This window comes from Musa acuminata, chromosome BXJ3-1, assembly GCF_036884655.1.
Source record: "Musa acuminata AAA Group cultivar baxijiao chromosome BXJ3-1, Cavendish_Baxijiao_AAA, whole genome shotgun sequence".
Taxonomy (NCBI): Eukaryota; Viridiplantae; Streptophyta; class Magnoliopsida; order Zingiberales; family Musaceae; genus Musa; species Musa acuminata.
Window position 1 is genome coordinate 21,112,957 of NC_088349.1, and position 72,089 is coordinate 21,185,045.

Genomic DNA, 72,089 nt, shown 5'->3' on the forward strand with positions numbered 1-72,089 from the left:
CACTATGTCATTTTGGATAGTTTTGCTTATTCTAGCAATTGTTTTGCAGTTCTATAAACCATTTATGTTCATCATTTTCAAATAAAAACACATAAAAATAAAACAAATGGATGATGTTTGGCAATATACTTGTTGTGACACCCTACTTGATCCGTAGTCATCTCCGTAATAGTTTTCTTTTGTTAGCATGACAATATAAAAGTTCAAAATTAAAATATTAAATTATAATTAACACATATAAATTGGACATACTATCTTATTGAATGTCATCCGATACCTTCTCATAATATGAAATAAATTATAATACATAAAAATATATTTCTTAAAGTCCAATGAAACTTTCTACTTAGCTTGGGTTGAATGAAATAAATTTTCTACTTAGCTTGAATGAAATTTTATTATAATACATAATACATGAAATTTTCTTAAAGTCCAATATGAAATTTTCTTAAAGTCCAAATAAATCACAATATTAAATTCTTGAGGTGCTAATGAAATTTTCTATTCAGAAATATGAAATCGATCTATCTATCAAAATTTATTTGATAGCTTGGGTTGAACATCAAAGTCCCTACTTATTAATATTATTTTTATATTAAAAATAATAATAAACAAAATAATTAAATAATATTAGAAATACATAATTTAGTAAGAAATGATAAAACGACATTACCTAAAAACATGTCTATAATAATTGTATTATTGTAAATATACGAATCATAGTGACTAAATTGCAAAAGTACAAAAGAAAAAGAAAAAAAAAGGTTTTTTTTTGGCCCTACTGCCTTTCTCCTCGCATTACCGCCTCTCCCTTGTACAAGAGGCTTCAGTGAGGTGAAATCGGGCAGAAGACAAGGGGGAAGGAAGAAAAGAAGAATAAAAAGAGGGAGAGGAAGAAGGAAAGAGAGAAGATAGGGAGGCATTGGCTATAAGAACAGAAGAGGCAGAGAAGAACAGAAGAAAAGGAAAATGGAAAGGGAACAAGGAAGGAAGAATAGAAAGGAAGGAAGTGGAGAGAAAGAAAAGAGAAAAGAAGGAAGAAATAGAGGATTGGGTGTGAGAATGGAGAAGAGAAAGAAGAAAAATAGAATCTTGATGTTCTCATGCATTCCCATTAATTATATTTATATTTTAGATTATAGATTGATATATTTTGATGTTCTTAATTAATCAGATATTTATATTGTGAAGGGAATAATAATAATAAATGACAATGTTGGAAAAATAAGAAATGGAGAGAAAAGATCAAAATATGCTTATATCAAGGATATGCGGGATAAGTATTTGATGATTTTGTCTAACCTATTTTTGAAAATATTGATGTATATGTTTAGAAATTATAGATGCATGTGATTTACATAATTTATATTTTTTATTCAAAAATATTATAAAATATTTAAATATATATAATTTAGAGAAGTATCTGATTTGAAATTTTTTTAAAAGCATTTATGGTTTTATGTTAAATATTTATTTAACATTATATTTAAAAATAATTTAAAAATATTTGATTATTATTAATTTTAGATGATGTATAATTGCATTAGCTTTGAAATGATATGTAAAAGGATTTGTTAAAACACCTTGTCTTATAAGAAGGTCATTGATATATTGTTTTTGCCGATAGTTGTATAATATTTAGACTATGATATATTGTTTTTGCCTATAGTTGTATAATATTTAGACTATGGTATATTGTTGTATGATATATTGTTTTTGCCGATAGTTGTATAATAGTTGTTAAAACACCTTGTCTTATAAGAAGGTCATATCTAGTCAATATGACTATGATTTAGACCCTACCAACGATGGTTATGCATTGATATTTATTCAAAAACTAGTTTTTTCTCGATTCTGACATAGGGTGATATGTGTTATATATACTATGAAAGTTATAGTCATTCATGTACTATGACTTCTATTATATCCACATTAGTTATATTTATGTTTATGAATCATTAACTATATTTTATGCTTATTTATTAAAAATTAACGATAGTTTTTGTACTACAATGTTTTATGCTATGATATGTGAAATTAGTTACATCTATTCTTTCGTTTTGAAAAATATATGTTACTTTGAAAAGTATTATATAACAAATTAAGATTTGAAATGTACATGAAATAAAGGTTTTGTAAATTGTATAAATGAGAAAAGATTGTTAGGATCAAGAGCGGCACTAAGAGGGGGGGTGAATTAGTGCGACGGAAAACTTTCACGATTTCAAAAAACTTGTTTCGATTAAAACTGATTCCGATGAGAATGGTTTCGATTCAATTCGTTTCGGAAAGAATTTGAACTTGAAAGCTTTCGTGAATAGTGCAAGAGAATACTAAGGTGATTTGCAGTAATGTAAATTGCACAAATGAAAAACGTCGATTTCGTAAAGTGTTCGTATGATTAAAGCTGATCTCGAAAGGTGTTTACTTGAAAGCGTATGTAAACATAGTTAAAGGAGGAAAGCTATTTGTGATACTAGCTATGAAGTTAAAATCGATGAGAGATTGACTCATACTCCATTTTTATAAGGATCAAGATATATATGTGAAACAAATCTTTGCAAGTAAAAACACTAAAATCCATATTTCAAAAATGAATTTACAAGCAAGAATCATTTTATCAAATCCATTTCTCAAAAAATATTTTTCACATGATAAGTATATGAAAGATGTTTTTGCTAGTTGATTCCATATGTCAAAAATCAATGATAAGAATCAAACTCGATATAACATATGCTTATTAAGTTTGGAAAAGGATATTGTATTGAGAAAATTCGATTGTTAGGATACCACTAGTTAAGAGAATCCGAAAATGAAATTAACACTTTCATGCATTCGGACAAGACTATACTATAGATTTTCAAATACAATCATAAAAACAAAACATGCTCATTGTTATGGAAATTTTTGTATCCAAAACACATAATTTCCAACATGTAATTTTAGGCATGTAATGGCAATCAAGTGATTCATTCAATCGATAAAGTCTGAAAAATGATTTTAACAAGTTTATGCATTCGGACACATTAACATTCCTAATTCTCTTCTAATGAAATCAAATTGTTCTTCGCTTAAAGGTTTTATAAAAATATTAGCTAGTTGATGCTTAGTATCAATGAACTTTATGATTACATCATGATTAGTGACATAATCTCGTATGAAGTGATGTCTAATATCAATATGTTTTGTTCTTGAGTGTTGAATGAGATTCTTTGTTAAACATATTGTACTTGTGTTATCACATTTAATGGGAATGTTTTTAAGATGGACTTTATAATCTTCTAAGGTGTTTTTCATCCACACAACTTGTGCACAGCATGCACTAGCTGCAATATACTCAGCCTCGGTTGTTGATAGTGCAACCGAGTTTTGTTTATTATATGACCAGGAAACAAGGGAATGTCCCAAAAATTGACATGATCTTGATGTGCTTTTTCTATCTAATCTACACCCAGCAAAATCTACATCAGCATACGCAATTAACTCAAAATTCTCGGATTTTGGATACCATAATCCTAGATTTGTGGTACCTTTAAGATATCTAAGTATTATTTTAACCGCTTTAAAATGAGATATCTTAGGGTTCGATTGAAACCTAGCATAAAGTCCTACACTGAACATGATATATGGTCTAGTTGTAGTGAGGTAAAGTAAACTTCCTATCATACCCCTATAAGTTTTTTTATCGAAGCTTTCTCCACTTTCATCAACTTCTAACTTAGTGGAGGTGCTCATAGGAGTGTTAATAGCTTTTGAGCTATTCATATTAAATCTTTTTAACAGATCTAAGGCATATTTAGTTTGAATAATAAAGATGTCATTGCTTAGTTGCTTAATTTGTAAGCCTAAGAGAAAGGTTAATTCTCACATTAAACTCATTTCAAATTCGAGACTCATGGTTTCAGCAAAAGATTCACAAAAAGATTCATTCGTAGAACCGAAGATAATGTCATCAACATAAATATGAACAATGAGAAAATTATTTTCAAAATTTTTGATAAATAATGTAGTATCGACCTTGCCTTTTGTGAAATTATTTTCAATAAGAAAAGTACTAAGTCTATCATACCAAGCCCTTAGGGCTTGTTTTAAACCATAGAGAACTTTAGTTAATTTAAATACATGATTAGGGAGACTATTATTTTCAAATCCGGGAGGTTGTTCAACATAAACTTCTTCAGAAATAAAGCCATTAAGAAAAGCGCTTTTGACATCCATTTGAAACAACTTAAAATTATTATTACTAGCATAGGCAAGGAGCATCCTTATGACTTCTAATCTAGCTATAGGAGCGAATGTTTCTTCGTAATCGATACCTTCTTTTTGGTTGAAACCTTTGGCCACTAATCTAGCCTTGTTTCTAACCACGATACCAGATTCATCTTGCTTGTTTCTAAAGACTCATTTAGTACCAATAACTAAATAGTCATTTGGCTTAGGAATAAGCTTCCACACCTCATTTCTCTCAAATTGATTTAACTCATCTTGCATTGCGATAATCTATGAATCATCTTTCATGGCTTCGTCAATACATTTAGGTTCAATTTGGGAAAAAAAGCGACGTTGGCACAAAAATTTTTAAGAGAAGAACGTGTTTGAACCCCCTTAGATGTGTCTCCTAGGATTAGCTCTTTAGGATGAGCATCTACATACTTCCAATCCTTGGGCAAGGGTGTTTCGGAAGTGGATGCATCCAAGTTGCTAGTTAGAGGGGGAGTTTCATTTAAATTCAAAGAATCAAAATTTACATCATCTTCAAAATCATTTTTCTTGATTTCAAAAATCTCATTGAAAACAATATGAATGGATTCTTCTATAATTAAAGTTCTTTTATTGAAGATACGAAAAACTTTAGAAACCGAAGAATAACCAAGAAAAATTCCTTCATCGGATTTAGCATCAAATTTTCCTAAGGCATCTTTTTCATTCAAGATAAAACACTTACACCCAAAAACTTTAAAATATGAAACATTAGGGTTTTTATTATTCCATAACTTATAGGGAGTTTTGGTGAGCAAGGGTCTTACTAGAACTCTATTCAAAATATAGCAAGTAGTGTTTATAACTTCAGCCCAAAAGTATTTAGGTAGGCTATGTTCATTCAAAATGGTGTTAGGATCGAGAGCACTAAGAGGGGGGGGGGGGTGGGTGAATTAGTGCAGCGAAAATCTTTCTGCGATTAAAACGAAACTGCGTTCGTTTGATAAAAATGATTTCGATGTAAAAGCCGATTCTAAGATTACTTTAACATAAGATTAAGCGAGATGACGTTAAAGTAAATCTACGAAGGCAGTTTGCAGTTTATGATGAAAATTAGAATGCAAGCGCAAACTGAAGTGCGACGTTCGTACGATAAAACCGGTTTACGTCTAAATGACAATTTTGAAGATACTGAACTTTGAGATATGTTTTATAAATGCGCAGAAGGCAATTTGCAGTTATGATTGAAATCAAAACGTAAACGTAAACTGAAATGTAATGATCGTACGAAAAAGCCGATTTACGTCTAAACGTAGATTCGGAAAGCTCTGAACTTAGAAACTCATTCGTAAAAGCGCAGAAGGCAGTAGCTATTTAGGAGGTTTGCAGTAAAGATAAAATGCTCAAAGTAAATGCAAACCAAGATTTAGAGTGGTTCGGTCAATCTTGACCTACTCCACTTTTGGCTTCCTCCACCGACGAGGTCACCAACGTCAACTAGAGGCCTTCCTTCAATAGGCGAAGGCCAACCACCCTTTTACAGTTTCACTTCTTTTGACGAGCTTAGGAGACAACCCTTACAGAAATTTTCTCTCCTCTCTTTACAACTCAAAACTTTGAAGAACAGAGGGAAGAGAACTTTTGGCCTTTACAACAATTTTGAGCTCTAAGAATCACAAAAAAAGATCAAGATTTCGGTGTATGTCTGTGCTCTTTCAGTGCTGAATGGGTGGGGTATTTATAGGCCCCAACCCAGTTCAAATTTGGAGCTCAAAACTGTCAATTCCCGGAATTCCGGGATCAGGCGGTTGCACCTCCTGACTGGAGCGGTTGCACCGCCTGGTAGAGCTCGAAAACTAAGCCTCTGGGCGGTGCCACCTCTGTCAGGGGCGGTTGCACCTCCTGCCAGAGCTCGAAGATTGAGCTTAAGCGGTTGCACCTCCTGACTGAGGCGGTTGCACCGCCTGGCAGAGCTCGAAGACTAAGCTCAAGCGGTGCCACCTCCTGTCAGGGGCGGTTGCACCTCCTGCCAGAGCTTGAAGACTGAGCTCAGGCGGTGCTACCTCCTGTCAGGAGAGGTTGCACCGCCCAGTCTCGCTTGGAGACTGAGCCCAGGCGGTTGTACCTCCTGGCTGGGGCGGTTGCACCGCCCAGTCTCCCTGGGAGACTTAGCCCAGGCGGTTGCACCTCCTGGCTTGGGTGGTTGCACCTCCCACAACAATCAGGGTCTGAATGGGTAGATCCATTTGGCCCAAATTGGGTTTTTCAGGGGCCCAATTGCCCCAAGATTAAGCTAATGGGATTACCTCCCATTTCCAACTTAATCATTGTGCTAACTACGATAAATCCTAAGATAATTTCTGCAGCTTACTCCGGTGCATCAATCGCTTCTTCCGGCGAGTTTCCGACGAACTTCCGTCGATCATCCGATGAACCCTCAGTGATTCTCCTACGGACTTCTGGCAAACTCCTGGACTTGCGACGATACACTTGGCGAGTTCCGATGAGCTTCTTTGGCAAGCTTATGGACTTCTCGGATTTGTTCCCGCAGAACCTCCGACGACAGTCTAAACTTCCGTCGAGCTCTCGAACTCCCAACGTGATCATTATCATGACTCCGGTGTAACTCCTGCTGCATGTCTTACTTTCATCGTAGTTAATCCTGCACACATAAACAAAACTTCGATCGAGATAATTAATCCTAAGCAATTAACCAAGTTGTCCGACATGTCATTGGTCCCTCGACGCTTCGTCCGATTCTTCGGCGCATCGTCCTCTCCTACAGCCTATTGCCCAATCGGCCAGTTGACTCTGCAACTCCGATATCCTTGGCACAATACCCGCTTTTCTTGGCCCGATGCCCAAGTCCATGGCCCGAAGCCTTCTGTCGATACGTCAACCGATCCACCGGCCCGACGTCCAATCTTCTAACATGTTCCTCCGGCACAACATGATTTTCCTGCTTTAATTGTCTCATCCTGATCGAAGCATCCTGCGTCACTCAAAACATAGATTAAATCATAAACATATATCAAGTAGTTTCATCATCAAAATACGAGATTCAACAAATGGTTCTTGTCATTTCTTGTAAATTTCTATTCTTTCTTTCTACTATTCTATTTTGTTGAAGATTTCTCGGAGTAGAGAAGTTGTGGTTGTACCCATTAGATTCACAAAATTCTTGGAAATTATGGTTTTGAAATTCACCACCATGATCACTTCGAATTGATGAAATCATAAAATCCTTTTCATTTTGAACAAGTTTACAAAACTTGGTAAAATATCTAAAGCATTCATTTTTGTGTTTCAAGAAATAAGTCCATGTGTATCTACTATAGTCATCTACAATGACGAGGCGTATTTGCTACCTCCTAGGCTTGATATAGAGATTGGTCCGAACAAGTTCATATGGATTAATTATAAGGGCCTAGAGGTGCTTATTTGATTCTTAGATTTGAAACTACTCTTAATTTATTTTTCTAATTGACAAGCATCACACACATCATCTTTGATGAACTTGATATGAGGAATTCCTCGTACAAGTTATTTGGATGATATTTGAGTGATTAGTTTCATGCTAGCATGGCCTAATCTCCTATGCCAAAGCCAAGCATCCTCATTCAAAACCGAGAAACACATTTCATTGCAAAGATCATTAATGTCAATGGTGTATACATTATTCTGTTTTAATGCAATCATAGATGTGTTTTTGTGTGATTTTTCAATGATGCAAGCATTAGATTCGAATTTGACGATATATCCTTCATCACATAATTGACTAATGCTCAAGAGGTTATCTTTTAAACTATCAACTAACACAACATCTTCAATAAAGAAGTTGAATTTGCTACCTATGGTTCCTTTGCCAATGATTTTACCCTTGTTGTTGTCTCCGAAGGTGACATAGCCTTCGTCTATGCTAGTGAGCTTAGAGAATTGAGATGGATCTCCGGTCATATGTCTTGACCATCCACTATCAAGGTACCATCTCTTGCTCCTAGCTTGTGATGGTGTATGTCTCTACAAGAAAGGATAATTTTTAGGTACCCATTTACTTTTGGGTGCCTCAAAAGCTGATCTACATTGTTTATCATGTTGCATAGAGTTTATCATGGTTCTTTTAGGAACCCAAATTAATTTGTTCAGACTAATTTTCTTGAATGGACACTGATGCATTTTTTTGTCCATATTTGCAACAAAAATTACATTTGCTTTGGTGTCGAACATGTAAGATGGGACCTTTTATGAAGGTGGTTGGATTTTGGTGAGGACTTCTCACAAATCCGATTCCACTTCTTTTGGGAACGTGACCCTTGTTTGCAAGGATCATGTTCAAAGACTTGCTACCAACCTCGAATTTCTTCAAGATATCCTTAAGTAGCAAGTTTTCCTTTTGGAGAGTTTTTAGATTATGACATTTTTCACATTGAGCTAAACTATCATGATATTTAGTTTTTAATTTATCAAAATTACTAACAAGATTATCATGCTTATTTTTTAGTAATTTATATTTTCTACTAATAGTTTTATATTCATCAAATAAGTCATGGAAGGCATTTAATAATTCATCAAATGATAAATCTGCATCAATTAAATTTGTTAACTCTTCTCCGATGACCATTAAGGCGTAATGAGCAACTTGTTCGGTGTTGGACTCCTCTTCTTCAGACATGCTCGAGTCATCCCACGTTGCTTTGAGCGCCTTCTTCTTTGATGTTCTCTTCTTGGCTTGGAGACAATCACTTTTGTAATGTCCTGGCTTTTTGCACTCGTAGCAAATAACTTGGTCCTTTTTGGGTTCAAATTTATTTTTTGTGTCACTTTTAAACTTGTTTCTCTTAATGAATTTTTTGAATTTCCTTGAAGTGCCAAGTCATCGTCACAGTCCTCATCACTTGAGTTTTCTCTCAAGTGGTCATCTAAAGTTCTAAGTGTCATATCCTTCCTGTTCTTTGGAAGGATGTCTTCTTGCTCTTCATGAGCCTTGCAAGTCATTTCATAGGTCATTAATGACCCGATTAGTTCTTCAAGAGGGAAGTTGTTTAAATCTTTAGCCTCTTGAATAGCAGTGACTTTAGGGTCCCAACTCTTAGGAAGGGATCTTAGAATCTTATTTACGAGCTCAAAATCTGAAAAACTTTTGTCGAGTCCTTTTAGACCATTGACGACATCCGTGAAACGGGTGTACATGTCGCCAATAGTCTCGCTCGGTTTCATTCAGAAAAGTTCAAAATAATGTATCAAAAGATTGATTTTTTACTCTTTCACTCTACTTTTGCCTTCGTGAGTCACTTCGAGTGTATGCCAAATATCAAACGCAGTTTCACAAACTGAAACACGATTGAATTCATTTTTATCAAGCGCACAAAATAAGGAATTCATAGCCTTTGCATTAAGAGCGAAAGTCTTCTTTTCCAATTCATTCCAATCGATTATTGGAAGAGAAGACTTCGAAAATCCATTTTCGACAAGATTCCAAAGTTCAAAATCCATTGAAATAAGGAAGATCCTCATTCGGGTCTTCCAATAGGTATAGTCCGTCCCATTGAACATGGGTGGACGTGTAATAGAGTGGCCCTCTTGGTTTTTGGCGTAAGCCATCACTCTTGGGTTTTAATCCGTTTAAGAGTTAACCCCGCTCTGATACCAATTGTTAGGATCAAGAGCACTAAGAGGGGAGGGGTGAATTAGTGCAGCGGAAAACTTTCGACGATTAAAACTGCATTCGTACGTTGAAATCCAATTCCGACGTAAAAGTCATTTCGTGCAGATAATAACTTTGAAAGCTTACGGAAACGTATTCAAAGTAAAGTAAGGAAGGCAGTTTGCAGTTAAGATAGAAATCAGAATATAAGCGCAAACTGAAATATGATGTTCGTACGATAAATCTGATTTCCGTCTTAACGCCAATTCGAAAAATACTTAACTATGAAACATGTTCATAAATGAGCAGAAGGCAGTGAGCTACTGAGGAGGTTTGTAGTAAAGATAAGATGCTCAAAGTAAATGCAAACCGAGATTTAGAGTGGTTCGGTCAATCTTGACCTACATCCACTTTTGGCTTCCTCCACCAACGAGGTCACCGACGTCCACTGGAGGCCTTCCTTCAATAGGCGAAGGTCATCTACCCTTTTATAGTTTCACTCCTTTTGATGGGCTTAGGAGACAACCCTTACAAACTTTTCTCTCCTCTCTTGAAAGAACAAAACTTGGAAAAAGAGGGAGGAGAACTTCTAGCCTTTACAACAATTTTGAGCTCTAAAATTCACAGAATAAAATTGGATTTTCATGCCCTTTCATGCAAGAAAGGGTGGGGTATATATAGGCCCCAAACTAGTTTGAATTTGGAGCTCAAAAATGTCTTTTTTCGGATTTCCGGGGTCCTAGCGGTACCACCTCCTGACTGGGGTGGTACAACCACCTAACAGCTCGAAGACTGAGCCTCTGGGCGGTGCCACCGCCTAACAGGAGCAGTTGCACTGCCCAGTCTCGCTCGGAGATTGAGCCCTGGCAGTGCCACCGCCTAGCTGGGGCGGTTGCACCGCTTGGAAAAGCTCGGAGACCGAGCTCAAGCGGTTCCATCGCCTATCAGGGGCAGTTGCACCGCCTAGTCTCGCTCGAAGACTGAGCCCAAGTAGTGCCACCGTCTGCCTGGGGCAGTTGCACTGCCCAGCTTTCCTGGGAGACCCTCTCCTGGGCGGTGCCACCGCCTAGCAGGAATTCTGGTCCGAATGGGTTGATCCATTCGGCCCAATTTGGGTCTGTCAAGGGCCAAATTGCCCCCAGATTAAGTTAATGGGATCACCTCCCATTCCTAACTTAATCTACATGCTAACTACGACACTTCTTAAGACATTTACTACAACTTACTCCGGTGCGTCAATCGCTTCTTCTGGCGAGCTTTCGGCGAACTTTCGGCGAACATCCGACGAACCTTCGGCGATGCTCCGACGGACTTCCGGCAAACTCCTGGACTTGCGACGATCCACTTGGCGAGTTCTGACAAGCTTCTTTTGGCAAGCTCCTGGACTTTTCGGATTTGTTCCTGCAAAACCTCCGACGATCGTCCGGACTTCTGTCGAACTCTCAAACTCCCAATGTGATCATAATCTTGACTCTAGCGTAACTCCTGCTGCATATTTTACTTTCATCGTAGTTAATCCTGTATACTTATCTCAATATATAGATTAGATAACAAATGATAATTGACTTCATCATCAAAATCCGAGATTCAACATTCATGGGTTGAATTGGGTGCTCAATTCGGCCCAATTCAGCCCTGTTAAGGGCCCAATTGGTCCTAAATTAAGTTAGTGTGATTACTTCCCAATCCTAACTTAATTTACGCTATGACTATGATAATTAAGATAATTTATAATGCTTCTTGTTCTGGTGCGTCAATTGCTCTTCCGACGAGCTTTTGGCGTACTTTTGGTGAACATCCGATGAACTCTCGATAATGTTCCAACGGACTCTCAGTAAGCTCCTGGACTTTACAATGATCTTCTTGGTGAGTTCCGACAAGCATCTATGGCAAGCTCCTGGACTTCTCAGTTGGTTCCCGTAGAACTTTCGACGAACGTCTGGACTTTCGTCGAACTCTCAAACTCATAATGAGATCTCGATCTTGACTCCGGCATAACACCTGCTTTATGTCTTACTGTCATCGTAGTCAATATATAGATTAGATCAAACAACTTATAATTGACTTTATCATTAAAATCCGAGATTCAACAAAAATATGATATTCAAATATTTTATGTTAATAAGTCATGATTTTAAAATACATATGAATTTAAATTTTTTGTATGAGCATAAGAAAAGTATTTGATATCCATACATATTTAAAGCATATTTTGAATGCATAAAGAATTTATATGTTGTAATAAAAGTGAATATTTATGATAAGTTTTGACTAACATGTGAGTTATAGTGCTTATTGAATTGTGGTTTACTCATATGATTACTTTATATATATGTTATCTAGATTGGGATGTTGTGACCTTTAAAGAGTTGTTGAATCTATTGAATGTCCTATGAGAGGATTAATTATGGATTGAGTTATGTTATTAATGTCCTATAGATTGATTAATTATGAATTGAATTATATAATAATTATATTGTGAGAGTTATTTGTTATGGTTCTGGCCTTGCATTCAGGACAACCAATAGGATTGCGATGTTGTACCATCCTTGACTTCGCTGGGTTGGTGGTATTACAAGAATGCTCAGAACAATTGATGCACTGGACTTACAGTTTTTGATGCAATGACAATGGAATGTATCGATCACATCTCCATTCATGAAGATATCCTAATCCAATAATATCCAAAAAGACATCTACGAAAGGTGGACTTTCTTATCATCCCAGATATAATAACCAGAAATACTATTCATTTACAACTTAGATTATCATCACGTTTTCTTTCCTCATCTTTAGAAATCCCATCCTTCTTGTACATTTGAAGAAAAACATCATTTAACAAGTTGCATATGAAATCAAAGAAATAAGTAAGTGTACATATGTCATGATACCTCAATCGCTTCATAGAGCCACATTCGAGTTTCTCGTCATTATTTTTGGTCTTCTTGGTGCTTTTCTTCCCCAGTGTATTTTGCTTTCTTTTCTTAAGAAGATAGTAATTTCGATATAACTTTTTTATTAATTAAGTCGTAAGGTTCTTTTTCTTACACTTGGATCTATTGTTCTTTGGCCTTTCGACCTTAATGAAGATGGGGAATATTGTTTCCCGGTGATCTCTATTACGTGCTTTCTAATAAGATTACAAATCTATTTATTCGTTTATCCTTCTCATCACAGCATGAACACTCTTTGACTTGTACCTATCCCACAAATAGCCTTTTCAATCCTATCAGCCTCCTTCTCGACCTTTTTGACAATATCCTCCTCGTCTATAGTTTTGCCCTCCTCCACTACAGTCAGCCTCTTCCTCTACGGTCCTCACTATCTCCTCTTGCAAACCACACACAATACGAAAATGATATTAACTATAATAGGCAATGAAGTCGATTATATATGCACTGAATTGAAATGTCATCTTAGTAGTGACAGTGTTATTATCAGCCAAAAGAGCTGCCTCTATATCTAATAGACGTAATTCTACAATTATCTAGGAAACAATACTAAACATAAGTTTAGAAATAAATAAGCCTAAATAAAGTACATCCAAAAGAGATTAATACTATTTACATATGCCGATGACACTTTTAACAACATCTTATTAATGGTCTCTACGTGGCATGAACAAACCATCCAAACATTTGAGAAATTGGATCAAATAATAGTTCATGTTCACAGAATCATCATCCTGTGAAACATAACAAACTAGAATCAGTTAACCGCAAATTCATATGGCAAGATGGTAAAATCTAATAAGACATACATTTTATACTTATCATGAGGATGGCTAAGCACCCTTTTAATAGTCCATGACTAACCTCTCTCCTCTTTGCACTCTATTAATTAGATCAAATATAATAGGCACGCTCTAATATAAAAGATTGTATAGCATTTGCCCAATTGTAGTTGTCCAAAGTTGATTAGTTATCAACCATTGACAACAAAGAATAAGGCAAGACATAGGAACCTTGACAAAATAAAATGTAAAAGAATATATATATATATATATATATAGTGTACAAATGACCAAAATTATTTATCGAATTAGTGTCTTCGGCAGCATAGAGTTCGATCATCAACTTCTCAAGTTGATTCCTAGTAGATGGTTGTCTTGAAAAGTACTGGTCAAACATATACCCTGATGGCTCTGCCTTCAGATTTAATATTTCTATTTTGTTTGATGCATAGCAACAAGGCTACATCATCGACTAAAAATCTCATATGAATCCCATTAATAAGAAAAACCTCCCGGTGATCCCACTGCTTGATGATACATGCTAAAATCTCAAGTGAGAATGCCGTATTTGATATTGTATGAAATGAAAAAAATAAAATTAGCTTTAATACTTCTTAAAGTACATTATTCAATGATAGCCACTTCATTTCGCCTCTAGATCATGATAAGAGTCATCAAAAAATATTCGTGTAATATTTCTCTTTTTCTAATTGTTTATAAGGACTTGTTTGTAATATAAGGACATATTTTGAAATGTTTATAAACACTTATTTATAAATATAGATAATTACAAGGATTAAATTATAAAATATATAAAATAAAAAACTTCCCACCACCTCTTACTTAGAGAAAAGAGGAAGAGAGAGAGAAGAAGAAAAATAAGGCAGAAGAAAAGAAGTGACTTGGACTTAAGGTTTTAGCTAAAATCCCCTTATTTGAAATTTAATCATTCTCAGGCAACTATTCTAATACCTTCCTATAATAATTTTAATCTCTGCTTTTATCTTGATCATGAGAAATTTGAAGAGTTTGGGCCTTACACCTAATATCAATGTTGTTCAGAGATAAAGTTATGAATCTGAAATTTTTAAGATTTATGACCAGTTTTAGGTATAACTTTTTGTATAGAATTCTGATTTAGGTAAAACTTATTTTTTTAGAAACTAGACTTGTAGATATTTCTTTCTATACTTGATTGAAAGATTTGGAGTTCAGATACTTGCTCAAACTTCTATTTCAATTATCCTATAGATTTTATATGACAAAGACGATAATTTCTGACCTTTTAATATAAATTGCTTATAACTTTTTGTTACAAACTCTAATTAGTGCAATACTTACTTCATTGGAAACTAAACTTATACTTATTTCTTTCCATACATTATTTGAAAGATTTAGAATATAAATGCCTATATGAACATTTGTTTCAATTGACCCTTTAGATTCTACAAACTAGGGATGATAATTGTAACTCCCTTTGGAAACTCTGAATCTTATAAAACTTAATTCATCTTAAATTAGAGTGATATAGTTTCAAATGACATCTTTCTTAAATAAATTAGAGTATAATTAATTATTCAAATAATTTATGCAATGTGCTTCATATATTTTATCCTCATAATTTTTGTCATTCTACCTATTCTTATTTCTTTCTCTTTGAAATTGAATTCAGCTAGAGTTCTTTCACTAATTGAGCCTTATATGATTACTTTAAATACTTGTTACTTTTGTTCTTAATTTTTATTATATTTAAATATATTATATTAAAGTTAATATTTACATTGTATTATTTTATATAGACATATGTATATTTTTATATAGACAATGTCCTTTTGTACTCTACTATTTATAGAATAATATGAATCTTTATTAGAAAATGAGAAAGTGAGTTATGTTTAGAGGCCGCTATGCTCTTATAGGCCCCTTATAACTTTATCCAAATGTGAGTTGATAGAATTCTCAAACGTGGGAGACTTATGTTAATGGTTATCCAAAACTGGATGGACCATCTTATGTTATGATCCAACTTTATAGTTTGTGTTTTTTGATATGTTATCCAAAGTATTATTTATATGTTTCTATGTGTCTTTTGGATAAGAAAATGAATGCAATATCAAATATGATATTTCAGCTTATGTTTCTTATTTGATTTGCTCTTAAATGTTTGTTATGTCATTGATATGCTCCTAAATGTTCTTACGCTATTGATATGTATTTAAATATTTCATACGCCATTGATATGCCCCGAAATATTTCTTATATTATTGATATGCTCCTAAATATTTCTTATGACATTTATATGCACCTAAATGTTTATTATGTCATTGATATACTCCAAAATATTTTTTACTCCATTGTTATGAATAAAATATAATTTTAATAAAATGATATTTACGATTTTGTATCTAATAAAATAATATCTATGAATTCATATATTCTTGCCTTGCATCTTGATATTAAGGCCATATGAACTATCATCTCCCATCATAAATATGTTAGCCGCTTACTGAGTTTTGTAACTCATCTTGTTGTTATATAAATTTTTTATAGATATAAGTTTTGTAGCTCACATTCACATTCACTAGAATATTAGAATTGGGTTGAGGCAATATTATATTATAATATTATAATTTTGAACTTTAATATTATGATGCTAACAGAAGAAAACTATTACGGAGTTGACCACAGATCAACTAGGGTGCCTCAATAAGTATATTGCCAAACATAATCCATTTGCTTTGTTTTTGCATGTTTTTGTTTGAAAATTATGAACAGGAATAGTTCATAGAACTACAAAATGATTACTCACTAAAATAGGTAAAACTATCCAAAATGACCTAGTTTTTATATATCATGACTTATTTTCTATAGGCTGTAGTGCGATGTAAAATATCAATCATCTCAGCACTCTAGAATCACATGGGTAGCATAGGACTTGATAAGGGTATGAGGTAGTGCTAAGAGGATCTCTGAGCTCTTATTCTAATAAAACAATTGCGAGTAGCCATTATTAAGAAATCTTATTGATAAACAAACCATTATAACAAAATTGATTATCATAAAACATATGTTATTATATCATACAACAGTTTAACATAAGTTGTAACTAAGTAATATCGTAATGTAATAACAAAAACACTATAAAGAGTGTTAAAGAGCCATGAAAAAGTGTAAATCATCCAAATGACTCCTAACCTTAGCCAATATAAACTGCAAGTGTATTTGAATAGCTAAATATTTTGGACATCTCACTAAAACCATTATAAAGAGTTTAGAAAAATATTATATATCACCCTAGTGACATCTAATCTAAGACAAAACAAACTAAAAGTCTGTATAATATATTTGAATAGCTATACAGTGTTTTTGAAAAGTTATACAATGTTTTGGATATTTCACTAAAAATACTGTAATGAGTTAAGGAAAATATTGTAAATCACCCTCTACCCTCAGTCAAAATATACTAAAAGTCCGTACAATTGATTGGAATAGCTATACAGTATTTTTGAAAAGCTATATAATATTTTGGACATCTCACCAAAAACACTATAAAGAGTTAAATGAATACACTGTAAATCACCTTAATGATTTTGAACCTCAGTCAAAATAAACTAAAAGCCTGTTCAAAGTATTTAAATAGCTATACAGTATTTTTTTTATATTGTTTTTGAATAACTATATAATATTTTTGAATAGCTATATAGTGTTTTGAATACCTCACCAAAAATAATATAAAGAGTTACATAAAATATTGTAAATCACTCTAATGACTCTGAACCTCAGTCAAAACATAATATATTTAAATATATAATATTTTTTAATAGTTATATAATATTTTTAAATAGTTATATAGTGTTTTTGAATAGTTATACAGTGTTTTGGACACCTCACTAAAAACATTGTAAAGTGATGAGGGAAACATTATAAATCACTCTAATGACTCCTAACTTCAACTAAAGCAAACTAAAAGTCTGTACATTATATTTGAATAGCTATATAGTATTTTTTTTAATAGCTATATATTATTTTTGGATTACTATATAATGTTTTGGACACCTCACAAAAACACTATAAAGAGTTAAGAAAAATATTATAAATCATCGAATGACTCCTAATATCAGCCAAAACAAAATAAAAGCCAAAAGGATGTATTTGAATAGCTATACAATATATTTAAAGAGCTATATAGTATATTTAAATAGCTATACAATGTTTTGAACACCTCGTCAAAAACACTATAAAGAGTTAAGGAAAACATTATACATCGCCCGAATAACACCAAACGCTAGCTAAAACAAATTAAAGGCCTATAGAGTATATTTGAATAGCTATATTTTTTTTAATAGCTATATAGTGTTTTTTAATAGCTAACTATAAAGCGTTAAGGAAAACATTGTAAATCACCCTAATAACTCACAATCTCTGTCAAAACATTCAACTAGCTTGTACAGTGTATTGAAATAATTATACAATACTTTTTAATTGATTTATAGTATTTTTTAATAGCTATATAGTGTTTTGGATACATCAACAAAAACACTATAAAGACTGAATCAAAACATCATATTTCACCATAATGACTTTAAACCTCAATCAATACAAATTAGAAGCCTACAAATTTGATGTTCAAATACTCTACAATCAACGATATATTAAGAGATATATTATTTTTTAATAATTATACAAAGTTTTGCTCATGATAATAAAAAACACTATAAATCATCCTATTGACTCCTACCCTCAACCAAAACAAACTAAGACTACAAATTAGTATTGTCATGTTCTACGACCATTGATATTATAATATCACGCTATCACTAGCTTTACGATGGTTTTTAAATAACTATACAATGTTTTACCAATGACAAACAAAATACTATTAATCACCCAAATTACTGGTACCATCAACTAAAATCAAATAAAAGCCTACCATGTGGTACCATGATGTTACATTAGCAACTATATCATAAGACACAAGATCATGTCATTTACAGTGTGTATATATATATATATATATATATATATATATATATATATATATATATATATATATATATATATATATATATATATATATATTCCGTTGTGACAATAATAACACTATAAACACTACAAAAATTTATAAACTAACCAAATTACTACTAACGTCTGACAATGCCAAGATACAACAACAAATTCAATGGGGGAGATGGCACATTACCTATGAAATCAATGGGAATAGGAACACAAACAGCCAACACAATGTTTCACCACTGGTAGAATCAAACAATATTCGATCAAGTGTTCTTAAAAAAGGCAAAGGTTATTTTAGGGTATTTTCACACTGATCTATAGTTTTTTCACATCCAACGACAGGAATATAGAGGCTCTCGGAGATTAGAGTTTCGAGGACTTTACAGTTTTAGGCATTAGAAGATAGGAAGGGGAGTTAGGGTTTATGGGTTTTTTGGATTTTGGGAGAGAGAGAGAGAGAGAGATGATAGGATAAAGGATTTAGGCTATCGTTGGAGAGGGAAAACCTAAGAAAAATGATAAATAAACCTAAACAAAACAAACTATGATACTAGAGCTCCTTTGACAAGAGAGGAGAAATGCCTGTTTGATTTCCTCCATCGAGAGAAGAGGAGATGAGAGTCAGTTTCGTTGAAAATGATCGATATAACTTTGACCATTTATATTTCAGTTAACTACAAATGGAGCAACTAGTTAAGAGGATCTCTGAGCTCTTATTCTAGTAAAACATTTGCGAGTAGCCATTATTAAGAAATCTTACTGACAAACAAACCATTATAACAAAATTGATTATCATAAAACATATGTTATTCTAAAATACAACAGTTTAACATACAAATGACCCATCATTCTTGGTCGGAGAAACCCCGTAGCACTTCGATTATTGCAGCCACACTTTACTTTTGGCTTTTTTTTGTGGATAAAGCACCCGTGAGCTGTGTCCAAAATTGTCCATCCAATTTCACGGCCGTCCATTTGGAGCATCGCGTGCGTCTTCTTTTTGTGACTGATTGTCTTAACAAAGGCATCGCAAATTTCATGGCCGTCCATTTGAAACGCTACGCAAATTATTATGTTTATTACTGTACCGAGGGACTCGTGCGTTAAATCTGTCTTTAGGTCAAGATATTGTGATCCGGACGTGAAGTGAGCGAGTCATGATCCAGGTCATGTCACCTATTGATTGACCCAACACGTATCCCTTATCCAAATCCAGTCTTCTCAACTCTTCTAGCATATCCGTCTCTTTTTTTTATTATTTTTGGATGAATTTAAATCAAAACAGATACAAAATAACACGCTGAGACAATCTGACATGCCAGTCTCTGGAAAGCATTAATTCGCGCATCCACATACGTCATCGGCTTCATCACCCACTTTTTCCTATATAACCATGTTGCATGGCTTTGTTGATGACAGACCACCACAAGCGTGCCTTTGGTTGTGCCTAACAGAGAGAGAGAGGGAGACAGACCGATAGCCTCCTCATTCACTATGGCGATCCGATCGCCAGCTTCGCTGCTGTTATTTGCGTTTCTGATGCTTGCGCTCACAGGAAGACTGCAGGCCGGGCGCAGCTCGTGCATTGGCGTCTACTGGGGACAAAACACAGACGAGGGAAGCTTAGCAGATGCTTGTGCCACAGGCAACTACGAATACGTGAACATCGCCACCCTTTTCAAGTTTGGCATGGGCCAAACTCCAGAGATCAACCTCGCCGGCCACTGTGACCCTCGGAACAACGGCTGCGCGCGCTTAAGCAGAGAAATCCAGTCCTGCCAGGAGCGTGGAGTCACGGTGATGCTCTCCATCGGAGGTGGCGGGTCTTATGGCCTGAGTTCCACCGAAGACGCCAAGGACGTGGCGTCATACCTCTGGCACAGTTTCTTGGGTGGTTCTGCTGCTCGCTACTCTCGACCCCTCGGGGATGCGGTTCTGGATGGCATAGACTTCAACATCGCCGGAGGGAGCACAGAACACTATGATGAACTTGCCGCTTTCCTCAAGGCCTACAACGAGCAGGAGGCCGGAACGAAGAAAGTTTACTTGAGTGCTGCTCCGCAGTGTCCTTTCCCGGATTACTGGCTTGGCAACGCACTCAGAACAGATCTCTTCGACTTCGTGTGGGTGCAGTTCTTCAACAACCCTTCGTGCCATTTCTCCCAGAACGCTATCAATCTTGCAAATGCGTTCAACAATTGGGTCATGTCCATCCCTGCGCAAAAGCTGTTCCTTGGGCTTCCTGCTGCTCCTGAGGCTGCTCCAAGTGGTGGCTACATTCCACCCCATGAGCTCATATCTCAAGTTCTTCCGATCCTAAAGGATTCCGACAAGTACGCAGGAATCATGCTGTGGAATAGATACAACGACAGACTCTCCGGCTACAGTTCTCAAGTCAAGTCCCACGTGTGTCCAGCGCGTGGGTTCTCCAACATCTTATCTATGCCGGTGAAGTCTTCCAAGTAAACCTGAACGGCGTAGATGATCGGTGGTGTCGAAAACTCCGATCATCATGAGTCCCCCATCCTATCCGTGTGTGCTACGTATGGTGTTTCGCTTGTACTATATGTGGTCTTTTCAATAATATAATAAGGGGGTTTTGCACATCTTTATTTTGAAAGATTAAAAAAACAGCATAATTCAAGCTTCATTAGAAAAAAATTCAAGAAACCTTAAAAATAAATTTTAAAGATTAAATGACCACTTTTTATATTTTTGAGTTATAATATAATAAGGGACGGTTTTACATATCTATATTTCGAAAGATTAAAAAAACAGTATAATTCAAGCTTTGTTGTTTTCAAAAAAATAAAATTTTCAAGAAACCTTAAAAATAAATCATAAAGATCTAAATGACCACTTTTTCTATTTTTAAGTCCTCAAAATAGATATTTTTTACTATTTTCAACCCTTAAAAATGTCGAATTTATATTTTTCTAATTTTGATCAATTTAAGATGAATTCAAATGATCATTTTCTGTATTTTTTAAGTCCTTAAATAGGTACTTTCACTATTTTAGTATTTAAAAAACTGAGTTAATAATCACTTTGGATCAAAAACCATGGCTAAGAAGAAAAGAAGAAACTTTGAAGTTATAAGAAAGATGTTATTGTAGAAACATTAGTTATACCATTTTGGCATTTTATTCAAAATTAGTGTAACCCAAATCGAGAATCAAGTTTCAGTTTTTCAAAAAAATATTATATTTTCAGAACCTTCGGAAATGATTTACGTAGATGATCATTTTTTTCTATTTTAATTTTTAAAATATGTTACATTATTTTTTACTTATTTCAATTTAAATTATATCAAGACCATAAAAATGTGGGTTTGAGTATGGAATTAATAGATATTCTAATCTGAAAATAGTAAATAAGATATTCTAATATGAAAATGCTTATTTCAATTTAAGATGAATTTATAATTATTTTATGTCAAAAATCACTTAATAATTATCATAAATGGTCATTTAAAGCTTTGAGAAAAAAAATTCTTTTGGAGACCTGAGTTATGCTATTTTTTAATAAGATTATACTATTCAAAAATAGTGTAACTCATATTTCAATGTTTTTCGAAAATTTCTAAATTTACAATAAACCTTGAAAATCACATGGAACTAAATGATCATCTGTTTTATTTCTGAGCCTTTAAACGAGGTATTTTCACTTGATTTAAATTGTTTTTGACTTATTTTAATTAGAATTCTCTCAAGATCATTAAAATAAGGGTTTGAGTATGGAATTACTAGGTATTCTAATATTAAAAATACTACATGAGATATTTATAAATAATGATTATTTATTATTTATTATTTATTTAAAATATTAGTTATAAAAATGATATTTTATTTTTTTAATTTCGTTATGTTGACTTTATGTCTAATTAATATTTAATATTTTATTTGGTTTTTTGATATTTTATTATTATTTACTTGAGATATTCAAATAATATTATTATATTATATTTTACTTTATATTCAATAATGTGAAATTTATTTTATTCTTTTTGTCATACTTTTATTATTTTTTATAATATTTTTTATATTTATAATTTAATATTAATTTTAATATTTTTTTTATTAATATAAAACTAATATATATTAATATTATTGAATTATATTTTTTTATCTTGGTCGGAATCAAGATTTGAGTCTATCTTGAACCGGTTCAAATTGAATGAATTGGTTTAATTGAGTATGTTTGAAAAGGGGGGAAAGGAAGGAAAAGGATAAAACGTGATTTGAGCAGCACTTTTGTCATATGTAAAATGAGAACACTCTCCGACTATATATATATATATACTTATACATATATATATATATATATATACTTATACATATATATATATATACTTATACATATATATATATATACTTATACATATATATATATATACTTATACATATATATATATATACTTATACATATATATATATATACTTATACATATATATATATATATATATATATATATATATATATATATATATATATATATATATATATATGCAATTTGTATTATCACATTGAAACAATGATCTCAGTGGTAGAATACTATCGGGGGAAACTTAATGCCGGAGTCTTGAAGAAACGGTATTACCTGCGGCTGCTCAGCCAGGTCGCGGTACAAGTCATACTCCGCCTCGTAATCATGCAAGTCCAGCTCCGCCTTCTGGTTGGTGTGGTAATGGTGCTTCGCCTCCGGCAACTTCCCGAATCCGAAGACGCCAACTCTGTCGCAGATTCCCAACGCCAGCATCACCGCCTGCATCCCCGATGAGTAATGGAACGTCCTCGGGTCGTGGGCCTTCGCCCACTCCTCCGGCGCCTTCCCGGTCGTCTCCACAAATCTCTTCAGCGAGTAGTACTTGACGATGCGGGCGCATAGCATATCGAACCGCGCGTCCGTGATGAGGAGCGGCGCCTTGTGGGAGGAGTTGCAGGCGGCGTAGTCGAGGAAATGGGCGGCTTGGCAGATGTACATGACCATGGCGACGTTTTCGCCGTATGGATGGCAGAAACAGTCGTGCCGTCGAGCGCACAGGTGGAGTATGTTGCTGTTGACGAAGGAAAGGCCGGTCTTTGAGCCCACCTTGTGGCCGTACCCTTTGATGCGGGCGTTGTTGAGACGGATCACAAGCTCGTGGCCGTCGATCAGCTCGCCGTGGTCGTTGTTCAGAAGGATCCCGCTGTTGCCAACCACCGCGCACGAGCCATAACGCTCTGCCTCGGTGTCGAGGCGGCCGTGGTGGCGATCGATGGGGCGCTTGATGTGCTCGACTAGCTCCGACATGATCCCGGGATGGAATCGGCGGCGCTGGAACCAGTCACGAAGGGGGCGGCGGAAGTCGAGCAAGGCCCTGTAGTCCTTGGGGGCGCGGATCCGCTGGGAAAACCGCATCTCGTGCCGCCGCAGCACATCGAGGTGGTTCTCCCGCCGCCAGTCCGAATTGGTCCGGGGCCGCCCCCCGGCACCGCCGCCGCCGTGGCCGAATAGGAAGGTCCCGTCAAGGAGGTCGTCGACGTCCTTCTGCAGCTCCGTCTCCCGTTGCTCCACAGCAGCCAGCCTGAGGAGCGTCGCGTTGACCGGTGGCGCCTCCGGAGCCTGCCGCACGCGGCGCCTGCCGTCCTGGAGCACAGCCCGGAAGCCAAGGACTGAAAACACCCCGATCAGGATCAACAAACGGAACAACACACGCAGAGTTCCCTTCATCCTCGCCACTAAATCGGCGGATCTAAGTATAGCTCTGCGTTCGCGGGCAAGAACGCATCTTTACATCCAGATGCGCAATTCCCCCAGTCGGGGCAACAAAAGAAGCCAACTTTGGGGCGGAGACGGGAGAGATTTCGCGGGCCGAGCTACGATTGAGGATTCTGGATCGCCATGGATGGGGGATTTCCGCATCTTCCAGCTCCAAACCGCACGGGAGAGGTTGGGATTGCTCGATGGGGTTGATTCAACTATACAAGGCTGGCCAAAGGATTGGCTGGAGTTACACTTATCCAGCGTCCTACATTACCTCAGCTTCACCTTTCTTCTGATTGGGAGCAACGTGGGACCGTTGTCTGACCAGCCTCCACATCAGTAGAATTCTCTAACGAGAAGACAGGTGAGTTTTAGGGTAATTTCTAATTAGGTAAGAAGATATTTTCTTCGATTTGTATTAGGTAGAACAAGGACAGCTTTGGGAAAATAAAAATAAGAACAGTCACAAGTCGAAGAATGTTTCTTTTTGATTTGTTTCGCGTGATGGAGATGGAAAGATGGTTGACTGATTAATCTTTCTTTTTTTATATACTTTTTTTCTCCTCACTTATGGTGGACCAAATAAAAAAAAGTTCCTATTGTCAACTTATTGTTTTGCATGATATATGGGTTATTTATTCTAGTTTTTGGCATTGTCTTTGGGAAAAATGGAAGAACTTAAGGCTCTCATAGATAACATTTGAATATCTATATTAATCTTTTTTTTCCAAAACAAAAATCAGATTTTATTATTGTAGCAGTTAGTCTCTTATTATTATAATCCGTGCCAGAGCACAAAATAGACCTCAGTGGACATCAATATATGGTGTCGATGAAGATAAAAGTTTCCTTTCACTTTCTATAAATCAAATATTTTCATGGCTGTGACGACCAGCAACCATCAAACTTTATGGTTGCTATTGTGTCTAACAAATATAACCTTAGAGCTTAACAACGAAATCGTAATTACCATTTTGGCATCAAATAGATGGCACTATAAAGGAAAAATGAGTATTAACTACGGAGTAATTACAAATTTGTCACTAAAACATTTAATGGGGAAATGATTAGGATATGGAATGATGGGAGACTTGTTTGATTTCTTTCTTTCCTGTGCTGTTCAGTTCTTTGATTGTTCTTGATGAGGACCTGACGGTAGACTGAGAACCAAAGGAAGAGATTGATGATGGAAGAATTAGGTGCTTGTGGCTGTTTACCTAGCGATGGAGAAGCTGGCATGCATGGTGGACTTTGACTTGTATCGTCTTCAGTGCACTTGCATGTTAATGGAACTGTTCCTTTGCTGATTCAACAGTTGATTTCTGACTAAGCTGCGTAGGAAAAGTTGGATCCGATTGTTACTCTCATAATATCATGTGATTGAAAAATGATAGCTATAGGACTAAATGTAAGCTCATATGTATAAGAAGTCTAATTTAATCGAAAAGGAGGATACACATAATATTATCTTCGTAGTTGAGAGATGCTGAATGTTTGTTTTGTGATTGATATGTACGAAGATCAAAGTCACATAGATTTTTCGACTTGAACTCTCCAATACTCAAGTTAATGACGAATGATAAAACGAAAAAAATAATATTTAATAAATAATAATAGTAATAATAATAATAATAATCATGACTTGACTTGATGATCTCTTATAATAGATTTTAATCAGAGGAAATATTCTATAGGAGGTGAAATATTCCCAATCCTTTCATTTAATAATATCGATAGAATATTATTATAATATTTTTTTATTTTTAATTGATGTTCATGTGACTTAATTGTTAATCTAGACTTACCTTCTCTTACTAATTGTGCTATTACATCATGATTAAGTATTTTTTTTAATTATTATATAAAATTTATTGATCATTAATTTACCAATATATTAAATAAAATATAAAAAAAATATATTTTTATTATATATTTAGAGACCAACATTTCAAGAATGTTAGTTAGCCTTACTATTATTATTTTTTAAAAACATATCCCCACAAAAAATATACATAGAGCAAATAAAGAATAGCCACTTCTTTTGTCGACAAAGTGTTAATGATTCTAATATGTCATTATAATTGTAATTAAGTATCTAATTGTTGAATTTAATCTATATTATATCAATATGACTTGTTACCTAAGTTTACACATAAACCTATCCAAATTTAATTAATAAATAATTTAAGCTAATTTAAAGTGAGTAAGATAGTCAATAAATCCTCGATTAATGATCATTACTTGCGAACTTGCATCGAATTGAGACCTAATTATCCAACTAAACACTTGCATTCGGGACTTAATCCAACATGTGACATGTTCTAATATGTTATAAGACGACACGCGTCGAGGCATCGAAGGTATTAACCGGCCATAAAAGGTCAGTCTTGTCATCCGTATCGATCACCCTACGTTCGCTTCCTTCGAGCCCTAATCGCGTCTGACGCACCAATTTGCATCATCCAATTTCGTCGCCCGTCTCCCGCACTGTCCTCTCCGCCATCCCAAGGGCGCCGATCGCATCTCCCTGGGCCTACAACGATCTTTGTCCCTTCGGTGGCGCTCGCAGCTCTTTAGGAAGCTTGGATCGAAAGGTATCACAATCTCGCCCGACCTCACATCAAATGAGCTCGATATTTCGTTCAATATTTTCTTGATTCGAATTTGTGAATATTTGTTGGTGAAGCGATATGAAAGGGATGAAGGGCTTAGCAGGGCTGGTAGCAAGAAGCTATTTTTCGGGTAGGACTCCAAAGCCTAATCCAAGCTTGTTCAGAGGGAGAAGCGGATGCTATCTCCATTCTTCTTGTCGTGCAATCTCTTCTTCATCTTTTTCTCTTTCTCTTCGGAACCAGTGGCCCTTTGTTCGAAATCCATCGGAGTCATGGGTCTCGGCTCCGTGGATCGGGCTTGGAGGTGAGGTTTTCTTCTGATGTGTTGTGCGCTCATTCGTCCACAAAGTTTCCGCTGTTACAAGAACTTGATTGCTTTCATCTACTTTTCACCCTTATTTCACGTGAATTATGGCTATGAAATTATAAGAAATTGAAATTAACATCAAACGTGGTTGAACTTAAAACTGAACAAAGCAAGTACACAAAATGTCTAGACAACTTTCTAAGTTTGCTTTGAACAAAATAAAAGAACCCGGACCTCTATTATTTTCGAAATAAAAAAAATTCAAGGTTCAGCTTAACACCTGACTAAACTACTTTAAGATATATAAATTACCTATATTTTAGAATTATTTTTTCTCACTCATGCATGATCATGATAAATAGTTGCTAATTGCCTGTATCTAGTTTGCAAAATTAGAATGTTTCCATTTTAAAGAAACAGCTTGCTGTTTACGAAGTTGAGTTGTGATGAACTGTTCTCTTAGTTGCAATACTGAAGTCATTATGCTTTTTCTTCTTGTTTTAGGCTTCTAACTTAACGCATTTCTATGCTGACACCCTTTGAAATGGTGAAAATTTATATGGAAATGATCAGATTGAGTTCTGAGAATATGTATTTTTGGTTGGATGGCTATGATATCGGACATATGTCTGTGATAAGGATACCATAATCTTTTTGTTGTTACAATACAAAGCATCCCACATATTTTCTGCTACAAGTTTCTTTTGTAGTCTTAGTGGCCAAGCTAATTCATTTGAATAAGCAAAGTTTCTTATCTTGGTGACCAAGTGCTCCACATAGCACCTACAAGCAGTCAATGTGACAACATTGGTAACATGACTGTGTTATTGATCATCAAGATCTCTTGAATGGGTCACCTAGGGGGAATAGTTTGAGGGGTTTGAACTTTTTAAATGCCTCAAAATTTGGCAGGCCTGTCTTCTAGCTTGCAAGAAAAGATAACGTGTGATCACACTTTCTTTGGTGTCTTATTATACTTCATTATTCCCCTATCAAATTCAGTGACACTTGTATGCCTTGTGGAATTCAACAGCATCTTCAACAATTAAAGATGTCATCCCCTGGGTCTAACTGGTCTTTGAGGCACACGGAATTTTCTGTTAATGGTCAGCTGTGAGTGTAATACTTACAGTGTCAACAATATGCATTTCTATTTAAGTGGCTTGCAACTGATGTGATTTGTAGAGTCAGGTACTTCTGCAGTTGTCTTGCATAAGACCTAATTACAACAAAGTTGGCTTGATGTATTCAACAAAGTTCAGGATTGTGCCTAATAAAAAATTTATAATCATGTGGTCATGTGTAATCCATGTTTGATTACCTTACTGCTTTAGTTACCAATGCATAAAGAATCTTATTCTGTAACATTTAAGTTCATTAATGCCCATGTATAATGGGCTTTATGTAATGCTGATGTCACATATATGATTGTGTTGCAAATGATGATGAGGTCACTGCATATTGTAAGTCCAGGTGATTGGTGTCTTTCACAAAGTATTGTGGGAGACTTAATTTTCTGACCATTTTTTGTACAGAACAGAGGAGGGGCATGTTTATTCAAACACAGTCGACACCCAATCCACTGTCTCTCATGTTTTACCCAGGAAAATCAGTAATGGAAGTTGGAAGCGCTGATTTTCCCAATGCTCGTACAGCTATGACTTCACCACTGGCTAAATCTTTATTTGGCATTGATGGTATAGTTTTTTTTTCCATTGAGCTCTTGCTTTTTCTTAGACTTAAAATTGTCAGTTTGCTTTAAAATGTCAATGCGCTTGTTCTCGTATTGCAACTCCCTGCTGACAGTTGCTTTACGTTAAGTTTCTAGAAATTTTTCTGATGGTTGCTGAATTAACTTACCACTCTTTTGTGTCGATAACTTATCTCTTAATGTCAATATAAGTCCTCTATGCTCAATAAATATCATGTGGAGTATTTTGCCACTGTTAATGTCTTATGCTTATATGTATTTTGTTAATATATACATGCTACTTTTCTTAACTTATGTCCTTCTATGAATGCTGAAAACTGACTTCCATCACTAATTACTAGGAAAATATCAATTATTGCAATTTAGGTTGTGGTTAGGAGAATATTCTAAGACAATCAAGTGTTTTGTTGACTTAAATATGTTCTTTACAAAGTAAGCCTGAGCCATTGACAGAATGTTGGACACTTTGAAATGCTTTTGGTGTTCTTGTCGGCCATTGACAATTGGAAACTTCCTGCCACATGTTGGGTAGCTTAAAATAACACTTATTTAAATATGTTTAGGACTTTTAATTTATCGAGGATTTTTGTTGTACATAATTAACTTTTAAAATTTCTTTTGTTGAAGTATTTGTGAAGTAGTTGCTTATATAATTTGTTGTTATGCTTCAGAAGCATAGTTTATCTATTATATATAAGGCATACAATTACAACAGCATATGAAATGTGCACATAGCAGTTGCTGTGACTATGAATTATCTTTTATGAGATTTAGGTGATGTCTTATATCCATATCATATTGTCCATGTCCAGTTTCCTTGTCCATGCTTTATAGGTGATCGGCAATCCAATGTGGTACAACTTTCTCATCCCCGACAGAAGGGTGAGGCCCCCTGATTATTGGTCTGTAGATGTCTTTATGCTTTCATACAATCTGGAATAATTAAATATACATATCTGTCTGGCACATATCTGTAGTGCAGTCTGCTAAATGTGTCCAAAATTCTTGCCAATGGCTTGCATTACCATTTGACTGTCAGGATTCTATTCTTTTCTTTTGTAAAGCTTTGTTGGTATTAACTATTCATAATATCTTCTGTGGTACAGCCATATAAGGTCATGGACTTTTTTCTTTTTTTATCTCGAAACCAGAAAATATTAAGGGCTATGATTAAAGAACACTTCTGTCATCTCTACAGAAAAAAGTAGCACAAAATTCAGACTGGAGATGACTTGCGAATAAACATTATGACCTGGTGGCCCCTTGGAGGTTTGCAATGTCCGACACTTAGATAATGGAAGAATAATGTGTTATCAGATGCAATTCTTATGCATTTGTGGGTGCATATAACAATTATCATACCTTAGTTGATGCATGAGCAGTTTACAAGGCTTCCACTATCTAAGTACCCATATGACATTTATTCCTTCAGTAACTACAAAAGGTTTGTACTATTAAAATGTCTGTGTGGCATGTATTGCTTCAATGGGTAGACACAAATGTTAATGCATGACTATCAAGTTAAGTTTAAATTTTCATGCATGAATATCATTGGACTGAAACTGGGCACTCTAGACTGAGACCTAATCAGTGAGTTTGACATTCATGGATGGAGTTAGGGCTTTTCGGATGTACCTTGATATTGATTAATGAGGTGATTCTGGAGCTTGATTTGGATCTATGGGTTTACAGGTAGGTTCTGGTTTTACAAAAGGTTCTATTGGGTATTGGTGATTTGGAGATAAGTAGTCCATCGACACCTCTAGTCATGATTGCAAGTTAGTGTAAGACAATATAAGCTGAAAACTGAAATTTGTAATAATGATTTTTTTAGAAATTCTTGTAGTCAAATTAATTGGTGGGCACGGATATGTATACCCTATGCCAAATATTTGGGAGTTAAAGGTTATTGAAACTAGAAAAAAGAATAAAGTTTATTGCGAAACATATTACTATTCTTTATATGAAATTGAGAAAAGCCGAAACAAGAATTTTTCTGTAAATGGTCAGGTTGATTCTAATAATTTGTATGAGTCGTTCTCTAAGCTGTACTATCAATGTCTCCTGTGAGGGACTGCAAAGCTCTTGCTCCTTTTTGGAAGACTATTTACCATTTTTCATTCTCAAGAATCCTCAATTTTAGAATCTTGATTCCTTGAGTAGATAATCTTATCACATTAGGACATTTCAGTGATTTGAGTATACCTTTCTGTTGATGCAATTTAAAGCTATGTGCAGTATAGTACCAGCAGGAATATTTCATTCTAGGAAGAACAGAAGTTTTGCTTCATTAAGTTTTATAAAGTTTGCCAATTCACAAGGCTTCTGCCAATACGAGATCTGAGAAGAACAATGTGCCCAATCTTACCCTTGCAAGTAGAAAGGTTGTTTCCATTGTTAGAACTCTGGTTATATAGAACACAAAAGGGCAACCTTATTATGGCACTAAGAATCATCTTCTATTAAGTTTTGGAAGGAGTCATGAAAAAAAAAGGTTTTATTATGCTTAAGTTCCTTCAATATTGGATCCACATGTCCGTATCTTGCTGGCTTTTTAATCTATATGCTTACTAGTACTGTTCCATCTCTCTTACAAAATACTGAGTGCATTACACTTGGTATGAATACTGAGTGTGTTACAATTAGACATGCTGAAATTTTATGAAACTATGGGTAACGCAGGAGTCACAAGGGTATTCTTTGGATCAGACTTTGTCACTGTAACAAAGTCAGAAGATGCTTCATGGGATTTTCTGAAGCCTGAAATTTTTGCTGCAATAATGGACTTTTATTCATCTGGGAAACCACTTTTCCTCGAGTCAAATGTTGCAGCTTCTATGGACACAGCAATTCATGAGGTTTATACTCTCTTGTTACAGATTTTTTTTATCATAACAGTTATAGAAACTTGATTGTATGCGATGACCAGAATTTTCATGCAAATTTCATTTTGGTTCTTTTTGGACTAAAAGAATCTAGTTGAACTAGTCTTAAGATTGGTTGTAATTGAAAAACAAATATCCTGGACAAGTAAATGAATTGATAAGTTCATGGTGTAATTTCAATAGAGGTTCATAGATTTAGAACCTGCTGGCTTCCAGTAGCTTTTCTCCATGAGGAGAAAAAAGTTCAGCTCAGTGCATATTAGGTCTCTATCCTGGAAGTAGAGTTCAGTATTGGGATTATAGTGAACTTCAATATTGTTAGTTTAATTTGAATGTTTGCATCTTGGAACTTATTATATGATCAGTTTGCTGTACTTTGTGGCCTTCTGAAACTAAATAATATTTTGTAGGACGATTCAGAGATTGTTGCGATGATCAAAGAATTGTTAGAGACACGAATTCGACCTGCAGTGCAAGATGATGGTGGGGATATCGAATACTGTGGATTTGATCCGTATGGCTCTTCTCCCCCGTTCATTCTCATCAGATATAAACTAGAGTTTCACATCCTGTTAATTCAGCAGTGACCTAATATTACTTGATGTTTACTTTTCAGTGAAACTGGGATAGTCAAGCTAAGAATGCAAGGTGCCTGCAGCGGCTGCCCGAGCTCATCTGTGACTTTGAAGTCAGGCATTGAGAACATGCTCATGCATTATGTGCCAGAGGTAATATTAAGATGCATGGTTGTTTATTTTATATTCTAGGATGAGGCAGAAAAATTTCTTTTCAAATTTGAGATCTTTGGAGGCAATCTCTCATCCCAAGAAGTTTTAAGAATGAGCTAGCTTTATTGAATCAGATACTAGTACATAACAGTGCCATATTGGTTGTTCAGAAACACCATAGATCTATTAGATGTTGCTATCAATTTCTTTTGATGTTAAATTTTATTTCTAAGATATCGATTTATGGTGCTTGGTAATCTCTAAATAAACTGGCTTATAATGTCTTTAGTAATATACTATAACACTCTGTTTTCGTTGTGTGGGCATATGGAAATAGTGGTTGACCGATTGCTGCACAAGACATGTCTGCATCTAGATCTTATAGGCAACATATGTACTATTCGTCCAGTTGCTTAGAATAGAACCGAACATATGATTTAGTCTTTGAGTTCTACTTTGCCATGTCTCAGAGTAACAAATATTTGCTAAAATAAACCTGTTCTTGTGTTAAAATGTCGACTGCAGGTCAAAGGGGTTGAACAGGAGCTGGATATGGTTGCTGATGCTCCATTGAGCAGTCAATTGGAATGAAGTGTTACTGAAGTAGCGTAATTATCTAATCTTGGTTACCTTTTGTGGTTTCCGAGCTGAGTAAATTTGGAGTTGTATTGGAATGAGTAAGTGGTCGACAGCAGCAGTTTGTTGGCTTAATCCTTTGAACCAAAAGGCAAATAAATCAAAGCAATGTATGACCCCGTCACTCATCTATGATCCCGTGCTTATTTTCGGGTATGTATCGACATTTCTTTGTTGACAGTGGAGAATACGAGAGTAAAACAGTGCGACAGAAGAAAAGAAAGAAAGAAACAAACATGCATATTTCAGTTGGCCTTTTTCGCTCCAAAGTGGCAGACGCAACCCCAAGTAAAAGATATTGCTCGGGGGTCGGTAAATAAAACTCCTCCTTTTTAGTTGATCTGATGGTGGATGCAAGCAGATGTTTAATATGCAAATGAACAAAAAGGGGCATCATTGTAATCTTCCATGTTCATTTACTGTTGTTGGATGATGTGTCCTTTCCCAATTTTAATGCGTGGTGCACATGTCGAAATCTCGCCACAGTAGTTCACTAGCAATCCTAAGGTTTAGAGGCGTAACACTGGCAAAACCAAATCTTAAAGTTTTGGTGGCATATATCAGTTTGGGTAGTCCATGATACTTCTCACCACCTTTTTATCACCATTGGTAATCGAGACCTTGAACAAACCACTCTCTTCTTCCTCGGCTTTGCCTGTTTCATCTTTGTTGGACAGACTGAGCTATATTGACCTGAATGAATAAATATTTTAAAATATATGCAACTTTAAGTCGAGGCATAAATCCACAAATCATTTCATGTAAACAACTAAAAGATTTAGAAACATTAAAAAAAAACATTTTTCGGTAAAACAACACCATCTCCAAAATTCATGAGGGCAAGCTATAGCACCTGCTGCTTTGATTCGTCTTTTTACAGAAGCCATGAAAGCCAAGAAACCCATTTGGCTCTTTTGACACTGAGCCACGAAAGAAAGAGTAGGAGCAGAAAGTCTACCAAACACGTCAACAGAAATATGCCACAACTACACAAATATGACACAAAACATTGCAAAAGAAAAGCTCAAACATCACCCCTTCTAACTTGATCATGGTGGATCTAGTAGCAACATAAAGCTTCAAGTAGCCAAAGGTGGTCTAAAATACCAGCTAAATTCTGATTATTACCTAAAAAAATTCAATATTAAATGTCATTGGAAAACTTGATTGCAACACCAACCAAGTGCTCATTATCAGGAGAGTTTTGATGAGGAAGCTTATAATCCCAACCCGAGTGAAACCAGATGACTCATTCTCACATTCTAGAGTGGTTTTAGGATTCCTAGGCTTGACCGAGTACTGGAAGTTTATCTAATACCTTCCTAAACTATTTGATCGTGTCTATAGGAAGTAATAGGAAACCTTCTGGTGTATTTAATTGATCACTCACGAACAAAACCATCAGAGCGAATGCTATCATGCATAGGACCTTGTCCTGATGAAACATGAAGCATAGTGAAACATCATTTAAACGTTTGCTACACTAACAATATATGCATTCCATGCATCTTGTTGCTGGAAGGATGCCACCATTTCGTACTTGACATCTCGGCTGACGGTAAATTCCTCCGAGTTCTGATTGTCCGTGGTGTCTGGCATTTTTCGGATCCAAACATGTATGGATTGGAATCCAGCCTCCTCCAAGCAATCCTTGATTTCTGGTAGTGACCACCTGTAAAGACAGAGAATTTGACCACTTCAACTCTCATATCTGTTTCTTAAGCAGCGAAAAATGGATTTTAACCATAATGGTTAAAATAAAACTATCAAATACAGCTTGCACGTTGGAATGAGGTGCTTTATGAAAAGCAAATTTGACAAGTCATGGCTGAAGCTTCAGATATCTCTTGTGTGCAAGTGCTTGAAGCCTTGCATTTAGTTCAAGTTGGAGCATTAACATGTTATCAAACTGTGTTTGCCTGTAGTTTTCTCATGCACCTATGGTACATTGCCACATGAAGTGTGGAGAAGTTAATTGCATAAATTTGGTCATGAAGTGATGTGAATGGTGTTCCAACCCTTGGTTTGATTAAGTTAAGCTACTTTGTTTTCTTGCACAAAAAAAAGGGGCATGAAGCCAGATCAAGATTAAGGATAAGATGTTTCTGTGACAACATTTTTGTAGCAGCAGATCGGAACTTGCAAAAGAAATATTATCCAAGCAATAATGCTGCTAAAAAAAAGACCAAGAATAACAATAGCAGCATAGATGCATAGAAAACATCATGATTTATTGGTTGGATATCAAAGACGAAACTTACAAGCGCCAGTCATATGAAAATGCATGCCGTATTATCTGTTGCTTTCCAAGATGAAAGTGGAGGCTAATTTTTGTCCTGCGGTTTATGATATCAAATTCTGCTTGCTCCCATACATACTGCAATCACAACAAAATACGTAAGCCACATAGGAAGGAGATAAGCTCAAACTTTGAGTGTCATCAAAAAATTTATAGCAGCCAAAATTTTGATATAGAAGTGCAAAAGTTTAGTTCCTTTAATACTTTTGTAAGTCAAGACACAATCACTGAGACAATGTTAAACTGCATTTTGTTCCAAACAACTTCCATGTCAATTACATTCTCATCCAACCATTTTAAAGGCAACATCGATTAAGTTCTCATCAATTTCTATTGCATGAAGGAACAAGCAACACAAGGTCAAGATCAGCTTGTTATTAGGTGTCCCAAATAGGAGATTCAGATATCTGCAAATTCTGCTTACTTACTAGCCAAACCTCCTTTTGTAGAGCATAGTTTGGTCATGCATAAAGTAATTCTCATGATGCAGGTACACCCACAAAAAATATGCATCTGATGACATCAAGAACAGAACTTACTGTAAAGTTAGAGAACCTTCTACGAAGATGCAACTTGCACTCTGATGACACACCTCCATATAGATCCATCACAAAAATGCCACCCTTCTTCGATAGTGCATTAAAAGCATGCTTGAAGTACAAAACTAAGTCTTTGCGCTTTTGGAGGCAACAACAGCTGTAATTGAATGCACAGACAATGTCTCTATTTGGCAGTGCATCAATTTTGACGGATGCATAGGTGAAGCATCCTTGAACTTCAGAATCATCTCTCTCATTTGTTGTGACAGCTTCTGAAGCACCATTTTTGTCAGATAAAGCTAGATCTTTCACAAGATCTTCAACTTGGTGTTTCACAAGGCAAGCGTCCTGAGGGCACAACACATTACCATGGAGAAGAGAGATCCTAGAACACCCATCACCTCCAACCTTATTTAGATTGTTCTCCAAGCACCAGTTAAGTGCTTCAAGGTCCAAATCAACACCAATTGCAGTTCGTCTTGGGTCACTGCGGAGCCACTCACAACTGCCAAATACAGGAAGGAAAGCAAAATTTTTCATCAAAGTCAGCAGATAAGAATCTAACAGATAAAAATAAGGAGAATCTAACAGCTGAACAATTTCATTCTATTTTGTAGACAACAATAATAACACCAACAAATTTAGATGCCAAATTTGTTAGTGATTCAAAAATATACAAGAAAAGGTGAAAGGAAGTAAAGAAATATACTAAATGTGTACAGTGACCTCAAGAGCACTTCTTGTATTTGTTATCCAACTATCTTTGGTGTTATATTTTGTAAATCATTATTCTAATGAATTTAATAATTGATGTTGCCTTCCTCATCTATTTCTACAATGATCATTAATTCAAACTTCATTAATCGACTCTTACTTGATGGTTCTAAGTTAATCACATCAAAAGAACAATGGCATAAAGCTTGTCCTCCGAAACTTCCAAAGCAAATGAACTGAAAATTAGGAGCATCAAACAAGGAAACAAGACTCTATTCAAGAACAATTACCAAGTGGTAGCAAAAATGGGCCACCTACTTCTTATAAGCACTACTCCATAAATATAGATATCAAATTTTGAGCAAGCAACATGAGTAGGATATTTGTATGAAGAGTGAAATCCACAACAATCTCAGTGAAATCCAAGTGGCTTAGAATATATCAAGATGAAGAATTCTCATCACCTCTTGCAATTGTTCATGCCTGTTGTCTCTTTTGTATCCAGATGATGATGTAGAAAAACAAGCCAAATAATTTTTTACCTTATTTTCATTGGTAGGATTAGAAACATAAATTAACTTCCAGCTACAGATTACTTCTCTCGGTTATAGCCGGGCTCCTACAGAAACTACTACACTTGGATTCACTAAACCTCCTAAAAAGATGCAGGAATTCTCTGACAGATGGGCCACCGAAGTAACTAATGAAAGGTGGATTTCTTCATTAAGTTCTAACTTAACTGTACATTATTCACATCGATTCAAGATTCTGATAGAAAATTTTCACTTGTTTGCTTCCCAAAATCAAATGCTGTCACCAAAGAACATTGCTACAAGAGCAACTATACACCTTTGAACCTAACCAAATTTCAGTGGCACTGAAGAACCAAAAAGAGGAAAAAAGACAACAAGTTTCGAGCACAAATATTTGCATTTATACCTCAGAAGGGCAGTGCCGCAGAAATCTTCTTGCAAATGGAGCGGAAACCGCCCACCGACATACATCAAGAAGAACTTTTGCATGTAGCTGATATCTCCCTTGGGCGACTACTCCGACACATCATCATCAAAGATAAAAGAAATCCAACTTTAATAGAACCTATAAACCCTAACCAGAAAGCTTTCCCGGATAATAGAGGTTTGATTTCACCTGGACCGACAGCTGATAGAGATGGAATTTGGACGGAGCAGCCGCCGCCCACGGTCTTCCTCCATCATCATCTTCTTCTTCTCCCGATTCGCTCTCTTGGTGTTCTCGATCGGTGGTCGGCGGCGGGACGTCGTAAGCTGAGGAGGGCAAGATGTCCTCCTCGTCACTAGCGTCGCCACCCCGACGGCCTTGCGGCTCCCGGTGCTTCTTCCCGCGCTTTCCCATTCCTCAGGTTTTCGTTCTCACTGTAGGTTTTCAGCAGTCGGACCTCTACTAGAGCCGTCTTCCGGTCTTCGCCGCCGTCTCACATCAAAACCGGACCCGATCGGTTTGGGTTTCTCTCTGAGCCCTTAAGGGCGCAGCACGGCGAACTCTTCTTACCACGCCCGAGAAGGAACCAGCCCCGGAATTATCCAGGGTTCGGTGCCACCCAAGACTTTGTGCGGGACCCAGTTTTCAGTTGACACCACACCCTTGTGTGTTCCAGGGGTGGACTCAGTGTGCAGCCGACCATAGGAAACATACTCGTGTCACCGATCAAGACACGACCGCATGATGTGGCGTGGCACCCTACAGCCCCTCTTCACCACGTAATTGTGTAGTGAGTCGTGACTCAAGTGGCTCTAGTCATTACGTCGGTGAGAGACGTACCTCGAATAGTCACCACGTAGGTAATACACATACACATATATGACCGATAGGAACGACACGTCAATTATTCGTCACGATACAACGACCTTTGTAATGCGAATCGACATGTGGTGTCAGAGGGTACAATTTCCAACGTGTAATTTTAAGTTTGCAGATTGCATGTGTATTAATTACTATATATATATATATATATATATATATATATATATATATATATATAGAGAGAGAGAGAGAGAGAGAGAGAGAGAGAGGGGGGGAGAACATACCGGAGAATTTAACATTCAAATGGGTCCCACTTTACAGGTGGACAAAACCTAGTCCAGTCCCTATAAATACTCTCTCATGTCTTACTACTGCTCCTTTCTCTCTGCATCTGATCTCATCATCTTCTTCCATGGAGAGGGTCATCCTTTGTGCCTTCTCATTGGTCTTCCTCATGATGGGTAAGGCTGCCTTCGGCTCACCTCAGTTTGGTTTGCTTCTCACGCTCATCGGTGTTCAGTTCTACGAGACTCCTCATGTTGCAGGGACTACGATTACTGGTAGTGATACTGGCAAGCAGGAGGAATACCGAGCTCGTAAGCTGTTCGTCTTCGGCGACTCATACGCCGACACAGGAAACCTGGGGAAGAAGCTGGGGAGGAACATCGCGCGTTCCTGGTTTGAGCCTTATGGCATGACCTTTCCCAAGAAGCCCGCCGGCCGGTTCTCCGACGGGAAGGTCCTCACCGACTACGTTGGTCAGTCTGTTCTTTCCTTAGAGTACTAAGCTTTTGTCTTATAGATTAACTCTCTCTCTTTCTACAAAGATCTGCTTTGCTTTTTCATCTATCCACACCACGTGTAACTCTCTCTCTCTCTATCTATCTATTTCTAATACCGACGTTTACATCGGTCCCTGTGATTCTTCTCTTCAGCGTAGTCTAAAGTAGCTTACATCTTTACAAAAGGAACTCTCGCTTTGGCGATCTTTTTACCAACTCACTGTCTCATGACTCGATATTATTCTCCTCTCAATCAGTGGTTGCAGTTGATATGCCTTCATGCATTATTACTTCCCTTCAACACCTTGTAATCTATTGTTTCTTTTGGTTTACGCATCATGAGGCCACCACCACAGTGTGTCCATTGAATATAATAGTACGCATCCGATTCCATAGCTTTGCTAGATTGCAAGCATGTGTCTGAGCTCGTTTCTGGCAAAAGAACTGCAGTAATATGTAGTTGTTTCCACATGGTGTGGCAGCTTCTCTTATCAGAATCAGTTCTCCCATCCCCTATAAGATCAGAAGAGTCGGTGACAAGCTGATGCTGCTACAAAATGGCATGAACTTTGCCGTCTCCGGCTCTGGCATCTTCGACACGGGGAACTTCCAGAGAAACCTATCCGCTCAGATCGATGAGTTCCAGTCTCAGATCGACGCTGGCGTCTTCTCAGAACATGACATCAAGTTTTCTGTTGCGTTGATCGTTGCGTCCGGGAATGACTACATGCACTTCTCTCAACTCGATCCGAACTATTTGCTGGTGAGTATCCGAGAAGGAAACATGACGACGTTTCCATACGAAAGAAAGAACGACAACCATGACGACGTTCTTCCCATGCTTTTGCAGCATCTCCATCGGTTCATGGATCGTCTGTTCGCGCAGCTGAAGGCAGACCTGAAGCGCTTTGATCGCATCGGGGTTCCGAAAGTGGTCGTCACCAACCTGCACCCGATCCAATGCATCCCGTACTACACCCGGCAGACGAACTACACGATTTGTCCCGCGAACATATCGGCGGCAGTGGCAGACCATAACCGCAGGGTTGATCGACTGGTGGAGGAATTGGATGGAGGTAGTAAGACAACAACCTTCCTGTCTCTTGACGTGAACACGGCCTTCTCAAACGTACTCCGTCAAGGTAATCAGCTACGCTATCTTCTCCTGATATAACAAAGTGAGAGATGTATTGCAAGAATCAGAAGTAGTTCTTTACTTGTCCAGTGAATGGAGCAGAGACGATCAAGTACTTGTTGGTGCCATGTTGCGAGAGTAGCTCCGGCACAGCAGCCTGCAGTCAGGTAGATGCCCAGGGGAACAAGTTGTATAGGGTGTGCCGCCACCCGGAGGAACACTTCTACTGGGACTCAGCACACCCGACTCAGGCCGGATGGGCTGCAGCCTTCCAGTACCTCGAGCCCTCGCTACGCAGCTTCCTCCTCCCCTGTCCTGTTTGAGATCTCATGTTGCAGAGATCAGCTTCCATTGTTTCCATTTTCTCGTCTCTTGTCAGGACGCTCGCTTGTCAGTGGAGGTCAATTATCAGTCATCGATCGCAGGTCTAATTAGCCTATCGTTAATTTGATTAAGGAGAAAGACTATTTGCGTCATCGTTAACTCCACATTTGCATCTTCTAATGAGCAGAAACTCTGAATCTAATTCGGACGGGAATCAAACATGTGTTGTCTGTATTTGCAGCTCGATCAGAATTCATATCCACGCATGCCATGCGTCTATTAATACATGCATGCAGATAAGAATAATACGAATGATGATCCAAATCTATAATTCTTATGACAAATTTCATGTGTTGGTAGTAGAAAATGGAAACCCTAACTCGTTTCTCTCCAAACAAATCTGTTGGCAAGGAAAGGAAGAGTACAACTATGGCTTTTATATAGCATATGAACATATATTAATTCTCGACTACCATATAGTTGCAGTAAGCTTTTCATGAGAATTTACAAAAAAACCTAGAAAAATATACTTGGAGAAAAATATAGATTCTTTAATATAATAATAATAATAAATATAAAATAAAACTTTAACCTTTTTCAACATCCTCTTATATAGATTTTGGAAGAATATTTCTAAAAAACCTTAAGAGTATACAGGTTCTTTTTCCTATATATCTGTCTCTTACCAAGATGAGATGGATAAATTATTTATAGAATAATAAGACTCTAAGATTGTGTTGAAAATATATTTATATTTTTAATATGCATTTAGAGAAGGAAGCTTGAGTGAATGTATAGTTGTGAAATGCTATGAGTATTTGATAAATAATAGATAAAAATTATATTTTAAATGTGATGTGATTATTGCTTAGTAAAATTATGTTTCAAAAGTCTATTGAATATTATGTGATAAATTTATCCTTCTAATATTTTAAATATTTATTAAAAATGAACATATATTTTTAATTTAAAATAATAAGTAAATAAACTAAAATCAATCAATCAATGTATATAATCTAACAAAAGAATTTCATATAATCTTACAAAAGAAATAGCATCTAAACCAAATACGATTTAAAAAATATTAAATTTTAAGTCACATTTAAAATATGTATTGAGTTATCAATACACATTTCATATGTTCCTAAATACACCCTAAATTTGTTATTCCCCCCCTCCCGAATTTAAAATTCTCATTTAGGAGGTGTGAACCTAACTCAAGATTGATAATATTATAATTCAACAAACAATCCAGGATCCAATCACACATTTGAGGTCACTAAGAAAAAACATTCAAGTCATTCACCTCTATAATCCACAATTCACAAAACCTGTGCAGTTTATAATCATACATCATGTCACTAGATGATTCTTAAAATCCAAAAGCAACTTAACTAAACCATAACTATATCATAAATCCATAAGCGCAACAATTAATGCAATCACAAAACCAACATGTACTACATGTTTATATCAGTACACAGTTTAGACTTAACATTTCCAAAATCAGAGGTACTTTTCAAATATTTACAAGATACATCAATCTAGATTTGTCATTGATATTTTATTACTCCCAAAAAGAACTTATACAATATCAACCAATCAAGTATAAAATATTTGCCCCAAAATCTTCTAGTCTTCCACTGCCTCAACCCAATTTACACATTTTAGTGAGCGATAAACTATCCTGAAAAATTTATATAGCAACGGGGTGAGTATATAAAGCTCAGCAAGTGACTAACATATCCATAGCAAAGAGGACATGTTTCAAACAAATAAGGTATCAAAATACAAAGCAGAGATACAAGATGAAACAGTAGCATGTTTTGTTTGAATGCATAATTACAATGTCATATCGTTCGAAGCACGTTTTGTTCATACAATCGAGAAAAGGTAATTGGAGCATATCATTGGCATAATGAGCATATTGATGACATATGGTAATTTCAAGGCATAACAAAGACGTAAGGAGCATTTTGGATATCATGAATGCAGAATTACGATGTCATTTCGTTTGAATCACGTTTTGTTCATACAATCAAGGAAAGATAATTGGAGTATATAATTGGCATAAGGAGCATATCGATGACATATAGTAATTTCAAGGCATAACAAAGATGTAAGGAGCATTTTGGAAATCATGAATGCAGAATTACGATGTCATTTCGTTCGAAGCACGTTTTGTTCATACAATCGAGGAAAGATAATTGGAGCATATCATTGGCATAAGGAGCATATCGATGACATATGGTAATTTCAAGGCATAACAAAGACGTAAGGAGCATTTTGGATATCAATGGCATATGAAATAGTTCGGAACATATCAATGGTGAATGAAATGCTTTAGAACGTATCAATGGCATATGGAAATATTTTGGAAGCATAAGAAGCATTTCAGAACATATCAAAGAATAAATACGAAATAGAAGCTCAGATATCGTACTCTAGCATAGTGCATGCGAGGTTTAACTCAGTGGTGGCTCCACGCCGTGATGAGTTCTCGACTCCATCCACGGGTAGCCCTTTCCTACTCGAGCCCTCTCACCCTACCCAAGTGCTAGGTTGGCTCTGAATTTCATATCAAACAGATAGAAGGTGAAGTGGGATTCCAAACATAATATGGTCCATCCATTTCTGAATGACCACCAAACATAATCTAGAGCATCGCGGGCTCTAAGCACATACCCTTTACCATTTCTAGCAAAGGTCCAAATAATCCCACAAACACCAGAGTACAAAAGGGTATTGTGAATAATAAATTGAGACATATCGGAAGCACATGCGGAACAACGAAATGTACATATGCCTTTCGAGTCAATACGATACAAACATAATCTTTCATAAATGTATTCAGATTTGAAAGAAAACAAAAGCAAGAGCATACAAGGATTTTCAAGAAATTATATATAGCTCAATTGAAATAATAAAGTTAGATAAATTCAATGTCCAAAGAAATGAAACTGAAGGAGGCATATATCGAAAGCAAATGCGGAACAATGGGATGCATGTGCCGAAATTATTACGATGCAAACATGATCTTTAGATGATAGCTGCAGATGTACAAATAAATAGAGAACAAAAGTATATAGGAATTTAAGGTAATAATGTAAAGCTTAACTGAAGTAAGAGTTTTTGTCGAAATCGATTTCCAAAGAGAATAAACAAGGAAAGCCGAAATCGACCAAAGCTCGATTCTGGCAGAATTTGATAGGAACATTATATGAACTATTTGGATAATCAATTATGCTCCAATTTATACAAAATAGGTGTTATTAGAAAGCTTTGTCAATCTAGTTTTAGGAAAATCAATTTTAACAAGAATTGAAATTTACAACAAGGAGTTACAGATAATTTCGTAGTGAAAGGTCTGAAAATATTAATTCTGTTTTACTGAATCCATAGGGTCGATGAAAGCAGATGTTTCAGTTAGCAATTATACTCCAAAAATTTCAAATCAGGAATACAGAAAGAATTTTAAGTCTTGCTTCGAATAAATCATACTTTGTATGAATCTGAGTTCACAGCAGAAAGTTATAAGTAGTTAAGCAACAAGAGGTCAGAAATTTCAGTCCCTATTTTGCAGAATCTGTAGGGTTAATTTAAACAGAAGTCTTAGTAGGCATTTAAACTCTAAATCATTCGATCTTAGTATCAAAATAAAGATTTTTTTGTCTACTTTCAAATGGAATAGGTCTTGTCTAAATCAGAGTTTATTACAAAATGTTATGACCAAAACATTGCATAGAGATCAGATTACCGAAAAATTACAGATTCATAGCTTTATATCAAAACGAAAGAAGGTATGGTTCTCAGTTGAAATCTTTCAAATTTTGCAGAATAAAAATGGAAACAAAGATTAAGGTTACTGTGGGATGGGGTTAGAACACTTGCCTTAAAATTATTTGAATCCCAAATGTGGGAAAATTGATGAAAAACCTCAAGCTCTTCTTCTTCTTCTTCTTCTTCTTCTTCTTTTCTCAAACTCACGTTGGCTGCAACTCTTCAGGTTTGTTTTCTTTAACCTTTCATCTAATTATTTGGGTTTTGGCTAATGCAAAAGTTGCAAGGTGTCATGCATGCATGAAAGGGGCTAGGTGTCATCTTTAGAGCAAAGATAAGTGGCACCAACCTTAGGTTAGCTAGTGACACATGCCCACTATATATATATATATATATATATATATATATATATATATATATATATATATATATATATATATATATATATATATATATATATATATATATATATATATATATATATATATATATATATATATATATATATATTAACTTAAATCTGAATCTTTCATAAATTATATCAAACTTCTAATATTTACTCTTAGGTCCCTAGCCATAAACTTTTAATATAATATCATTGATCATAAAATAATTATTAAATAATCCTTATTTTTACAAACAAACCTTTTACTAAATTTTAAAAAAAATGGGGGATGTTACAGGAATGATGGAACAATGACATCAAATCAGATTGGGCTGAGAATTGAATAATTTAATAAGCTTAGTCTTCCCAATTTTAGTGGTGAGCCTGATTCAATGGTAGCAAAACAATGGATGATGTAGATAGAGAAAATATTTGATGTCTTAAATTGCCCTGATGATTATAAGGTTTCTCTTGCTGCCCCCTTATGTTGGAAGGAGAGGTTGAGCACTAGTGGAGAATGATTAAAAGGATTTCTGATATTTATGGTTTGTATGATTGAATTATTAATACACATAGATAGAAAAGTATTGGCTTATAAAAGTATTACGAAGCTTGTACTTTCCATAAGCACAAAGTGATGACTCGAATACTAAATATAGCTGCTAGGTTGAAAGGTGAAATTGCAACTTGAAGATGGGCTGAAGATAGTGCACCAGTGGTAGTACCACTGGTCTAGCGGTGGCATCGCTAGAGCATACTGCCCATAGGCAGTAGCACCGCCCAGTTGGCAGTACCATCACCTACAGCTATGCCCGATAAAAGGGCTTTTAGGGCTAGTAGTAGAATTGCCCCCAAGCCTTCCTAGACCTCTTTCCCACGCCTCTAAACCTTTCTCCATCTCTTTTTCTCCTTGCTCTTCCTCTAGAAACTCAAGAAAACCCTCATCTCTTGCAAATCTAAAGATCAATCTCAACATTTCAAGAGATCACTACAAGGGTAATCCTCATAAACTTTTCTAGTTCCATGGCATCTAGAAGATCCTTAAAGGACAAAGGTAAGAGGAGAGTAGATGAAACATATGATTCCACACTCTTTGATTCCACCCAACAAGCCCTTAAATTCCCAACCTTTGAATCTAGAAATGTTCATAAGGGAAAATATGTAGATCTAGGAGAAATGGGTAATTTAGAACCAATTTAATGGTTTGCCAACTTAGATGTCCTTCCAATCCTCCTAATAAGTGAACCCATTTATCCTAGATTTGTTCGGTTGTTTTATAACAACTTACAAGTAGATGAAAATGATAGGGTGTCCACTTATCTCTTAGGGCATCACATACCTATCATGAATAGTATAATTTGTAACTTTATAGGAATTCCTGAGAATAAAAGAGGTTGTTACTTTAGAGGGCTATGGGATGAAGAATCAGTTGGGGTTACGTATTCTGAGGCATTATGAACTATCTTTGGTAACCCAAATCTTTCCATTGTTCAAAAAAGTTGTGAACATTTGCTACCCTTTAGCATAAAATTACTACATCACATAGTGATAAGTATCCTACTTCTAAAGCAACACTATCATGATGAAGTTAGTCAAATGGAATTAGAAACAGTGTATTGGATTATGAGAGGACACGATAACTATTTTGGATATATGATAAAATAAAACATGATTGAACTATCAACAAAAGATATGATGCTTCATTATGGTGGTTTAATCACTAGACTAATGTGTGCACATAACATAGTTATTCCATTTGATGAAGAAACCTTAAAACTAGATCGATTCAATGTCATCAATGAAAACCTATTAAGGAGATTAAGATGCATAGTAAGAAATGAAATCTGGACTAGATTACCTAGAAAGATTGAACTTCCCCCACCTGAATCAGAACCAGAAATACTTATCTACAGGGAAAGTCATTATTCTTCTACCAGTCCCCTTGAGACAGTACCTCCAACAGAGCAAGCACCCTCTTCATCTACCAATCCAATAGTGACTCGATTGGATCGAATTGAACTACGTCAAGATCAAATTGAACTACGTTAAGATCAAATCTTAACTAAGATGCAGCAAATTCATCGATAACTGAATACTTTATTTAGACATTTTGATTTACCATTACCCAAATAGGTTATGTATTTCTTTTTGCTGATAAAAGGGAGTAGAGAACTAAAAAGTACCATGATGAGTTGTACTCTTTGATATATTATACTTCTTACATTCTATAATGTACCCTTTGACGCCATGTGCTTTTCAATATTATGATGTACTTCTTGATGATGGTTTAATGCTTGCATCACTCTAAGAACTAGACTTGATAAATCTTTTGAAGGCATAAATTCCTTGATACATTCTTCAAATTTCTTAGTTGTCTTTTTAAATCAAGAACATTTTCTTTCTTGTGATATTTACAAAAGAAAAGTTTCAACTTTTGGTATTTAAAACTTGATATATTGTTATTTATAAAGTTAGGGATGTTAAATTGTCCGAATACATGAGTTTGTTATATATCTTTTCTGAACTTTCTCAATTTTTTTTAAAAGCTTTCATGAAATTCGGATTATCAATTTACTTGGTATAAAATTTATTTCATACCATTGCTCTACCAACTTAATGATTTTTGATATATTTTTTAATGAGAAATAGATTTGATTTATGAAGTTTTATTCATGGATTTTTTATCCTACATTTGATGCTCCTTACTCTTCTCATGAAAGAAAAAATTTATGAATTTTTAGTATGTGATGATCACTTGCAAGAATGGGGATTTGATTTCGTATGGATATCTTGATTCTTTTCATAAATCCCTTCTCCTTGTTGAACTAGAAGCTTGATTTAATGAAACTCATTTATTTTCATTTGACTTGGTTAAAATTCTTTCATGAATTTGATTCTTGATGAATTCCTTCCATACTCTTCTTCCTCTTTTTCTTATTTTTATGACAAAGGGAGAAAGAAATTTGCACTATCTCAAAGAATAACCACAAAAAGCTTTTGGGCATCCAAAGTAAAAATGTTAGCTTATCCAAAAGTAGTTATCATGTAAAGTTTTTGCTTAACTTCTCATTTTTGCTAACTTGGATAAATTGGTGTGGAACTTGCTTGAATTATTTTTTACTACACTTTCATTGTTGAATGGTTCTCCTTTATGTTGATGACAAAGGGGGAGAAATATGGTAAATTGATGACAAATTAGCATTATGAATGATTGAGATAAATATATAAAATGTATCTTATCGTAAATGCTTGTATGTTTTATGAATGCTTGAAATATAATTAGAATTGTCAAATACATCGCAACACATCGGAAATACTTGAAACATATCAAAATGTATTTCATATGCATCATATGTGTTATAGATACTTGAAATGTTTCATGAATGCTTGATAATTGTCTATCATTATGATAAGGTATCATGAGCATAACTTACTATTTACAATTGATATCATGCCTCAAAATGATGAATTGCCATCTTTTATCGAAAATTGTCATCTTGCTAAATTTTATATTTAAAATTCGTATCATACTTGAAAATGATAATTGTCTATCATCATTGGACTTGAAAATAGATGTCATGCCTTAACATCATTTTTATTAATAAATATATGGTATCGTATTTTGAATTGGTAAATCATGATAAGTATCATGATATGCATGTTGATAAGTTTAAATAAATATAACTTATTAGTTTGATGTATGAATTCAAAGGCCTTGAATTTAACAGTGTCTTTTCTCAAGTATGGTATATTGATAGGGGGAGTTAAGATTAACTTTATTATCAGTTGATTTCTATCATCAAAAAAGGAGAGATTATTGAATCTTAGATTTTGATGATGAAATCAATTGGTAAATTATTTGGTCAAATCTATATGTTAAGAAAAGTATGCAAGATTAACTATGATAGCAATCAAGGCATAAAGCAAAATGAAGTGCCAGAGTTAAGATCAAGATTTCGTTGGGAGTTCAAGAGTTCGTCGGAAATTTGGACATTTATCCAAAGTTTTATCGGAATTAATCGAGAAGTCCAGGAGCTTGACAAAGAAGCTCATCGGAACTCGCCCACTGGAACATTACCGAGAGATCGTCGAAAGTTCGCTAGAAGATCGCTGAAAGAAACCTAGACTAACCGGACTTGATTTGCTTAGTATTTGCCTTATGAACCATAGTTAGCATATAATTAAGGTTAAATTTATGAGGTAATTCCACTAATTCTGTTAGGGGCCAATTGGGCCCGCAATTAGACTAGTTTGGGCTAGATTTAAGGCCCAACCAGGAGGAGAAATCAGAAGTGGATGTAGGTCACAACAATCGAACCACTATAAATTCCAGTGTGTTCATTCCTTACTGCTTAATCTCTTTACTGCATTCAACTTTACTTCATTACAAACTATCCAAATCCCCTCTTCTCTACTGACTTAAGAAAATAAACGGTTTTCATTAGAATCGAATTTTATCATATGAAGATTTTCAAATCGATGTAATTTTTTCGATGCACTAATTCACCCCCCTCTCTCTTTTAGTGCCACTCTTGATCCTAACAATATGTACATGTGGTATATGATGTGGACAGATGATCATGGATCGTGTGATGTGTGTATGTGTGATGTGATTATTATTATTATTGAGGCCTATGAGCCTCTAATTTATTTCTTATTTATTGTTGGGCCTACATGCATATGATTAAGTTGTAATTACATCAGAAGGTACAACAGGAGCACGGAAATGATGGTGAAACCTACGAGACTGAGACGAATGATCGTAATGTATGAAGATGCACCAAGATGTCGATGGAACCGACGATGACGAGATGGACGATCACAAGGCATGGAGATGCACCGTTACACACATTGATCTTGATGTGAGTGATCAAGCTCACTAGCTCGGGCTTGATCATATTAGGATATGGTCCATGATCATTTGGTGTGATTACCCATATGATGTGTGATTGATTATATGCCTACTAGATATGTATATATATTTGTATACATATATATTATATATACATATATATATATATACATATATATATATATATACATATACATATATATATATATATATACATACATATATATATATATACATACATATATATATATATATATACATACATATATATATATATACATATATATATATATACTATATATATATATATATATATATATATATATACATACATATATATATATATATATATATATATATATATATATATATATATACATATATATATATATACATATATATACATACATATATATATATATATATATATATATATATATATACATATATATATATATACATATATATATATATATATACATATATATATATATACATATATATATATATATATACATATATATATATATATACATATATATATATATATACATATATATATATATATATACATATATATATATATATACATATATATATATATATATACATATATATATATATATATATACATATATATATATACATATATATATATATATGTAATATATATATATATATATATACATATATATATATATATATACATATATATATATGTATATATACATATATATATATATATATACATATATATATATATATATACATATATATATATATATATACATATATATATATATATATACATATATATATATATATATATATATATATGTATATATATATATATATATATATGTATATATATATATATGTATATATATATATATATATATATGTATATATATATATATATATATATATATATATATGTATGTATATATATATATATATATATATATATATATGTATATATATATATATGTATATATATATATATATATATGTATATATATATATATATATATATATATATATATATATATATATATATATATATATATATATATATATATATATATATATATATACATATATATATGTATATATATATATATATACATACATATATATACATATATATATATATATATACATATATATATATATATATATATATATACATATATATATATATATATATATATACATATATATATATATATATATATATATATATATATATATACATATATATATATATATATATATATATATATATATACATATATATATATATATATATATATATATATATACATATATATATATATATATATACATATATATATATATATATATACATATATATATATATATATATATATATACATATATATATATATATATATATATATATATATATATATATATATATGTATATATATATATATATATAACATGTTACATTAGGAGACCAAATCAAAATCTCCTCTCTCGATAATATTAAGTCGATAAATATGAAGCAATTAGTTTAACCTATGTGGCCTTCCATTGTTATAGGTAGGGACTGATTCCCGACATAGGTTGAGTTGGTCGAGTCCCTCGAGGCTCACCTATATCGCGATTCGCTATCTTGTCTACGATCTAGAGATGTCACTGGTGACCTGAGGATATGGTATGCTTAGTCGAGTCCCTCGAGATTGTATCATCGAATCAGACTCATCTTGTAACGATGGTGTTGATGTTAAATCTTGGATTTCGATGATAAAATCAATTGATAAATTATTTAATCAAATCTATATGTTAAGAAAAGTTTACAGGATTAACTACAATAACGATTAAGGCATAAAGCAAAATGAAGTGCCAGAGTAAAGATCAAGATTTCGTTGGGAGTTCGAGAGTTCGCTAGAAGTCCAAACGTTCGTAGGAAGTTTTGCCAGAATTGACCGAAAGTCCAAGAGCTTACCGGGAGTCTGCTGGAATATTGCCAAGAGATTGTCGAAAGTTTGCTGGAAGATCGTTGGAAGCTCGCTGGAAGAAACTTAAACTAACCGGACTTGTTTTGCTTAGTGTATGCCTTAAGAATCATAGTTAGCACGTAATTAGGGTTAGGTTTGGGAGGTAATCCCACTAACTTAGTTAAGGGCCAACTGGGCCCGTAATTAGACTGGTATAGGCCGGATTCAAGGCCCAACCAGATTACTAGACCCTATTTGGTCGTGGCATCGCTAGACTGGGGCGGTAGAATCGCTCGGGGAATGGTTTCCCTAGTGGTTTGGGTAGTGGTACTGCCCAGACTAAGCGATGGTGCCACTGGCAGTTATTACCTGCCAAGCGATGGTACCGCCTTATCAAGTGGTGGTACCGCCTTATCAGGCGATGGTACTGCTAGAGCTCAGTATCCGAGACTCTATCAGACAGTAGTACCGCTAGACTAGGCGGTGATACCACCTAGTGTTAAGAGTGTTAGGCGGTGGTACTGCTAGTACCTCGAAAATTCTGGATGAGACATTTTTTAGCTCTAATTTTGAAGCTATTAGGGCCTATAAATACCCCATCCTTTTTTGCATGAAAGGGTAACAAAGTGCATTCAAAAAATGTGCAAAAAAACTCTAAGTGTTAGGGTGTTAAAAGTGTTGTAAAAGTGAGAAGAGTCCTCTCTTTTTTTAGCTTTGTAATTATCCAAGAAGAGGTGTGATGCTTGTAAGAGTTATCTCCTAAACCCATGAAAAGAAGAAAGCACTGTAAAGAGGTGGTTAGTCTTTGCCAATTGAAGGAAGACCATTGATGGATGCCGATGACCTCGACGGAGGAGGAATTAGAAGTGGATGTAGGTCACAATGACCAAACCACTATAAATTCCAATGTGTTTATTCCTTATTGCTTAATCTCTTTACTCTATTCAAATTTACTTCATTACAAACCATCTAATCCCCTCTTCTCTACTCATTCAAGAAAAACTAAATAGTTTTCGTCGGAATTGAATTTTATCGTATGAATATTTTCAAATCGACGTACTTTTTTCGCTGCACTAATTCACCATCCCCCCCTCTTAGTGCTGCTCTTGATTCTAACAATTAGTATCAAAGTAAGGTCACTCTCATTTTGGTTTAAAACATAAGAGAGATGACATTTGTCGGCAACTAAGAGGGTCATTTAATCACACGTCCACTCATATTCAATGGGATGGATTACACCTATTGAAAAATTAGAATAAGAAGTTTTCTAATTTCTATGGATTTTGAGTTATGGAATATTATTGAAAATGACTTTCAAAAGTCTTCTCTTCCAATGAACGATTGGAATGAGTTAGATAAAAAGACTTTCACTTTAAATGCCAAGGCTATGAATGTCTTGTTTTACGCTTTAGATAAAAATGAGTTCAATCAAATGTTTATTTGTGAAATGACTTTCGATATTTGGCATACACTTGAAATTATTCACGAGAGCACTAGTAGAGTAAAGGAGTCCAAAATTAATCTTTTTGTCCATACTTATGAATTGTTTCGAATGAAACAAGGTGAGACCATTTGAGACATGTACACCCGGTTTACGGATATCATCAATGGTCTAAAAGGATTTGGTAAAAGTTTTTCTAATTTTGAACTTGTTAACAAAATATTAAGATTCCTCCTAAAGATTTGGGATCCTAAAGTAAGAACAATTCAAAAAGCCAAAGACTTAAACAACTTTCCTCTCGAAGAACTTATTAGGTCTTTAATGACCTACGAAATGACTTGCAATGCTCATGAAGAGCTTGAGAATAACATTCTAAAGAACAGAATGGATATGACACTAAGAACTCATTAAGACTACTTAAAAGAAAATTCAATTGATGAGGATTATGATGATAACTTCTCTTGACAAGAAAGTTCAAAAAATTTATAAAAATAAATAAATCTAAAAATAACACTAAAAACAAAATTAAACCCAAGAAAGAACAAGGTATATGCTACGAATGCCAGAAGTCGGGATATTTCAAAAGCGAATGTCCCCAAATGAAGAAAAAACAACCAAAGAAGAAGAAGGCGCTCAAAGCAACGTGGGATGATTCGAGCGATTCCGAAGGTGAAGAACAAAGCAACAAGGAGATCGCTAACTATACACTAATGACTATCGGAGATGAGGTAAGCAGTTCATTAGATGAAAATATATCTTTCAATGAGCTTTTAAGTGATTTTCATGAATTATTTGATGAATGTAGAATAACGAGCAAAAAGTATAATTCTTTGAAAAAGAGCATGCCCTTTTAAATATTAATTTAAAAAAATTTAAGCATGATAATCCTTCTTTACCTCCATGCACTAAGTGTGAACACTTTGAGACACTTGAGAAGGAAAAATTGCTACTCAAAGAAACTTTAGAAAAATTTGAGATTGGTAGCAAGACTTTAAACATGATCCTTGCCAATAAGGGTTACATTCATAGAAGAGGCGAAATCGAATTTGTGAGTAGCTCTCACTAAAATCCAACCACCTTTGTTAAAGGCCCTACCTTGCATGTATAGTTGAATCTCGAATTTTGATGATGAAATCAATTGGTAAATTATTTGATCTAATCTATATATTGAGAAAAGTATGCAGAATTAACTACGATAGTAGTAAGACATAAAGCAAATGTTGTGTCGGAGTCAAGATCGAGATTTCGTTGGGAGTTCGAGAGTTCGTCGGAAGTTCGGACATTCGTCGAAAGTTTTGCTAGAATTAATCAAGAAGTCCATGAGCTTACCAAAGAAGCTTGTCAGAACTTACTAAGAAGATCATCGTGAAGTCCAGGGGCTTGTCGTAAGTCCACTGGAACATTACCGAGAGATCGTCGAAAGTTTGTCGGAAGCTCGTCGGAAGAACAATTGACATACCAGAACTAGAATGCTTTGTTAAATTTCTTAATTATCGTAGTTAGATCATAAATTGAGTTAGGATTAGGAGATAATCCCACTAACTAAATTAGGAGCTAACTGGGCCTTTAACAGGGCTAAATTGGGCTAGATTGAATGGCCTATTCAGCACATGAAATCACGACCGGTAGTGGAACCGATTGGGACTCGGTCTCCCAAGTGTTCTGGGTGGTGGTATTGCTAACAGTTAATACTGTTAGGTGGTGGTACCGCTAGAGCTCGATCTCCGAGCTTTGTCAGGCGATCGTACCACCCAAACTAAGTGATGGTACCACCTAGTGTCAGTCTATAGGCGGTAGTACGTCCCAATAATGGCGATGGTACCGCTAGTACCCCGAAATACAGGGAAATGATACTTTTTGGCTCAAATTCTGAAGCCATTGGGGCCTATAAATACCCCACCCTTTTCTACATGAAAGGGTAACAAAGTGCAATCAAAAGTGTGAAAAAATCTTAAGTGTTAGGAGTATTAAAAGTGTTATAAAAGTGAGAAGAGTCCTCCTCCTCCCTCTCTTAGCTTTGTAATCATCCAAGAAAGAGGAGTGAGGCTTGTAAGGGTTATCTCCTAAACCCGTGAAAAGGAGAAAGCATTATAAAGAGGTGGTTGGTCTTCGTCTATTGAAGGAGGACTATCAGTGGATACTGGTGACCTCGACGGAGGAGGAATCGGAAGTGGATGTAGGTCACAATGAGTGAACCACTATAAATTCTGGTGTGTTCTTTCTTTACTATAAATTCTCTTTACTGTATTCAACTTTACTACATTACAAACTCCCCAACCTTTTCTTCTCTACTATTCAAAGTGAAACAAATGATTTGAGTCGAAACCGATTTTTATCGTACGAAGGCTTTCAAATTGACATAATTTTTTCGTTGCACTAACTCACCACTCCCCCCTCCCTCTTCCTCCTCTTAGTGCCACTCTTGATCCTAACAATTGGTATTAGAGTGAGATCACTCTTGTTTGGTTTGAAACCTAAGAGAGACGACAATTATCGATAACAAAGATGGTCATTCAATTACACATCCTCCCATGTTTAATGGGACGGATTACACATATTTGAAGACTAGAATGAAGATCTTTTTAATTTTAATAGATTTTGAGTTATAGAATCTTGTGAAAAATGACTTTAAAAAATCTTCTCTTCCAATGAGTGATTGGAATGAGTTGGAGAAGAAGACTTTCACTTTAAATGCCAAGGCTATGAATGACTTGTTTTGTACTTTAGATAAAAACGAGTTCAATCGAGTGTCTATTTATGAAATGACTTTTGATATTTGACACACACTCGAAATTATTCACGAAGGCACTAGTAGAGTAAAGGAGTCAAAGATAAATCTTTTAGTTCATACTTATGAATTATTTCAGATGAAGCCAAGCGAGACTATTATCGACATGTACACCCATTTTACAGATGTCGTCAATAGTTTGAAAACTCTTGATAAATATTTTTTAAATTTTAAATTTATTAATAAAATCTTGAGATCCCATCCAAAGAGTTGGGACCCTAAAGTAATGGCCATTCAAGAGACCAATAATTTAAGCAACTTTCCTCTCAAAGAACTTATCGGGTCACTAATGACCTATGAGATGACCTGCAATGCTCATGAAGAGCTTGAGAATAGTCTTTCAAAGAACATGAAGGATATGTCACTAAGAACTCAAGAAGACCACTTGAAAGAAAATTCAAGTGATGAGGACTATGATGATGACTTGACACTTCTGACAAGAAAGTTTAAAAAATTTATAAAAAGAAATAAATTTAAAAATGACACTAAAAATAAATTTGAACCCAAGAAAGAACAAGTTATATGCTACAAATGCAAGAAGTCGGGACATTTCAAAACCGAATGTCCCCAAGCAAAGAAGAAGCAATTAAAGAAGAAGAAGACTCTTAAAACAACTTGGGACGATTCAAGTACATTCGAAGAAGAGAAGCCAACCAACATAGAGCAAGTTGCTCACTACGCACTAATGGTTATCGGGATGAGGTCAGCAGTTCATTAGATGCAAATTTATCTTTTGATGAATTACTAAGTACTTTTCATGATTTATTTGATGAATATAAATTAGTTAGTAAAAAATATAAACTGTTAAAAAAGGAGCATTCTTCTCTTATTAGTGATTTTGATAAATTAAAAGTTGAGCACAATGATAGTTTAGCTTATTAGAAGTTTTAGATACCCAAATGTGTTTCTAAATCATTATAATAGAAATACAAGACAACTAATGTGGAAATGAAATAGCATACCTCTAGCCATTGTTGTCAAGAATTTCAGCAATGGTTTCTTCTTGAACTTTGACACTTCTCGGCTCAGAACTCTCACTTTAGATGATATAAGAAATCCTTTAGACTTCAAAGAGACCAAAATCCTCGTTTATATAAATGTTTTCCCATTAAAAATATTTATTATCACCAACTCATAACGTTCAAGAATTAATTCAAATTTGTAACGTTTGGACCATAATTAAGAATTTTAATGATATTAAATAAAATTTTTAATAATAATGGTTACATTTAGAATGAAAAATTAAAATATTTAAACCACACTAAATGAAGAAATTGATTATAATAAATGATAAACTTAATGAGAACTATTACATTATTATTAAATAAAATATTTAATAATAACAGTTACATTCTCTTTTGGTCTATACGTTTAGCTTAATAATTTGAATTAATCTTTATCGAATAATTTTTTTAAGAAATAAATATATGAATCATAGCGATAAGTCCTCTAAGAGCAAGTATTATCATCCATGTATCACGATATATTTAGTTTCTTAATCTTAATATGGTAATATTACTTAATGAATAAACCTTATGTTTATTCTTAGTCTAGTAACAATATATTTTCTCAAAATAATGTGCACATGAATGAGAAAATATTATAATATATAAGAGTTTCAATATCATTATAAAGTGGAACCAAGTCTCATGTTCTCTACATGATCCTTGAATTTCAGAGGTGGCATGCCTTTAGTCAAAGGATGAGCAATCATCAATTCAATGCTAATATGCTCAATGACCACTTTCTTTTCTTTTATATGTTCTCTTATAGCTAAATATTTAGTTTCATAATCTTAATGTGGTAATATTACTTAATGAATAAACCTTATGTTTATTTTTGGTCTAGTAACAATATATTTTCTCAAAATAATGTGTATATGAATGAAAAAATATCACAATATACAAGAGTTTCAATATCATTACAAAGTGGAACCAAGTCCCATTTTCTCTACACGATCCTTGAATTTCAGAGGTGGCATGCCTTTAGTCAAAAGATGAGCAATCATCAATTCAATGCTAATATACTCAATGACCACTTTCTTTTCTTTTATATGTTCTCTTATAGCTAAATACTTAATATCGATGTGTTTACTGTGACTTTCACTTTCATTGTTTTTAACCATAAAGACAGTAGTTGAATTATTGTAGAAAATTCTTAATGGCCTAGAAATAAAATCTATGATTCTAAGCCCAGAAATGAAACTCTTAAGTCATACACCATATGAAGTAGTCTTAAACAAGAGACAAACTCAACTTCTATGGTAGAAGTAGCAATCAAGGTCTGCTTAGTGCTTCTTCAAGAAATAGCTCCTCCAACCATCATAAAAATATATCCTGATATTGATTTACGAGAATCAACACAATCAATCACGTCCAGATTATCTGTATGTCTATACATAAGCATGTAATCTTTGGTTCCTTGTAGATACCTCATCACTTTCTTTGCAGCTCTCTAGTGGTTCATACCTATATCTCTGATATCGACCTAGCATCCCCACAACAAATGTAATATCAGGTCTAGTACAGACCTAAGCATATATAAGGCTTCCTACGACAAAAGTATATGAGATGTTTTTTCATTGATTCTCTTATAGATATACAATATAATCACCAGGAATTGTTGATCTTTTATTTCTAGTAGATCTTCTTAATGTTGTACTAATGTTTTCTTAAGGAACTTGTGGTTCAACTAGTTGTTCAAGATCTTGTTATAATTCCTGAACCACTTGATCTATTAGAATACTATCAGCAACTTATGAAATTTCAATGATTGGTTATTCAGCACCAGTTTATACTGAGTGCTATGAACTATAACCAATCTATCATTTGATGTGGAAGGTTGATATTCTATATGATTATATGCATAAACTATTTTCATGAAATGATCGCTCCCACTAATCATGTCATCATTAAGAAATTTAGCGTTTCTTGATTACATAGTCTTAGTTGTGTGAGATGGATAATAGAACCTGTAACCTTTGGACTTTTCGGCATATGCAATAAAATACCTACTAATAGTCCTCGAGTCTAGTTTCTTCTCTTATGGATTATATATCCTGACCTCAGATAGACATCCCCAAACGTGCATATGTCGCAAACTTAGTTTCCAACCTTTCCATAATTCAAATGGTGTCTTTTAGATAGCCTTGGTTGGAACTCGATTTAATATATACATAGTCGTCTTTAGTGCTTCAGTCCACAAGAACTTAGGAAGATTGGAGTTGCTAAGCATACTACACACCATGTCTAATAATGTTAGGTTTCTTCTTTCTGCAACACCATTCTGGTCTGGAGAACCAAGCATAGTGCATTGGGCAACAATCTCATGTTCTTGAAGAAACTTAGCAAAATGACTAGGTGCTTGTCCATTTTCAGTATATCTACCATAATATTCTCTACCTCTATTTGATCTTACAATTTTAATTTGCTTACCACATTAGTTCTTAACTTCAACCTTAAAGACTTTGAAGGCGTCCAATGCTTCATTTTTGTTGGTTTACCTTTCTTTTCAAGCCATTATTAGAATTTCATGCATTCCTTCTTCATGTGTCCCTTTCTTTTGCAAAAGAAATACGTTGCTTCTTTCTTGATATCAGCTTAGGGTGGTATTTTACTGTTTTCTTGCTGATGAGCTTTTTGATTGGCTTATTTTTTGTCAGTTTTATTCTTCTCGCGAGTGGTTACTATCAATGCACTCTCACTCAGTTCCATCACTAGCCTCTCTTCTTTTTGAACACAAATGGTTATTAATTATCGCTCCCACTAATTATATCATCCTTAAGAAATTTAGCGTTTCTTGATTCCATAATCTTAGTTGTGTGAGATGGATAATAGAACCTGTAACCTTTGGACTTTTCGGCATATGCAATAAAATACCCACTAATAGTCCTCGGGTCTAGTTTCTTCTCTTGTGGATTATATATCTTGACCTCAGATAGACATCCCTAAACGTGCATATGTTGCAAACTTAGTTTCCAAACTTTCCATAATTCAAATGGTGTTTTTTAGATAGCCTTGGTTGGAACTCGATTTAATATATACATAGTCGTCTTTAGTGCTTCAGTCCACAAGAACTTAGGAAGATTGGAGTTGCTAAGCATACTACACACCATGTCTAATAATGTTAGGTTTCTTCTTTCTGCAACACCATTCTGGTCTGGAGAACCAAGCATAGTGCATTGGGCAACAATCTCATGTTCTTGAAGAAACTTAGCAAAATGACTAGGTGCTTGTCCATTTTTAGTATATCTACCATAATATTCTCCACCTCTATCTGATCTCACAATTTTAATTTGCTTACCACATTGGTTCTTAACTTCAACCTTAAAGACTTTGAAGGCGTCCAATGCTTCATTTTTGTTGGTTTACCTTTCTTTTCAAGCCATTGTTAGAATTTCATACATTCCTTCTTCATGTGTCCCTTTCTTTTGCAAAAGAAATACTTTGCTTCTTTCTTGATATTAGCTTAGGGTGGTATTTTACTGTTTTCTTGTTGATGAGTTTTTTGATTGGCTTATTTTTTGTTAGTTTTATTTTTCTCGCGAGTGGTTACTACCAATGCACTCTCACTCAATTCCATCACTAGCCTATCTTCTTTTTGAACACAAATAGTTATTAATTCATTGATTGACTATTTATCCTTATATGTATTATATGAAATCTTAAAAGACCCATATTGGTGTAGAAGGGTGTTCAGAATGTAGTGCACTAGGAAGGATTCTGACATATTAACCACGAGTTTCTTAAGTTGAGTTGTAATTTATCGCATTTGTATTATATGCTCATGCACACCCTTTATGTTGGTGAGTTTAAGGGATGAGAATTTTATTATTATGGTACTTGCTAGTGCCTTTTTTGAAGTGACGAATTGCTCATCAATAGCTTGTAGCAAGTATCAGACCTTTTCATGCTGGTCAATAGAACCACGTATGCTAACACTTATCTTAGTTTTGATAAACATCACGTAGAGTTGATTGGATCGCTCTCATCGCTCATATAACGTGACCTCAGTTGGAGTGCTGGTATTAGTGACTATAGGTGGTTCGTCTTTCCTAATAATATAATCAATATCCATCTACTATAAATGGAGGAGAACCCTCTCCTTTCATATCTTATAGTTATCACTCCTAAGTTCTGGAATGTCACATCGAATATCAGAGAAATTAATAGTTTGAGTAACTGCAAAAAATCAAATATGTTTATGTTAAAATTTGGGATTTAATAGTTTAAATTGTATGTTTTACCAATGTGAAACATGCTAAAAATATGAATCTCATGACATAAAAATTGCTTGTGGGCTAAATTCTTAATTCAAATAGATTCAAATGGTCTTTATGATAAAACCATCAAATTATATTCTAATTCATAATCCCTGTAGGTAAATTATGAAAATAATCTAATATTTTATCCTGATTATATTAGATATAATAAAAGATCCTATGGGATAATAATAATTATATTAAATATAATCAGTCATGATGTCTAATTACTTACATGATCCTTATTTTAACTTTATATATAATTTTAGTTAATTAAGGATGTTGTAACTAATTCTTAATTAATTAAGATTATATGGATCACTAGACATTTTGGACATATAAAATTGTTTCATAAGCATGAATTAATATAACCAAATATGCATATATAATATGAGCATTTTATCGACTAAAAATATTGAAAATATTATATCCTCAAATTTTCAATATGAAATATATCAAGATGTTTCAAAAAGAAACCAAAATCAAATCAGATTCATAGTATAAATATGAAAACTCTTTTATATTAAGGCAGAGGTCAATTGGCTCTGATACCAATTGTTAGAAGTTTTAGATACCAAAATGTGTTTCTAAATCATTATAATAGAAACATAAGAAAACTAATGCGGAAATGAAATAGTGTACCTCCAGCCATTGTTATCAAGAATTTCAGCAAATGGTTTTTTCTTGAACTTTGGCACTTTTCAGCTCAGAACTCTTACTTTAGATGGTGTAGGAAATTCTTTAAACTTCAAAGAGATGTTGAACCCAGGACCAAAATCCTCATTTATATAGATGTTCTCCTATCAAGAACATTTATTATCACCAACTCATAACGTTCAAGAATTAATTCAAATTTGTAATGTTTGGACCATAATTAAGAATTTTAATGATGTAAAATAAAATCTTTAATAATAATGGTTACATTTAGAATGAAAAACCAAAATATTTAAACCGCACTAAATGAAGAAATTGATTATAATGAATGATGAACTTAATAAGAACAATTATATTATTATTAAATAAAATATTTAATAATAACGATTACATAGCTCCTCGCACAAAATGTGATGAATTAGAAACGCTTAAAACATAAAACTTGCTACTGAAAGAAACCTTAGAAAAGTTTGAGATTGGTAGCAAGTCCTTAAACATGATCCTTGCCAATAAGAGTCACGTTCATATAAGAGGTGGAATCGAATTTGTGAGTAGCTCTCTCCAAAATCAAACCACCTTTGTTAAAGGCCCTACCTTGCATGTTTTACCCCGAAACAAATGCAACTTTTGTTACAAATTTGGACATGTTAAATACAAATATCCATTTAAGAGATATAGTCTACATAAATTGATTTGAGTTCCTAAAGGAACCTTAAATGACTTAATGCAATATGATAAGTTATGTAGATCGATTTTTGAGGCGCCCAAGGTCAAATCGGTATCTAAAAATCACCCTTTTTTGTAGAATTATCTACCATAATAAGTTAAGAGCAAGAATGATAGTTTGATAGTGGATGCTTAGAGCTTATGACCGGAGATCCAAAATAACTCATAAAGCTCTCCAGCTAAAATAACAAAGAAAAGATCATTAGAATTAAAACTACCAGTTACAAAATGATACTTATATTCTGTAAGATCATGTTTAATGACTTGATGATGCAATGATTATCTGAAATCTTATATGATAAACACTCGATCTTGATCTCTCAATATTTGAAACTTGAGAATTCTTATGCATGAGTTCCTTTTTCATAGTTTTCGGATTTTTGGATTTCTCGACATTTGAAAATTGAGTCTTCATTTACTATTATTTCTTCTCATTAAGGGAAATATGATTCATGGAACATTAGTATGATTGGTCTTTTATGAATTGATAATTTCAATAAAAGTTCTTCCTCCCATTTGCCAAAATTGAACTTCATTGTGACTTGATACGATATTTACGAGAATAAGCATTCGCACCACAAAATGACTATGATCTTACTTAAAAGAGTAGGTAAGAATTCTTACCTATTGAGAAGCAATGATGCTAAATGAAGAAAAACAATAAGTTGAGGAAAACAATGCACTGGCGGTGGCACCCCTGGACTGGCGGTAGCACCGCCAATAGGCACGGGTTATAGGCAGTGGCACCACCCGCAACTTTGCCCTATAAAAAGGCTTTTAGGGTCAGTGGTAGAACCAATCCCAAGCCCTTCTACATCTGTTCCCCACACCTATAAACCCCTCTCCACCCCTCATTCTCCTTGCTCCTCCTCTAGAAACTCAAGGAAACCCTTCTCTTCTTCAAATCTAAGGATCAATCTTAACTTTTCAAAAAGATCACTATAAGGGTAATTCTCAAACCTTTTCTCTCAAATTTATTGATAAATCTTGCCTCTTATATGTAGCTCTCTCATTAATTATGTGTGTAGTGTCATGACATCTAGAAGATCCTTAAGGGACAAAGGAAAGAGGAGAGTAGATGAAACCTATGACTCCCTACTCTTTGATTCTCCTCAATATACTCTTAAATTTCCTATCATAGAGTCTAGAAATATTCATAAGGGGAAATATGTAGATTTACAGGAATTAAGCAATTTGGAACCAATTCAATGGTTTGCTAACCTAGATATCCTCCCAATCCTTCAAATAAGTGAACCTATCTATTCTAGACTTGTTAGATTATTTTACAAAAACATACATGTGGATGAACATGATAGGGTCTCCACTTATCTCTTAGGACATCATATACCCATTACGGATAGTGTAATCTGCAATCTCATAGGAATTGCTGAAAAAAGGAGAGGTTGTTATGTTAGAGGACAATGGGACGAAGAATTAGTTGGGACCACTTATTCACCTTAGGTACAATTTTTGGTAATCCAAACTTATCTATTCTTCCAAAAAGCTGTTAACATTTACTATCCTTCAACACCAAATTACTTCATCACATCTTGATAAATATTATACTCCCAAAACATTATCATCATGATGAAGTTAGCCAAATGGAGTTAGGTACGATGTATTAGATTATGAAGGGACATGAGAATTGTTTTGGTTACCTAATACAACAAAACATGATCGAACTATCGAAAAAAGACATGATGCTTCTATATGGTGGCCTAATCACTAGACTAATCCATGCCTATGACATAATCATTCCACCTGACGAAGAAATAATAAAACTAGATAGGTTCAACATTATAAATAGAAACCTGCTAAGAAGATTAAGATGTATTATCAGAAATGGAATATGGACTAAACTACCTAGAAGGACTGACCTCCCCTCACCTGATCAAGAACCTGAAATACTAATATTTAGGGAAAATCAATTTTCTCCTATTAGTCCCTAGAAGGACTGACCTCCCCCCACCTGATCAAGAACCTAAAATACCAATTTGATTTAGTATGTAACAGATTTGATTTAGTGTGTAACGGAATTGATTTATGTTTGTTACACTTGATCCTTTTCATTGTTAAAGTTGAAGCATGATTTAATGAAACTCTTTTACTATTTTGAATTTGACTTGGTTTAAATCCTTTCATGAATTTGGGTTGGATTCTTTCGTTACCCTTCTTCCTTTTCTTGTTCTTATGACAAAGGAAGAAAGAGACTTGCATAACTAAAAAAGAACCAAAAAGCCCTTGAGTAAATATGATTATCATGCAAAGTTTTGCTTACCTTCATTTATTACTTGGATACATTGGTGTGAAACTTGCTTGAATTTTACCACACTTGCATTGTTGAATTATTCTCCTTTTTGTTGATGACAAAGGAGGAGAAATGTAGTAAATTATAAATTGATGACAAATTGGCATGTCTTAGATAAATGCATAAAATATATTTTATATTAGATTCTTGAATGACTTGCGAATGCTTGAAATATGATTAAATATGATTGGTATTGTCAAATACATACTTGAAAAATATCAAAATGTTTGCTTGAAATGCAACGAAATGTGGCATGATGACTTGTAAATATTTTATTCCTAGTATCATGCTTGAATTCGTATCATTTTGATATATATCTTTCATTATGATAAGGTATCGTAAGCTTAACTTGCCATTTACAATTGATATCTTACCATGTAATGATGAATTGTTATCTTTTATCAAGAATTGTAATTTTGCTAAATTGTATTCAAAATTCGTATCATATTTAAAAATGATGATTGTCTATCATTGGACTTGAAAATGGATGTCATGCCTTGACATCATTTTTATTGACATATACGTTGTATCGTATTTAGAATTACTAAATCATGATAAATATCATGATGTGCATGTTGATAAGTTTAAATGAGAATAACTTATTGGTTTGATGCTTGAATTCAAAGGCCTTGAATTCAAGAATATCTTTTCTCAAGTATGATATATAGATAAGGGGGAGTTAAGATTAACTCCATCATCAATTGATTGTCATCATCAAAAAGAGGGAGATTATTGAATCTTGAATTTTGATGATGAAATCAATTGGTAAATTATTTGATATAATCTATATATTGAGAAAAGTGTGCAAGATTAACTACGATAGCAGTAAGACAAAGCAAATGTTGTGTTTGAGTCAAGATCGAGATTTCGTTAGGAGTTCGAGAGGTAATCGGAAATTCGGACGTTCGTCGGAAGTTCTGTTGGAATTAACTAAGAAGTCTAGGAGCTTACTAAAGAAGCTCATCGGAACTCGCCAAGAAGATCATCGTGAAGTCCAGGAGCTTGCCGGAAGTCCACCAGAATATTACCGAGAGATCGTTGGAAGTTTGTCGGAAGATCGTTGGAAGCCCGTCGGAAGAATAATTGACATACCAGAACTAGAATGCTTTGTTAAATTTCTTAATTATCGTAGTTAGATCATAAATTGAGTTAGCATTGGGAGGTAATCCCACTAACTCAATTAGGGGCTAATTGGGCCCTTAACAGGGTTGAATTGGACCAGATTGAACAGCCCATTTAGCACTTGAAATCACGGCAGGTGGTGGCACCACCTAGGACTCAATTTTCCCAAGTGTTCTAGGCAGTGGTACCGACGACAGTTAATACTGTCAGGCGATGGTACTGCCCCTGTCAGGCAGTGGTACCGCTAGAGCTTAGTCTCCTAGCCTTGTCAGGCGGTGGTACCGCCTAGATTGAGTGGTGGTACCGCCCATTGTCAGTTTGCAGGTGATAGTACTATCCAATAATGGTAGTGGTATCGCCAGTACTCCGAAATCCGAGGAAATAATACTTTTTGGCTCTAATTCTGAAGTCATTGGGGCTTATAAATACCCCATCCTTTTCTGCATTAAAAGGTAACAAAGTACAATCAAAAGTGTGGAAAAATCTTAAGTGTTGAGGGTATTAAAAGTGTTATAAAAGTGAGAAGAGTCCTCTTCCCTCTCTTAGCTTTGTAATCATCCAAGAAAGAGGAGTGAGACTTGTAAGGGTTATCTCCTAAACCCGTGAAAAAGAGAAAATACTGTAAAGAGGTGGTTGGTCTTTGCCTATTGAAGGAGGACCATTAGTGGACACTGGTGACCTCGACGGAGGAGGAATCGAAAGTGGATGTAGGTCACAATGACTAAACCACTATAAATTCCAGTATGTTATTTCTTTACTGCAAATTCTCTTTACTACATTCAACTTTACTACATTGCAAACTGCCCAACCTTCTCTTCTTTACTTATTCAAAGTGAAACAAACGATTTGAGTCGAAACCGATTTTTATCGTATGAAGGCTTTTAAATTGACGTAATTTTTTTACTGTACTAATTCACCCCCCCTCACCCCCCCCCCCCCCCTCTTAGTGTCACTCTTGATCCTAACATGTATCACCTCACACTAAATACAACTTTTATTATAAACTTGGACATATTACTTATAAATATCCATTTAAGAGATATAATCCATATAAATTAATTTGGGTTCTTAATGCAACATGATAAGTTGAGTAGATCGATTTATGAGGCACCCAAGGTCAAGTGGTTACCTAAAAATTGCCCTTTCTTTAGAAGTGTCTACCATCACAAGCTAGGAGCAAAAGTAATATTTTGATAGTGAATGCTCAAGGCTTATGACTGAAGATCCAAAATACCTCATAAAGCTCTCTAGCCAAAACAATAAAAGAAAGATCATTAGAATTAGAACTATCGATGACAAATTTATTTTGATTGAAGGTACTTTATGTTCAATGTAACTATGCATGATGATTTTTTTATGATTTATGGCTTATTGGTCTTTATCATAATGAAAGTTTTTTTTTGGGTTTTAAACGATGATACATATTTTTGTTTAGCATAAAAGACAAAGGCATACCTGTATGAAATCAAATCATTTAAATTGAAACAAAAAAGGGAGAATGTATGTCTTTTGAAAAAATCTCTATCTTATCGAGTTTTCATCTTAGAAATCCTTAGTGATGAATCTATTTATATTTTGAATCTCTTGAATTATGAAAGTGATTTTGATGATTATGAATTTGAATAAATTTTATCTATATCATGATCTTAATTTCTAGAAATTATAACTTAGGATTTTCCTTACATGAATCAAGATCTCTCAATTGATCTCTTATGTCTCTTTTTATCATTTGCTAAAGAGAAAAATTATCTAAATTGTTCTTTTAATTACAACTTGAAAGTTTTCTATGAATCATGATTTTTTTTTTCTTTCACTAAATATGAGATTCATCCAAATGAATCTTGATTCTTTCACTTAATATTTATAAATTAAGATTTATTATAAATCAAGATTTTTCATTAATTGTCCTCTTACGATTCCTCTTAGTATTTTCTTAAGAGGAGATTTTCTATATGAATCTTGAGAACTCTTATGCAGGAATCGAGATCATTTATTATTTATTCTCCTACAATTCTTTTGTTGTTTACTAAAGAGAATATCTTTCTTGGAATTCATGACTTAAAATTTCTTTTGAAGGATGATCTCCTAAGATTTCCTTTTGATTATTTAAGAGGTGATTTGTCAAAATGAATCATGTCTTTTGGTATTTACATGATCCTTAATATTATCTTTCATGACATGATGTATAATTCCTTTATATTTGTGATTGTAAACCTTATTTATAGGTAGAGTATTGATGTAAAAAAAAAAACTGTATCATTGTATTCTTCCACTCTACTTTTTTTATTTACAATGACAAAGGGGAGAAAGGATATCACTAGCATTTCAAGAGATCGAAAAATCTTTTTATTTTATTTTAAATCTCTTGAAAGTGACTTTGTTGATTTGACAAATTGAATGAGTTGAAAATAATGATGAATGTTTTTAAAATAAATGTTTATATCATGTTTGATGATTTTACATTTTGAAATTATGTGTTATGAGTTGAAGTGATGATTGTTTAAAAATATTTATTCTTACATATGAATTGAGATATTTTATTTGTTTCTCCTATGATTCTTTTTGCTCTTTACAAAAAAGGAGTTTTATCTACGTCGTGACCTTGATTCTTTGATAATAATGACTTGAGATTCTTTTGAATCAAGATTGTTTAATACGACTCTTCTTTTCGCTATTTAAAAGAATTATAATTTGTCTCTTGATGTTCACAACTTAAAATTTATTTTCATGAAATGTATATGTCATCACCAAGTTAATTTTTCTTGACATATTTCATGTGATGATTTGAAAAATGATGTAATGAGAAAAGTTTTGCACTATTGTAACTATCCCTTTTTTTCGACAATGACAAAGGGGGAGCAAAACTTGATAGCTTGCTCATCTCAAAAGAGAAGTAAGAAGTGCTATCTTGCAAATCTCAAGAGAAGCAAAGTTTGCTAACTTACACATTTCAAGAAGATGCAAAAACATGCTATCTTGTACGTCTCAAAATATATATATATATTTTTGCTAATTTTCATATCTCTAAAACTTACTAAGTTTGCATGTTCTATAATGAAGTAGAAATTGCATGTTTCAAAAATATACTAGTTGCACTTTTCTCCTTTTTATTGATGACAAATGGGGAGAAAGGTATGATGATGATTTGAATCATGCATGACATGATGCACTTCTTGATGATGGATTAATGCTTGCATCACTCTAAGAATTAAACTTGATAAATCTTTTAAATACATGAATTCCTTGATACATTCTTCGAATTTATTGATTTTCTTTTTAAATCAAGAACATTTTTTCTTTCTCATGATATTTACAAAAGAAAAGATTCGACTTTTGGTATTTACAACTTGATGTCTTATTTCGATGATTATTTGTAAAGTTAAGAATATTAAATTGTCTGAATGCATGAGTTTGTTGAATATCTTTTCTGGACTTTCTTGATATTTTGTAAGTAAAGCTTTCATGAATATTATTTCGCTTTCATGAAATTCAGAGTTTCAATTTACTTGGTATCAAATTTGTTTCATACCCTTGCTCCATCACTTAATAATTTTTGATACACTTAGTCCCTTCACTCATAGAATTCATTGACAAATATATTTCTTATGGATTTCACTCTTGTAAATTTTTAATGAGAAATGGATTTGATTTATGAAGTTTTATTCATGGATTTTTTTCTTATCGATCATATGATGTTGCTTTCCCATGAATTATTCCTTACTCTTCTCATAAAAGAATAATTTTATGAATTTTTAGTATGTGATGATCACTTGTAAGAATGGGGATTTGATTTCATATGGATATCTTGATTCTTTTTATAAATCCCTTCTCCTTATTGAACTAGAAGCTTGATTCAATGAAACTCATTTATTTGCATTTAACTTGGTTCAAATCCTTTCATAAATTTAGTTCTTGATGAATTTCTTCCTTACCCTTCGTCCTCTTCTTCTTATTTTTATGACAAAGGAAGAAAGAAACTTGCACATCTTAAGAAGAACCACAAAGCTTTTGCGCATTTAAAGTAAAAAATGTTAGTTTATCCAAAAGTAGTTATCATGCAAAGTTTTTGCTTAACTTCTCATTTTTGTTAACTTGGATAAATTGGTGTTGAACTTACTTGAATAGTTTTTTTTTTTAAAACACTTGCCTTGTTGAATGATTTCCTTTTTGTTGATGACAAAGGGGGAGAAATGTGGCAAATTGATAATAAATTAGCATTATGAATATTTGAAATAATATGTAATATGCATCATATGTATCGTAAATACTTGAAATGCTTCATGAATGCTTGATAATTGTCTATCATTATGATAAGGTATCATGAGTTTAACTTGCTATTTATAATTGATAGCATGCCTAGGAATGATAAATTGTCATCTCTTATCGAGAATTATCATCTTGCTAAATTTCATATTTGAAATTCATATCATACTTGAAAATGATGATTGTCTATTATCATTGGACTTAAAAATAAATGTTATGCCTTGACATCATTTATATTATGATAAATACGTGGTATCATATTTTGAAATAGTAAATCATGATTGGTATCATGATGTGTATGTTGATAAGTTTAAATGCATATAACTTATCAGTTTGATGCTTGAATTCGAAAGCCTTGAATTCAAGAGTGTCTTTTCTCAAGTATGGCATATAGATAGGGGGAGTTAAGGTTAACTACATCATCAATTGTTTGTCATTATCAAAAAAAGGGAGATTGTTGAATCTTGGATTTCGATGATGAAATCAATTGGTAAATTATTTGATCAAATCTATATGTTGAGAAAAGTTTGCAAAATTAACTACGATAACGATCAAGGCACAAAGAAAAATGAAGTGCTGGAGTAAAGATCAAGATTTCGTTGGAAGTTCAAGAGTTCATCGGAAGTTTAGACATTTCTATTGTTGGTATCGGAGCCACACTTTTCTCGTTTGGTTTAACACCCAAGAGAAATGACTCATTTCAGCTTTCATGAGGGCTTTTCTATCGTTCATCCTCCCATGTTCAATAGGACAGACTACACTTATTGAAAAACTCGGATGAAAGTTTTCTTGCTTTCCTTGAACCTTGATTTATGGAATATTATTGAAAATGGATTTGAAAGGTCTTCTCTTCTAATGAACGATTGGAATGAGTTGGAGAAGAAGACTTTCTCTTTAAATATTAAGGCTATGAATGCCTTGTTTTGCGCTTTAGATAAAAATGAGTTCAATCAAGTGTCTATTTGTGAAACTGCTTTCAATATTTGACACACTCTTGAAATCACACACGAAGGCACTAGTAGAGTTAAAAACTCTAAAATAAAATATTTTAATGTATGATTTTGAATTATTTCATATGAAGCCAAGAGAAACTATTGTTGACATGCACACTCATTTTATGGATATCATCAATAGTTTAAAAGCTCTTGGCAAATATTTTTTGAATTTTAAACTTGTTAATAAGATATTAAGATCCCTTCCAAAAAGTTGGGATCATAAAATAACGGCAATATAAGAGACAAAGAACTTAAATAATTTTTCACTAGAAGAACTTATTGGTTTATTGATGACATATGAAATGACGTGCAAGGCATATGATGAACATGATGAACTTGAGAACAACCTTCCAAAGAACAGGAAGGATTTGACACTTAGAACAAATGAAGACCACTTAAGCAAAAGCTCAAGTGATGATGACTTTGAACTCTTAATAATGAAGCTTAAAATTTTTTTAAAATAAGAATTAAAAAATAAAAATGAACCTAAAAAGAAGAAGCTACAAAAGAAGAAAAAAACACTCAAGATGGCTTGGGACAAATCGAGTTCATCCGAAGATGAAGAACAAACCAACAAAGGCAAGGTGACAAACTACGCCTTAATGACTTTCGTCAATAAGATAAGTGACTCAATCGATTCTCTTTTTCCTTATCATGAAATTACTTAGTGCTTTTCATGATTATTTTATATATATTTTTTATGACAATTGTATGTTTTGTAATAATACTTTTACATCAAATAAGATTAATTCCTTGTATGT

General features: G+C 34.1%; 5 protein-coding genes across 6 annotated transcripts; 3 read left to right on the plus strand and 2 right to left on the minus strand.

Annotated features, from left to right (window-relative positions):
- Positions 1-20,033: 20,033 nt before the first annotated feature.
- LOC135629645 (acidic endochitinase-like) lies at positions 20,034-21,194 on the plus strand. The gene has a single exon (XM_065137337.1). It carries the CDS (start codon positions 20,085-20,087, stop codon positions 21,054-21,056), a length of 972 nt encoding a protein of 323 aa, XP_064993409.1. The 5' UTR covers positions 20,034-20,084; the 3' UTR covers positions 21,057-21,194.
- Positions 21,195-23,104: 1,910 nt separating this feature from the next.
- LOC103973812 (sialyltransferase-like protein 1) lies at positions 23,105-24,553 on the minus strand. The gene has a single exon (XM_009388474.3). The coding sequence runs from the start codon at positions 24,301-24,303 to the stop codon at positions 23,131-23,133; it is 1,173 nt and encodes a 390-aa protein (XP_009386749.2). The 5' UTR covers positions 24,304-24,553; the 3' UTR covers positions 23,105-23,130.
- Positions 24,554-26,723: 2,170 nt separating this feature from the next.
- On the plus strand, positions 26,724-33,347 carry LOC135628339 (nifU-like protein 4, mitochondrial). Of its 2 annotated transcripts, none has more exons than XM_065134959.1 (7): positions 26,724-26,930; positions 27,023-27,078; positions 28,791-28,952; positions 31,649-31,824; positions 32,262-32,365; positions 32,468-32,579; positions 33,105-33,347. In XM_065134959.1, the coding sequence occupies exons 2-7, from the start codon at positions 27,027-27,029 to the stop codon at positions 33,168-33,170; spliced, it is 672 nt and encodes a 223-aa protein (XP_064991031.1). In that variant the 5' UTR covers positions 26,724-26,930; positions 27,023-27,026; the 3' UTR covers positions 33,171-33,347. The 2 variants fall into 2 exon arrangements, with proteins under 2 accessions (XP_064991031.1, XP_064991029.1); XM_065134957.1 differs by having other exon boundaries at positions 26,725-26,930; positions 27,023-27,252.
- A 1,219-nt stretch (positions 33,348-34,566) lies between these two features.
- On the minus strand, positions 34,567-38,312 carry LOC135628802 (uncharacterized). The gene is made up of 5 exons (XM_065135713.1): positions 37,917-38,312; positions 37,707-37,813; positions 36,054-36,558; positions 35,477-35,592; positions 34,567-34,887 (listed from the first exon to the last, which is right to left on the minus strand). Exons 1-5 carry the CDS (start codon positions 38,139-38,141, stop codon positions 34,683-34,685), a joined length of 1,158 nt encoding a protein of 385 aa, XP_064991785.1. The 5' UTR covers positions 38,142-38,312; the 3' UTR covers positions 34,567-34,682.
- A 632-nt stretch (positions 38,313-38,944) lies between these two features.
- LOC135628424 (GDSL esterase/lipase At5g03610-like) lies at positions 38,945-40,920 on the plus strand. Its single transcript, XM_065135059.1, has 5 exons — positions 38,945-39,010; positions 39,095-39,307; positions 39,814-40,094; positions 40,182-40,473; positions 40,557-40,920. Exons 1-5 carry the CDS (start codon positions 38,962-38,964, stop codon positions 40,787-40,789), a joined length of 1,068 nt encoding a protein of 355 aa, XP_064991131.1. The 5' UTR covers positions 38,945-38,961; the 3' UTR covers positions 40,790-40,920.
- Positions 40,921-72,089: the final 31,169 nt, after the last annotated feature.

Coding starts and splice junctions, on each gene's coding strand:
- LOC135628339 (XM_065134957.1), top strand. CDS start 27,027: ATGAAAGGGATGAAGGGCTTAGCAGGGCTGGTAGCAAGAAGCTATTTT. Junction 28,953..31,648: donor ATCTTTATTTGGCATTGATG/GTATAGTTTTTT, acceptor TGGGTAACGCAG/GAGTCACAAGGGTATTCTTT. Junction 32,366..32,467: donor GAATACTGTGGATTTGATCC/GTATGGCTCTTC, acceptor TTTACTTTTCAG/TGAAACTGGGATAGTCAAGC.
- LOC103973812 (XM_009388474.3), bottom strand. CDS start 24,303: ATGAAGGGAACTCTGCGTGTGTTGTTCCGTTTGTTGATCCTGATCGGG.
- LOC135629645 (XM_065137337.1), top strand. CDS start 20,085: ATGGCGATCCGATCGCCAGCTTCGCTGCTGTTATTTGCGTTTCTGATG.
- LOC135628424 (XM_065135059.1), top strand. CDS start 38,962: ATGGAGAGGGTCATCCTTTGTGCCTTCTCATTGGTCTTCCTCATGATG. Junction 39,308..39,813: donor GGTCCTCACCGACTACGTTG/GTCAGTCTGTTC, acceptor ATGGTGTGGCAG/CTTCTCTTATCAGAATCAGT. Junction 40,474..40,556: donor CTCAAACGTACTCCGTCAAG/GTAATCAGCTAC, acceptor TTACTTGTCCAG/TGAATGGAGCAGAGACGATC.
- LOC135628802 (XM_065135713.1), bottom strand. CDS start 38,141: ATGGGAAAGCGCGGGAAGAAGCACCGGGAGCCGCAAGGCCGTCGGGGT. Junction 35,593..36,053: donor GAAGGTTCTCTAACTTTACA/GTAAGTTCTGTT, acceptor TTGTGATTGCAG/TATGTATGGGAGCAAGCAGA. Junction 34,888..35,476: donor TTTTCATATGACTGGCGCTT/GTAAGTTTCGTC, acceptor CTGTCTTTACAG/GTGGTCACTACCAGAAATCA.